The 60,948-nt window shown below is 36.0% G+C and overlaps 1 protein-coding gene across 2 annotated transcripts; it reads left to right on the top strand.

Moving 5' to 3' along the window:
- The first annotated feature begins 14,833 nt into the window (after positions 1 to 14,833).
- Positions 14,834 to 58,832, top strand: LOC587196 (protein lin-28 homolog). Of its 2 annotated transcripts, none has more exons than XM_011662307.2 (4): positions 14,834 to 15,278; positions 25,832 to 26,043; positions 51,116 to 51,288; positions 51,880 to 58,832. In XM_011662307.2, exons 1-4 carry the CDS (start codon positions 15,263 to 15,265, stop codon positions 52,112 to 52,114), a joined length of 636 nt encoding a protein of 211 aa, XP_011660609.2. In that variant the 5' UTR covers positions 14,834 to 15,262; the 3' UTR covers positions 52,115 to 58,832. The 2 variants fall into 2 exon arrangements, with proteins under 2 accessions (XP_011660609.2, XP_792032.3); XM_786939.4 differs by having other exon boundaries at positions 14,835 to 15,278; positions 25,829 to 26,043.
- Positions 58,833 to 60,948: the final 2,116 nt, after the last annotated feature.

Raw genomic sequence — 60,948 nt, 5'->3', positions numbered from 1 at the left:
AAAGGGATGGAGGGAGGGAGGGGAGACAGACAGACAGAGAGGGGAGGGAGAGGGGTGGATTTAGAAAGAGAGAGCGATGGATTAAGGGAGGGGAGACAGAGAGACAGAGAGAGACAGAGCGAGGAGAGAGAGGGAGAGGGGAGTGATATGGACAGAGATAGGGATGGATGGATGGAGGGAGTGAGGTGGGACATATATTACAGGCAGAGAGAGAGATAGAAGAGAATGGGAGAGGGGAGTGATATGGAAAGAGAGAGGGATGGATGGAGGGAGGGGGAGGGGAGAGAGAGGAACAGATAGAAGGAGAGAGAGAGAGAGAAAGAAAGAGCGAGAGCAATGAAAACTACGCTCCATGACCATTACAATAACAGCACAGTAATCACAAAGTCAAGATTCGCATATATAGTGCGTCCCAGAAAAAAAGAAACCGAGGATTATCGATGTTTTATCATAACTTAATCAAAATTATAATTAATAAATGACCCATATATTTTGTAAAGCTTAGACCCTCCTCTTTCATTTGATCAGCCATAGACGAAAGAATTCATGCATGGCTGATTGTCAACGAAACGGAGTCAAGTCTTTTGTTAATTCCGCTTGTTGCTACGGCAGGCAGCCAATGAAAGCGATATTTTTAAATCAAATTATGGAAATGCAAGCGTCACTTTAAATAAACAGAATTTTCTTATTCCTTGCTCATTTTTCCTGATTGAGGTGTTATATGGAAGGGCAAAAACTGAACTTTCTAGAAATGTGATTTTCTCTTCGAAATTCAGATACCATTCGCCAAATGACTCTTTTGTTCTCTCTCTTCAAATATATTTTAATCTCTCATGCGTGAAATATGCATCATATGAGTTGCATCAAATGAAAGAGCCGGATCTAAGCTTTACAAACATGTGTCATTTATTAATTATAATTTTGATTAAGTTGTAATAAATCATCGATAATTCTCGGTTTCGCTTTTTTGTGGGACGCACTGTATATCTCCTTTCCGTTCGTTCACCTGACAATTTTTTATTCCAGATCATTCTTATTGTCATACAGGTATAAGAAGATGAAGATCGTAAAATATCGAAATATATGTAAATATTTCGGAGAAAAGGGTCACTTTTTAGTATTCATACACGTGCAGTGATTATTATGCTCTAAAGTCTCTATCAATAGACCGGAACCATTGTATTGGATATAAATTAAGGGCCTTTTATTTTTTTCTAAACCTAAACAAGTTTTGAAGGTAATTCGTCTGGGTTTTCTCCTAGTCAAACTGGTCCCAAGAATACATAGCCTTTGCTGCATATCGTGTCATAATGTACCATGTCATATTGTGGAGGTGTCGTGGTATAATGGTTCATTGATTTGACTCTCAATCCCAGGGTTGAGGGTTCACATCCCAGCCCAGCACTAACATCCTTTGGCAAGACATAGGGTAGGTGAATAGGGAATTATAGACCGTAGGGAATTGGAGACCATCAAGCTTGAACCCATCACTGTCCGTGTTGGCTCCAATATTGCTATATCGACTAAACAACGTGTTCTTTCTCCGAGAAAATTGGCAAAATTGACCAAGATAAGCAATTTTTATCGTAAAATTTTGCTCTGATATAAAAAAACAATTTTCACTGAATGTTGTGGTGTATGTAGATATTTAAAAAGAAGTTTATGAAGTGTGCGAACCATCACAGAGAACTTATGGTCATTGTGTGTTGTGAATGGGTGTTGCAATGCACATTATGAATGGTGTCTGATCAGAAATGTGTGTAGGCAATGGGGGACACCAGGTCCATGATGGGGGCCTACTCCCCCCCCCCCAGTTGTTCATTTCATGTTGAAAGGCACTATCATGAGACATTTTGGTTGTTCGTGACACCATTCTTATTTGAATGCAATTCATTTTTTTAAGAAGTTGTTTCTATGCTGTGAGTTTGATCAATGTAAAAGTCACATTGCCAGAACATTATTCTGAAAGTATTCGAACATAATTTAAAGCACCTTTATTACTGTAAACAAAAAACTACAGAAATATTTTTGGCCACATTGTTCTAAAATCGTTGCAAAATTACAGTGAGTTCATTGGCTGCATGTATCTCTTTCAAAAAGTGGTTGAACTAACTATAACAATCCCATTTTCTCAACCCAGGTGATAAATGGATACCTCACATGATGCGAAAATCATTGTAGTTTGCTCAGCATTGTGAGCGTCTGTAAATAAATAAAAAATACAAAAAATAGCGCCTAGTTTGAATGGTCCTTAGGGAGTGGAGAAAAATAACATGTAAATAAAACAAATGTAAAAACAGAAAACAAAATAAAACACACAAATAAACATGATCAACAGTAACAACAATAGAATAAACAGGGGTCTAATTTTTCAGGATTGTTATTATAATCCTTAGGATACGATACGTCTTTGGACGAGGAGCTTTGACCACATTCTGTCACGCTCGACTCAACTGTCTATAAGTGGGTTAATAATGATTTATAATGCAAGGGAAGGAGGACAAAAATTAATATATAAAAAAATCAGTATGAATATTAATGTGATCCAGAAAACAAAGTGTCAATTTCTTGCGTTTTGATTAAAGGGGTCTATTCACTTTCTGCACAAGAACTACGTTATAAATTACTTTCTTATCGGCTATTTTTTTTAAATTTGTATTTATTATAATTATTATTATTATTATTATTTATTTATTTATTTATTTATTTATTTATTTATTTTTTATTATTATTATTATTATTATTATTTTTTTTTTTTTTTTTTGGGGGGGGCACAGTTTGGGCAAACATCAATATTGAGAAGAGAATTTCATAAATCTCGAAGTATTTTGTGTAGCCTCCCCCCCCCCCCCACCCCCCAAAAAATGCTTTTTTATAAAAAAAAATTAATGTCAGTTTTATAAGTTCAATAATCGTAAGTTTATATATATTTTGTCATAATTTTCCCACCGGTTACTTTAATTGGAATTCAAAACCATCAAGGTGGACATCCCATTTAATGTGAGATATACTTGTAAGCGAAAAGAACTAATCATAATCCAACTTTGGTTCATCCTAGGCCTATTAACAAAAATGTGAATAAAAGTTAAGAGATGACAAATACTTTTGTCGATTTTTATGATTGATAATCATTTGACGTAATTTTCATCTTTATTCTATAAGAAAGAAAAAAAAACCTACCAAACGCATACGTATTTCTACCCTACTCTATCTGCTAAAAGCGCATCTTTAAAAGAAGAGGTGTGTTGTAGAATGGTTTATTCACTTGACTTGTATTGTTGTTGAATTGTATACTGATTGTGGTGCGACAGACGGTTTATACTTGCAAAATAAAGAAACAATATTGCCCGACTTTGATAATATTAAAGTTTCGATTATAAATTACTTCAAAAACGAAAAGTATATTGCAAAGTCAAATTGTAGATATAATGAATTCACAAGAAAATGGTTTCAATTCAGGAATTAGTTTACATAAAATGATATTTTTTCTGTATTCTTTTTTTCTTTCGATGAATATCAGAAATGAATTATTGATTTGTTAGTTTTCTGTTAACTCAACAGTTCAACAATACTTGTATCTTGAGAAGCCAATTTTATTTATGTTATAAATGTAAATTACCTTGAATATATTTGTTAATTTGTTTCAAATGAAAATAAATAAAATCCCTGTGGAGGGAAAAATATGGAGAAAAAAATTAATCAAGTTTCCTCTAAATAAATATAAAGTAAGCATGCGCTGTTTGATGTATACTTATAATATACTCCATAGGAGTTACAAAATGCTCATCAATCGTATAAATGTCATTATTGTTTTGGAGAAAATGAATTATATCGTTTTTAACGGAACGGAGGGGGGGGGGGGGAGAATAACACTTTAAAATACGCATTTTCCACCTTCGTTTTCTTCTGCTGTTTCTTCCTCTTTAACAATATTACGAAAGGCTGAAGATTTGAATGAGTTGTGTAAAGAGAAGCACTGGTAGCTAGGGTGGTTCTTGTGTGAATTTAGACAAGTGGAGTGGCAAAAGTTACTCTCGACTTTCGTCAATTTTTATATACATTAAAACCAAATTCGACCACGAGAGTCGACTTTTATGAATGACCTACTTATGTGAAAATGCATTGTTATGTTTTCCAAAGGACAAACGAATTCGGATTCTACAAAGTGTGACGTACTACTTTTGAGCCATCTTGGTTTCGCATTCATGTCGTCTGCGCTCGACTTACCGTCTTGCAAAACCGCAGTGTTTTATAGTAAGAAACTAAGAACGTTGACATTATTTTGACACAAAGAACATAACTCTCCGTGCTCAATTCATAACATCTGCCTTTCTAAATTAAGATTGGACAACAAGAAAGATGATATGAATTGGGGTTTCCCTTGTCCTGTTTTTGCAGCATCTCCAATCTTTGCAGACCCACTCCGGAGCGACGACATGTGCGGTGAGGTTAACCGCAACTGAAACCTGACGAAAACTCCATACTTTCTGTCCCATCGAATTTCTCAAGAAAGACCTATTCAACATTTGCGTCTTTTTCGCTTTTCAATAATCGAACACGAATGCTCTCTATAGTAGCACACACAAATAATATGAATCATAGACTGTAAAACTTAGAGTATGTCGCACACTCGCACGCGAGCGTTGTGAAACTAATGTCTAATTTGAAGCTTATGACAAGCGCGGCGACTTAGCAAGTCGCCTTTGACCGCAACACATTGTGGAATTTGCGGTGCAACATTAATGTAGCCCTGCTTACGAGCCTTTGTCATTTGGGTTGTTTATTAAGATACCTATCTTCTTCTCTTTTTTTGGGGGGGGGGGGGGGGGGGAGGGGATAGGGTACTTAGATAACAATCAAAATGGGTTTTTTCTTTGTCCCTTTTACTGAATTTCTTGTCGCCATGCGTGTGTGTTAAGGTGTGGTTGCATGTGCGAGGATGTAGCTTGCGTGTTAACTTGCTTGTCATGCCCCAAAATGAAACACTTCAGTATGCACGTGAACCATTAACCGTGTAAGTTTTCTTTGTTACGTTTAATCTTAAAGGTACTATATACCTTTTGCAGCCAACCTCAAATTCTGTAGAACTGTGCAGGAATTATGAATATGTCATATATGTCCTATCTGTGAAATTTAAACATTAGCAGTGTCCTAATATTCAAATTATGCAAGGAAACCCGTTTACTTGCTGGACTACACTGTCAGACAATATTGAGTGAGTGACTGGCTTTTTCTTCGTCTTTGGCAATAACATACATAACATGAGCTGTAAAGGGTACATGAGCATTTGTCTACATCAATAACCCACTTCTTGTGATGGCCAAAATTAAACTGATTGAATCTTTGCGCAGCATAAAACGTATGACCATTCCGTACAATGGTCTGAAAAACAAGACTATTAATTATTGGCTCTATAGCTCCTAAGTCGATTTGACAACTAATAGTCATTATTTTCCCACTTGAAGACATTTTCAGGCCCCCACCTTTTTTTTAGGGAAGTTCTACATTAGTATAATCTTTCAAATGCCGTTGGAATTTAACCTCTTCACTTTTTTGGCCTGCAAATGGGACATAGTGCCTTTAAGAGGTGTCTTGGTCTAGCGGATACGCCACCGGACTGTGGATCACAATTTGGTTCGTGGTTCGAATCCCGACGTACACTGCGTAAGCTAGGCGTCTTGAGCATCTCCTGGGATGGATATGTGCGCAATATAAACGTAGATAATTTTTCTTATTATTAATATTAGTTCGTTATTTTTACTGTTATATTGCCATCCCCTCCCCCATGCCCTTGTTCACCACCGTACGCACCGAACGAATCAAATGAACCGTCCTCTTATTCTTCTATTTCCTCCCTCTTTCTTTCTCTTCCCCCTCCCGTTTTCCTATCTCTTTTTCTTGTTTTCTTTTCTCTCATTTCTTTGTATTCATCTTTCTTACGATGTATCCCATTATTCTTTATTTCTTTCATTCTTTCCCGGTTTCCCCTCTTTAATTCTTTCCATTGTTCTTCGCCTCATTCCCAAACACTCCAATTTTCCCTCTTCCCACTCCCTCTACATCTCTCCAGTTTCTATTATTTTCTCCTTCTATCAGTTTCCCTATCCTCCTACCCCCCTCTCTCTCTCTCTCTCTCTCTCTCTCTCTCTATATATATATATATATTATTATCTCGCGCTCTCTTTCTCTCTCTCTCTCTCCCTCCCCTCACTCCCTCCCCTTCTCTCTCGCCCCTCTCTCCCTCCCCGTCTGTCTTTCTCTGGCTCTTATATATATATATATATATATATATATATATATATATATATATATATATATATATATCTACCTCTCAAAATCTTTGAAGGAAAACCTTAACACTATCAAATTGTATACCACATCAAATTATATAGATCGTTGCATTCTTTTTTCATCAGTATTTCGTCATTACTGGTATTTGCACAGTGAAAATCTCAAAACTTGTAAAAGGGCAAAATGTTGTAAAAATGTATTGCCTATGATTGAAAACCTTCTTAACAGTATACTGGCAAATTATTCATTAGTAGCCAAATAGTAGTCATTTTTCTCAATTTTTATTTTTTTTTGCCACTGGCAGTGTTTTATTCACCCAATTAGCTGTGTACAACATTAGGACTTCAGTTTTCACTCAGAGAGGAAAAACAAATGCTTTTGATATACAATTTTGCACATACATGTACTTTCATTAACTCATTTTGCCGCTACAGATAAATCTTGAGATAATTTGTTGAGGGCATGCAAATTCCCTCCTGATAGGGGCTTTGATATGGTAATTTCCGTATTTCCATTTTTCTCAGATGGCATTTTAAGGATTTTGCAAATCTATACGCTACGACCTTTAACTAATCCTTTCCGAATCCTCTCTTCTTTCATAAAGACGCTAAATACCTCATGATTCTGAAGAATTAGATTGATAGTCAATCAAGTGTCCCATATTTATTTCGATTTAACTGAGAAAGGTTTGGTTTGGGTCATGCAATAAGATTGTGAAAAGCTCCGGTAGCAATAACTGGGAAAGATCGATAACGTATAGTACATAGGAGTTGGTGTATAGTGTGAGGTTTGGGAATCATCAAATAATTGATCAGAAATTGGTTCAATCTTGGTGAAAAGCAAATTGTATATCTTGCACATAGTATATAAGGGTCTACACACAATTTGGCATGGTTGTTTTGGTCAATATACTTCAAGTATTTCTTGTCATACGTATTTTGAATGAGAAGGCATTTATAGAGCATCCCTTTTCAGGGGCAGGGGCGGATCCAGCCGGCGGCAGGGGAGGGGGCCCAATTCGTGAGAAAATATTTAGCGAAACAGCCAACCGGTGAATAAGCGGGGGGGGGGGGGGGTGGGCGGTGGTAAGGAGCACTCTTATTTTGCCCACCAAAATTTGAACATCGCGCCGGCCGATCGAAAATTTGAAAATTCGCACCTCCCCTCCCTTTGAGGCCCAGGGGAGGGGGCCCGTCACCAAAATAAAGGGAAAATCAAAATGTTTTTCCCCCGGGCCCCCTCGCTGGATCCGCCACTGTTCAGGGGATAGTATTTTCTATATTATTCCATGCATACATAACAGGGTGAGAGAAAGCCCACACATAAGTTTGCACCTTTGCCTGAAATAAACCTCAACTTCAACCTTATCCTCAACTTAAATCATCGTCATGGTAGTTGATAATCGTTCTTCTTTTACAAACTTAGGAAACACCCACATGCTATTGCAATTCTTGAATTAAAAGACATAAGAACATAACCGTTTACTAGTATGCTAGCCGATTGTAGTTAACCTGGCAGATTCGAGATAAATGGGATATTAAACAAAATACATGAATGCGCTTCATGCTCGGGAAACATTTTCATGCTATGTATGCATACAAATGACGTCACAACGAGAAGCGAAACAGAACGATGTTTCTTTCTTTATTTTATTTATTACCATTTTTGATAAAAAGATTCGTTGCATTTCAGCTTGACAATAACAAAACATTTGGTAAATGGAGCCAACAAAGAGCATGCCCAGAGCCATCTATACACAGAGTTAGGCCAACCCGGTTCGAGTTGGGCACAATAATGGCGACTACTGCTTTGTTGGGCAAGCACAAAACAAAAGAATATACGCCATGTTGTGACCCAGTGAAACCAAGTTGGCCAAACTGTGTATATAGATGGCTCTGAGCATGTCTGTCTATTATAGCGCCACCTCTGACATATAAATATTGGAAATCTGTAAGAACGTTTTTCGTGCTTGTACTAGCAACCAAAACAAATTTCTGAAAAATTAATCTTCTTTTATCTTCCAAATTACATTTTTCAGACAGATACTCCTTAACTCTTCATAACAAGTTTACATAAATACAGTAAGTATATTTGCATTAATTGACGATGGAAGCTTTTCAGGTCAGAGTAATTATGAATAATATGTAAATCGGTCTCCTGAAGTTCATGGGCTAGAATGTTTGGATATGACAATTGGTAATAAATAAAAGGATCCGAGATAATCAGTGCATAAGGCCAACCAGCATGTTATTTTGAATTGTACAGCTGCATAATCAGTCTTCTTCAAATATTGGTCACCCAATGTTCAATGATAACTTGTGAATAGAAGGTGCACCAAGTTACTTTTTATGCCTACATCTTAATTTTTAAACTTTAATTATGTAAAATCATATTTTACTCAACTCCCTGGATGTATATAGTTAAATATTCTTTTATGATGATGATGATGCTGATTTGTATTATCATTGTTGTTGTTATAAAAAAAAATATTATCGTTATTATTATTGTCATCATCGTCACCATCACCACCATTATCACTTTGAAAACTTGATTTCCACACCTTTCCCTCACTGAACGAGTTTGAAATTCATATTTATATTCGCCATGATTCATTTTTTAATAACCCCATCACAGTCCTGTATGGATTATATTTCGCAGAGCGGGCAGAGCCATCTATACGCAGAGTTTGGACAACTTGGTTTCAGTTTTAGTTGTTTACAAAACGGCGTATCTTCTTTTGTTTAATGCTTCACTTCACCATCAAAGCAGTATTTACCATAATATTGTGCCCTATTCGGGTCGGATTGGCTAAACTCTCCTAATCAATGGCACTGGTAGAGGGGTGCGAACACTGACTGATCTCTACGATCAGTGGTTGCGAGCAAGTATAAGGCTGTAGCACCCCCGGTGATTGCGTTCACTATTTTTCTCAGAAACCGGGAAATTGATTGCAATTCGATGTTCATTTAGTCTGTCAATACAGACACATCATGAAAAGTGAGTATGACAATACTCAGAAGCCTTTCTACAACCTAAAAAAAAAAAAAATGTAAACAAACTATTACAAAAATGAGTATTGCATTGGCTGCTAATTATGCTATTATGTCTAAAGTGGTTGTTATTGTTATAGCGGTGGAGTGGGTTAGAGAATGGGCTTTCGTTGTGATTAAAACAAAACAAAACAATACAAAACTGAATAGATAAATAAATAAACAAAAAGAAAAGAAAATTTCACTCCACACTTTACATAACAATTAATGTATGTTATTAGAATATAAGGACGGTTAACAAAATAATACTTTAAAAAAAATCACTTAGGCTGGAGGCGTAAAAAGGGAAAAGATGACTAACTTTAGAGGCGTAGAGTTACGTTCTGGCCCCATAATGCCCCTTTACGTACGAAACTTGTGCCCCTTTTCACTGCAAATAACTGCCCCGTTTCCGTTCTAATAAGTGCCCCTTCCCCTTCTCACAAGTGCCTCTTTTCACCTCTGACAGGTGCCCCTATTCATCTCTGATGGATGCCCCTTTTACTTTGAAAAGTACTCCTTTTTTGGGGTAATACAGTGCACCTTTTCCCTTCTAATAAGTACCCCTTTTCATCCGTTATGAGTACCAATTTTTAGGAAGGAGAAGTCCCCCTTTTCCACTCTGATAGCTGCCCCTCTTTACTTTGACACGTGCACCGTTTCCTTTCTAAAAAGTGCTCTTTCCCCTCCTTATAAGTGCCTTTTCCATGTTTAATAAGCGCCCCTTCCAAATATGACAAGTGTCATCTTACCTTTCTATAATGACCGTTTCTACCTGTATTTCTCATTTTCCATTTCTACCACCACGAAGACAAGACGCAGCCGTCATAATTATGAACAAACTGTGCCCCTTTTAAAATGTAATCGTGCTCGTTTTCAACGCTTTCAAAATTTCCTTCTCTAGAAAAGTAATTTTGATATCAAAAGTGTGCCCCTTTTACACTAAACGTTTGTTCCTTTGAGTTACCTTGACATATTCTACTCAACTTCTAAAAGACACATTCTTTCATCTCTCATTTTTAAAACCCCATGCCCTTTTGAACTTCATAGAATACCAAGCTAATAAAATTGCCCTGTGTTCAAGAATATAAAGGTTCAAACAAACAACAGTTTTCAAACTCAAGGCAACTGCATTTACATTTACAAAATTATGTCATTCGTGTAAAAAGAGGCATTAATACGGTACTATGTAGAGGTGTTGTGGTCGAGTGGATACATCGCCGGACTGTCGATCACAAGGTCCGCGGTTCGAGTCCCGCCGCCGCACTAATGTCCTTTGGCAAGACATTGATCTACATTTGCCACACTCCACCCAGGTGAAGTAAATGGGTACCTGGTAGGAATTTATTCCTTGAAATGCTAGAGCGCCGTATGGCAGCTGTGCTAAAGCCAGGGTAATAAACGGGAGCGCCAGGGGGGGGGGGGGTCAAATCTGACTGACATGAGCGCTATACAAGAACCCAATATTATTATTATTATTACTACAAGAGTATTTTTTCCTCGAATTTCCCCAAAACTCGCCCGCTATGCTCGCTTAAACAGTATAGTACATCAATAAGAAAACTGTCAAATGTCTCATTAATTATTTCATTATGGGATTGTGCTCACACCCCATCAGGGATGATTATTTCATCTAAATAATAATATCTATTCAATCGCGATGCGAACTCAGAAATCGTAACATTTAGGTCGCTCGCTTCCCGAAAAATGAGGTGACGTTTGCAGGCGCGGATCCAGGATTTCTTAGGGGAGGGGGCCCAACCTTTTTTTTTTTTTTGCTCCCGAAAATTTGAAAATCGCGCAGGCCGAAAAGTCGCTCAGTGAGGGGGGGGGGGGGGGGGGGGGTACAGAGCACAATTTTTATTTTTATTTATTTATTTTTTTTGCTCCCGAAAATTTGAAAAACGTGCCGGCCAAAAATTCGCTCAGGGGGGGGGGGGGGGGGGGGGGGGGGGGGGGGGGGGGGGGCGGGGGGGGGGGGGTAGTGAGCACATTTTTTTTTTTTTTTGATCCTCAAAAAAATTCAATTTGCACCCCCCCTTGAGCGCCAGGGGGGGGGGCCAACCCCCAAAAAAGGTAAAAATCACGTGATTTTACATGATTTTTTTCTCAAGGGGGGGGGGGGCCGGGCCCCCCGGGCCCCCCCCCCCCCTGGATCCGCCACTGGACGTTTGCATGCCATATGGATACGGCTATATCATCGCCAACCGTCAATCTTTGAGGATGCCACGAAACTTTTGATTTACCAATAGAGCACCTAAAAGAATCCAGTGAAAACGCATAAATAACGTCAAACGTGTAGAGAAAAGGCGTCGTCACATTTAATCTATACCGTGGGCCCTTTAACTCATCTTGATCTTGCCATTGACATCGCATTACTATACTGCTTACGCACGGATAGGAACGGCATTATTGCATTCTTTTTACAATTGATCTTTACTCCTATTCATAAACTTTTAGATTGCGAGCTCACGGCTCCAGTATTAAATGTCATGTGACCTGCATTGTGTACATTGGATAGGCAGCCTTCTTTACCTCTCTTTCTTTTCTTTTCTTTCTGTTTCTTTTCTTTTCCGTTTTTTTTTACTTGATGAATGGGCATTGTCAAAGCCGCACTCAAAGCGGTGCGTGATTGGTCGCCGAAGTACACGACTATCAGCGTTTGTAAAAGATTGGTATGCAACGCCTAGTCTTGGACGTAGTACCCAGTTTCAATTTGCAATGCGTTGGTTCAGCGAACCTTCGAATCCAGGCCTGTGTATTCACATATAACGAAGTCAGGTTTGAACGCCACATGCTCCAGCGACAATGTTCCGCGGTCACTAGCTTTAACCCTCGAACATCCCTAACCCTAACCCTTTACCTTTGATGAAATGAAGAAGCAACTATCGATGACACACCCTAACAAAGACGTAAACACAGCTGTCAAGCACTTGTTGGATGAGAATGGGGGCGATCCCATTGATTTTTTTTCCGGGCAGGGGATATTATGAACACAATATTGCAGGAATGCTATTTTAGAAGATTTCATAATGTTTTACGAGGGACCGTACAAAGTGAGGGTGAAAAGGGGGATTTTGACATTCAGGGTGTACAGCCATGGGGGGGGGGGGGGGGGGGCCTGGATGTACGTACACCACTGGCACTGCCCAACCCAACCTTTCCTCAGTCAAAGCATGTGCTCCCCAATTTCTCCCCTCCCATCAGCTCCTTTAGGAAAGGTTATTCGGCTAAAATAAGAACGAGTGATTTTGTTTTAACCAAGGAGTTATCATGGAGCTCTGTGAAACCTATTTGCTATTTTAAGATTTAGTCGTTCATAAAATGCAAGCCCTTTAATAATATGAATAACATCAATAATTTTATGTAATCAATTGTATATATTCTTTTTGCTTCAATGCTTTCTTTTGGAAGAAAAGATTCCACAAAGTTATCAATATAATTATGCTGAGAGCTTTTACTCACATCCCTTCAACACAGATGTGACGCCATTCCGTACTGTTCACAACAGTTGAATCACTGCTGCGAGGAGGGGGGGGGGGGGGGGCACGAAGACACCCCCATTGAGGGTAAAGAAAGGGAGAGCAACGGAGAGAAACGTAAAAGGGTCATTTATCCCGAAACCGGCCGCCACTCGGTTGCCTCGTTCACTCGTATTTAAAGGTGTTGTGAATATTTTTGAAATCAGTGGTATATTCAATATAATTATAATCAATGAAAAAGGTCTTATAGCCGACAGACATATATATATATATATATATATATTTTTTTTTTTTTTGGGGGGGGGCTTGAGCCCCAATTTCCCTCAGCCTCAATAAACGCTTCCTGAACTACAGCACAAAGAAAAACTTATTTAATGATCGATGGACTTGACCTGCACCGTGCAACTATTATTATGAATTCTGAAGGCTGTGAAAAATGTACCTGACCCTTTCAATTCCGCGGGCGTTTTAAACATAAGCTACTTGCTCCCTCTATATAGAAAACTTCCCCAATCGGTTCCTGTAGGTCCCCCGCGATCCCCTTTTTCTTATGTTAGTTGAGAGCTGATTTGATGAGTTAACCACCTGCCAGTGACCTTGCAGGGAGGTCTAATCCCTCCATGCCAAACAAGTGCAGAGGGGCTTTAAATGTTGATAACCTATGTACACGGAAGTAGGCAAACGAGCACGACTACGACCTTCCGTGTCGGAATATCAAGCTTATAATCTTCACGAGTGAGCAAAGCGAGCGAGCAAACTCTTGAAACTTGTTATGACGACACTGTAATGTTGTCATAATTATGAATACAACTAAAAGTATATTGATGACGAATAAATCACCTCTTCACCTGAATTATGAGGTAATGGTTAGCAGGGAAAGACAAATTGATTGGACGAAATATTCGGTAATGTGTGTGTGCATAATTATACCTCTTTCTTGTGCGGCCCTTTCCCCAACTTCCCAGCTCATTTCTCACCGGCTTCCCTTCCAAGGTTTTGGTGGAGGAAACGGAGAATCCCTTTTTTCTCCATTTCTTAGAATTGATTGCTATATCGTGAATTTGTATCTTTTCCCCCGAATTGATTGTTAAATATTGAATGTTATCTTTTATTATCAGGTAACATGATAAATGTACACCTGTCATCATCATAACCAGTGGTGTTGGCACAGCATGGGCCCAGTCCCTGAAGGGCCACAGGTGTGAAGGGGAGGGGACGCGGTTACTGGAATTGGAATGGTATAGAGAGGGTCTATTGAATGAAGGTAGGGTTCGGGGGGGGGGGGGGGTGGGTGCTTCCACGTTCCCTTCCCATTTTCCATTTCTTTCCCTCCCGATTCCCTTCCCCCCTTTTTTTCCTTCTTTAAATCAATTGGGCAATTTTCCCCTGTCCGCTTAGTAGCGATACCTGATAAGTCACGAAATAGGTTGAAAAAAAAAGATAAAGAATGAAATAAGAACAACACTTTTAAAAGAAATACTAGTTCATGTACTCTTGAATTAAATTTGGCATTTGTGGGATACGCCCCCCCCCACCCCACCCCCAGCAGTTTGAACGCCCCGTAACACGCATTTGGTCGCCAGAGAGGATGCCATACTGGCACCATGTTTATCAATTTCAATTTTAATATACACGTCGTTTGGATAAAACCTCAACTCACAATAACTGACTTTCACTATAAATGCATATAGGCTAATAAATCCAAAGCTTGATATAATTATTCCTGACCACTATAAATGCATGTAGGCTAGTTATTCCAAAGCTTATATCGCATGTAGGTCATAGCTTTCGTAGGATTAAGGTTCAAGAAAGGTAGACCGATATAGCATTGTTAAGCCATTGAAGTATTTTTCAAAGCAAAGTTTTATTGCTCTTAGAATTTAGCGCTATGAATTTATTACTCTTCGAAATCAACACACTATTAACTTTAGCATACGGTCTTTGTAATGAAAGACTAGTAATTTAAAAGTGTGCGAATGTCACATACACACGCATTAGCTTATGCTAGTCACGTGGTATTTGAGTGTAAGGACCGAGCGTTCACAGTAATGATGTTGCGTGCGTAGCTAGCTAGCCGAGGTAGTATCAAGCCGACTTGGGGGCAAAACATAGGCCCATGTGTGTGTGCTTATCAGCTGGTTGCGATCACGTATGTTCGACCCACACAATCGGAAATACATTCTTGCATGTACGCTTGGACTATACGAACATCCACTTTTTGAAGCTAAACTGCCGCCAATTTTGAAAACATCGACATAAATCCGTAGACAGGTTTCATTTGAAGGAATTCGTGGCGGAAATATTCTACGGATTTGACCGACGGCATCGCGTGGTCTCTCTTTCTAGAGGGTTAGTGGAGCGGGTTTCGCTGGTGAAAGGAACGGGGAAGTAGCCGCCGATTGGCCGTGCTTGGCCCGAGCACGGAGGAAGCACCACGGCCGGTTGGCCAGCTTCATACAGATGGCTGAAGCTCCAGGTTCGTATAGTGTTGTTTTATCACCATGTCGTTTACTTAAATGATTAGTTTACACGCTATAATTACCAAGAAATTATTATGTGGTGAAATTGCTTCCTTTTTGCTTTTGTAAGTCTTATATTTGCGCTGCGATCGATCGGCACATCTGACCTACTTTTCGTGGGGTGAATGTCAAAGCGAATCTCAAATTATGAAAGTGTCGCAGGTATCTACAGCCAAATTACAGTCTCTATGTCTAAACACATGAACTTACCAATGACAGTCGGAGAGCATTTACGTACGAAAATGCTTCTTAACCGTTTCATTTTCAAAGACGTTTGATTTTTTCCTCTAGAACCATGAATAGTGACCACGAACTGAACTGGGGCAAACGCCTTGCCCTTGTGCTTTTCGGGTACGGTAATATATGTCCTTCCGTTTCGTGTATGTGCATACCGAATTTTGACGACAATGGTACGCCGTACTCTAGGCTGTGTATGCCTCAAGTTTACCCAAACCCATGGCCAAGTTTAAATCCATGGGCATCGATTTTTCTATCCCATTGCAACGCATCTTTTCACATGTGAAAAAGCAAGGTGAGACGGCCTTTGGCGAGTGTGATGACAATGCTTGCTATAATTGTGACCCGGTCAAACGAGGCTATAATTGAAACAAAAGAGGTCGAACATTTCGAAATAGCGAGGGACAGAAGATATGACCATTATCACCGAGTTTCGTAACGAACTTGACGAAGTTGGGGGAGAAAAACAAAGAGTATTTACCCCATTGCGTCGGTTTGGGCATTTGCCAAGATCATGCACGACCGAATCAATCAAGGATTTACTTCAGCTGAACACGATGCAAGTGGTGCATAATGTATGGATATGGTTTTATTGATTCTTCTGGTAAATAGCTCTTGACAGTTATGAAATATGGATGATAAAATTGTTAAAGATGAGTAGCTATAGAAGGGTATGATTCATTATGTATTCTGCAAGTATATGCATTTTAAATGTAATGTTAATAGTGCAGTATTGCTCATGAGAAAGCAAAAATCGTTTCCTGAAATAGATCCGTATGCAGTAGTTCGTTTGGTAGCTAATCTTAGTTTGCAAATTTACAAGACATTTGCAGTTGCACCAATCTTTTTTTACATGAATCTATGTTTAGATGTACCTAGTTAATTACAAAGTATGTAGGCCTACAGCAGCTAAAGTAATGTTATTACTTATTTGACAAACTCATTAAAAAAACTAGGCTTGATATATTTTGTAATACACTTTTGTTATACAGATGATTTTGTCAAAACATTTGAGCAGAAAGTATGTATTGACAAAGTATAGCTATATGGAAGAACATTATTTGTACATTACTGTGTAAAAGCATAATTTGAACGATCAGCGATGAAATGGTGAAATTGAAGTAGTGTGCAAAACTTACAAAAATGTAAACATTATTGTAGGCCATAAAGGCATGTAGAAATATATATTTGTAGGTCTATGCTGTGTGTGTGAATTCAGGATATTATTATGCTAGATTAATGGAAACAATTACGATCCTAATAATGGAATGATTATCAAATTTTTTTAACTAGTTATGGTATTATTAACACATTGGATTTTACACTTCATATCCATAATATAAATGAAGAAAATGAGTGATGCATTTTAGTGGCCCACAAACAGAACAGACCAATAGTTATTACACTAAAAATATACCACATTTTAAAGCAGTGTACACATGTGAATTCTATAATATTTAGATTTCTTCATTATAGCTCGCAGCATTACAATGGCCGTCATAGAGCGGTCTTTAAATTCAGAGACAGAAAAGCTGAAAAGCAATAATGAATTATGTCACGTTAGACTTGTTTGAAAACTTTTAATGCATCATTGTGTTGTTTAAAAAAATTCTCACTGACTGTGATTTATCTTGATGTTATTGTCCAAATTAAAAAGAAGAAAAAACGCCCCTTTAGACAAAATTATTTCCTCGTTGGTCAGCTTTATCTTTTCAAGTTATGAGTCAAGTTAGAGTCCACATAGTTTAACAACCATTATGCTTTTAAAGTTTCACATTTTTAAAATGTTATAACCTTGTGAGCATTGCAAAACTATCAGCTATGCTTATTTAATAGTTCTTTTTGTTCAAAGGTCTTAAATCAAGATACATGTATACCATGCTCATCATGCTCTAGCCAGTTTTAGTAGTTTTTAAAAAGCCTGGCCAATGCAAAATGTACATGTGAAGAAATCATGGATTTGACAAGGAAAAAAGCTGACTCATATACAAATAAAAATGCAACATTTAAAAGTAATGATTAAAAGTTATTTGCTCCAATACTTTTACTTCTATCGTATTTAATTAAAGTATCATTAGTTGATATTGAAAGAACATTAAAAAGTGTTACTCAGGGTCATTCCCTTACCCCCCCCCCCCCCCACTCCCTTGGCCCCGTCTCCTACACCCCTACTTCCCTTTTTACCCCTAACCTCAATCAGTCATGTAGTGTTTAGTTATCGGAGGAAGTTTTTGTTTACGGCATGAATGGGGGGCCTTAATTTACGGGGTCAGCTCCGAGCACAACAATGGACGTGCATGCGTGCCCTCATAAGTTTGTTCAAACAATCTTTTTGCAGCTCTTTCTTTTGACCGGGCAGATGTGTGGCCGAGGAAAGCTTAGAAATTGAAGGGTCAAGGCGATCCCTTCAATGGTCATTCACAATGGCTTGACCACATTCTTCAGTACTTGAGGGTAGTGAGATACTGGAGTCCAAAGTGTACTTGTACGAGTTCACCTCCATACATGCCTTGATAAATTTAGCACATACTATGAATGGGAACCATGTATGGTCAATTGCTCAATGCCTTAAAATGTACTTTAGTATACAATTTTTCCCCAAAACTTGATATGGAAAATGGGAAATGTATTTATCTTTTTCTGTACGTCTATTCATAATGTATCCTTGACCGAATCGTGTGCAATTAATATGGTCCCTATTCTGGAGGGTTGTGAATATAAAGACAACCAATTTAACTTTTTAAATGTCATTCATAATTGCTTTTGGTTATTTTCTTTGAAACGAACACTTTGCATAATTTTTTTTAAAAGGGATTTTAAAACATTTAAGTCATGATCAAAATACACTTAAAAGTCTTGTAGCTATTGCTCATAGCAGCACATAAATCGCCATGTAGTTACAAGTTTAGCTTTTGATTAATTTCGTTTTGTTTTTATTAGTCCAACGTACTTTTGAAATGTACTTTTGACTTTTGACATGATCGTTTTGCTCACATACATTACAAAAACAACATATTTTAGGATACATAATTATCAGAAAAAACACAATATGATGATACCCACTTCGATTACCTTTAGTAATGTGATAACATGTTATGTTGATGTTACATGTATTTTCTTCTTTTCCGATATTTCTTCTTCTTTTTTGTTCTTCTTCTTCCTTTTCTATGAAGTTGAATAAAATCATCTAAATATGTATTTTAAATGTAATTTGAAATTGAGACATCCTACGTCAAAATGCTCTATCGTAAATAAAATAATGCAACTCATTTTAACAACACTGTCTTATTGAAATAGATTAGCTTCATTGACGTCATGTATCTGTATTCTACATTAGCACGAACATAAAATATTTGTTAGATTTCTATTATATATAGTTTCAGTTAAGCACAGATAAATTTCGTTATGAATAGGCAGACACATCTGGCTATAAACAACCAAGTAATTATATAGGATATGTTTGCATTGGTCATACTAAATAATGCTTTACTACGACATGTACACTCACGGGCACTTGGATATTTTAACTGAATTTTCTTTCATATTTTCTTAACTTATCTTTACCCGATTTGTATCAACATTTTCATGACGAAAGTATGACATGATAATGATATCGATAATCTATAATGTTAAATCAACATTTAGAATGTCTGGAGCATGCAGTGACATCTTTTCAACAATTAAGCAAGCACTATTTCGAGAACGCTGTCACTCATTGGCCTTTTAAATTTGTTTTTATTTATAGATATTTATCCCTTAACTTAAAATCATGAATGATAATGGTATTTATTTCAAGTCAAAACATCAATTTTGTTTAGTCCCTATAAGAAAAATCGGACACCATTTTAATCATTTATTTTGTACATTATATGCCTACAATTTCTTTACGGTCTAACTCAAATTTACGAAATGAATTTAGAAAGCAGTTCTGCAATGGATCGGGAGAATTTGAAATATAAGGTAAGAATCGTAGAATTGAAATATGTTGAAGAATGGTTAAATAAACAGCAGCCACGAACACAAGTGAATTAATTATCTCTGACAAGTTACATACAATGTATATAACAATTTACAATTTTACATACACTATTTCAGACTTTACATGTAAATTGGATGAATTTCCGTTGCGGTGATCAGAATTCAGAAGGCACAAACATGAAATGAAAATTTACTTGTATGGGACTGGGAGATATTAAAATGTGTGAATATGATTATTTTAGAAACATTTTTAGTTAAAGTTCCTATGCCAATAAAGAATAATAATTCTGCAAAATGTGGGAAAACCCTTGATGCATGAGAAATCGAATGGGTAATATATACAGCATGGAAGTAAAACAACTCTGGTGCTAAATGAATGGATAGATTTGATAATTTTACCACCAAATTCATGACAGGTTAATGACTCGTGCATTTAAATGTAGATAAGGGATAAAAAAAAAAATTATAAATGCTAATCAAGCTTAGTAAGAAACGTACAAGTCAGTAGATACATAATTAACAAGTCACACTACTATACAACTGATAATAATAATTGATATTTTAGCGCACATACCACCACGCAAGTTAGAAAGGCGCCCGAATATTACCTAGTATTATTCTGTATTAATAAAACAGAAAATGTTTCTCTTGGTGTCCGTTAAAAGGTACGAATAACTATTTTAATATTGATTTGTAAAAAACCGAAAAATTAGGCCTCTTTGCGTTCAAAGCAGTAGAATATTCAACATTTTAATAATAGCATTTCACAGCACCTAGAGTAAATCACGCAAATTATTATGTTAATTTATCACAACAGTATTTGAATACCTTGATTATCAAGTGACATTAATACATGTACATGTATACTTTAAAAGTTAACTCTTAAATAAATAAGCAAATATCCGTCAATTTGGATTTCCAGTAAATAAACAAAATTAACAAATTACGCTTTGAAATGAAACATGTACACAATCCCTGCTTGTAAATACATCGCATGGGCAATGGTTGCAAATACTGACAATTAAGTAGTATACTGTATGAAAATGTTATTTTTATTATCAAATCCTGTTTATTATGTTAAAATTTGTCCTACCAAAGTACCTATTGGGAGTCTTTGTTGATATCATTCTTCATGGCTATTTATTTTCAATAAGATTGTATACAACAATATGAACAAAGTACTACAATATTTTGTACATGATATGATTATATTGATATAAAATTTACTGTGTTTTGCAGATTTTTAATTTCACGCAATTTTGCGCGGAACTTATAGGTTATTCGTCACATATTAAAATTCATGAATACCCTTGATAAGGCCAACAAGAATGACAGAAAAATGTATAATCGACCGTTCTCATTTGCATTCTGATAACTCTAGAGCTGGATTTCAACGTTATTACCAATTTTCTTGGAAAAACGGCCTTAGTTTTGCTCTTTGATCCAAAGTATATTGGGATATTACCATTTTCATTCTTGGACCCTCGTATAATTATTTTGTTTCTCATAAAAAATGGAATATAATTTGATAACTTATCAAGTGCAATGAGAATTTATATGTTTATGAGAAGGATCGGAGTGAAGAACGTATGTACATAATGGGGGACGGTATAATAACACTCACCATCATTGTAATCTCTTAGAAGTTTCTACAAGTTCTATGACAGTATATTAAATTTTGGAAAGCTGCAATCATGGTATAAGAACTATGAAAGGTTATTGTCAGTTCATTTCATTGGAAATTGAAATAGAATAATGCATTTTGCCTAGTGAGCTACAATGTACAGGTAGTTGCAAAAGTCGTGAATTTTATTTGATATTTTTGTATGAAAAAAGAAAGAAATACAGGTACTTCCCTGTCTAATTATGAAATCCTACGTTACTCTCCAAACACTGAAATGTTCAATCACTATTTAAAAGGGCTAAGGAGTGACCACCTCTTTAAAATGGTAGATTATCACTTTGAACATGCTGGAATCAGGATCCAACATTATAAAGGTTGAATCTAGCAGGTTAAAACTTAAAAGTATCAATCTGACATTTTGAAAGAGTGGTCACTCCTCGGCCATTTTAAATGGTGATTTAACATTTCAGTTTTTAGAGTGTACTAATAAGTAATACTTAGATAATGATTCTTCCATCACTAGGCACGGATAATATATACCTATATTATTTTATAGTTAAGTCATTTCTTCAAATTCCTCTCATGATCGTTAAGGAATCGTTAATACATCCTAACTTGATAGATCAACCAGGGAGGTGCTCTCACTTCTCTAGATCAACATTGACTTTAGTTACCAACATCTGTATTTTCAAAGGCTTTATATAGTCAAAATATTACTTAAAAATCTGTCACGCTCAAAATGAGATTTTATTGGATCCTAGAGAGGGCATAACTGACTGCGATAATTTGAACAGCGTACGATAAAGAGCAGCCTTCAAATGTGTTTTACCAATCATATAGAATGGAAGCATAACCTGTGTGCATATTACATCCGCTCAACACACGCAAAGCGTACAGTACATGTTTATTCTTTTCAAAATTGGCCCTCTGTTTTTGAAGGTATTTCTCGCATAACTGAGCATTCCTAATTTGAAACGAAACTAAAAGCGGAGAGGATGGAATTCCAAAGTTTTTGTTTGCAAGTTTGCCCCTTGTATTTGACCTTTGACCCGATTGGTCATTTGGTCACCCGTTCTAAGAGCGGAGGAGCGTGAGAAATCTATACCAACAACAGGTAGTGGGGAACTAGTCTGCAGACACAGTCGTTCCGAAGAAATAAGTTTGCCTATATTTTGATGGACAGGCGAAAGGCTGTAATAATTATGCCTACCCGTAGAGCGCTTTATATATTAATAGAATCGAATTATTAAGCGGTTCACATGTGCAACTGTTATTATAATTTTCTTTGTTATTATTATCGTCATTATAACCATTATGGTTAACTAATAAACGCAAATTCGTATTTACACCTCATACACGCTCTAAATTGTGTAATTTTACACATGCACACAATGCATGCATTTTATGAGAAGATACAATTATGGTACAAAGATAAGTGGGAAATAACCTCTAAAATAACTTGTTTTTGACGGCAAGATAACTATTTAAATCAGTTTATTTATCATCAATTAACTATATTTAAAAATTGTTTATACAATTTATAACTGCGACTATTTTTCTATTCGTTCGTTTGCTCAATGTGTGAAGGAAACGAATTTACCATGGAGAAATTAATCTTCGAGCACAAAATAGGCATCAAAATATTACTAGCGTATTAAGACTTTTTGTTTTCTTGTTTACAAATTAATTTTTGTGAAGTATTTCTTGACAATGGTAGAGCCTAGATGTATCTAAAAAGATTGTGTGAAGTTTTTATAAAATTTATAAAATCATGATGAATTACATAGCAACTTTCTTTTTGTTTAGTTACAAACAAAACAATGAATCATTGAAGAAGTATTGCTCTACATGTTATTTCAATTTACTCCTAAAACCTATTTTGAAAAATGAAAAGCAAAATATAGAACACTTTTTTTAACACCGGGAGCTTTTTTCTATATCGGAATTTTTACGAAATGAAATACGAAATTCAAAATTAACAACATTTCTCTACTAAAGTTCAATGAGCAAAAGGAAATGCTTATACAGTATATGTATTTACATATATGTTTATATTATTGTGCGGATTTCTAGTGTATATAACTCTTTATATTATGTAAAAAAACACTAAAATCTCATCGAAGATGCTCCCTTGAAATTGAATCTGTATTTTCTTGAATCGGTAAACTTCAATTTCATAACACTGCAAAATTTGATTATGTTTATGATATAATTTACTCGAGGTTGCACGAAATGGGGTTGTTTTGGAAAGAAAATAGGGATTATTATTATTTCATGTATAAACTATAACTTTTTAAAACTGACAATTGTTTAAATATTACACCAGCTGTGTGTTGTCATGGGATATTACTACCAGATACTGTTTTTTTGTTGTTGTAATTCTCTTATTTTGATGATATACATGAGATTCACAATTGAAAATTATGTGTGAACGATACGTATGATAAATGTTATCTAACGTGATCAACAACGCATACTGTCGTGATTGTTTTAAAAAGAAGGAATAAATTATATTAATATATTTTATAATATTTTAGTTATCTTACCTAAATGATAGCATGTTTACAAATTTATAGTTTTGAAAAGTATGTGTATGATTACATTTTTAGATGACATCGAGCATGTGTCGCGGGTGTGGTTTTGAAGCAAAGTATGTATACACACATGTATTAGAATCAGAATTTTTCTTTGCTATTTCATCTGCTATTTTTTACCATTTTAACAGGATATTTACAATTCTAAAACTTTGAAAAGTTGTGCTTACGATAGGTCATCGAAGATTCGCTTGCTGTTATGAACAGAAAAGAAAATGAAAAAAATAAAAGAATTATTGATTGATGCAAGTTATTCTACTTAATCAGCGAAAACCTTTGTATAATTATTAGTTTCATCTGTTTAAAAAATCTTGGTCTGTAAAAAGTGGCCATATAAGGACCCTTTTTTGACATAAATATGAGAAAAGCGTGCTCATGTGCTATCTTTTGAAAGTTAGCCATGAAGAGAAAAAACGTAAAATGCAAGTACCTTTCAGAAGCCCAGTATATATCTTATTATGCACAGCGAGGTGCTATTGGCAATGACTTAGGAACAAACCTTGACAACGTGATAAACTAAAGGGAGCACGAATGTATTGGTCAAGGAAGTGACCCGGCCTTATCTTCCATTGACCTTTCGCTACTTGACCTGACCTTTGCCCTCCACCGAGAAATGTAAAACGGTAGCAGTGAAGTACATCTACATACGAGTTCTTGCACTAGCTTTTGACTCAACGTACACCACCGCTATCGCATGGGAACACACAGGAGAGCCCATGTGTTGTAGAATCCTTGTTTTGACATTTTGGGCTCTTCAAGTTTGCAATAATTTCGAGTGTTTATTTTAATGGCAAAAAGAAAAACACACAGTGTCATGTGATATACAATTTGTATCCAAGAAAAGAAGTGAAATCCTTTGTAATCCAACTTGGATGCAACCTAAAAATGCGATGTTACAATCTCTTTATTCTCGAACCATAGAGCTTATAATTTCATAAGGTTTACTACTGTTGAGGATTGTTTGTATTTGACAATAATAATTCTATGATCAAATGGCATTTGTATTTTAAGCCCTATTGTCAATAACATTTATAACAATCAATAGAAACATAAAAACAACAATACAATTCGACAGAAAATGAAACACGTGATAAATGTTGTAGCAGAAGATTGTTAGGTTGCAGAGGAATCAGTGACACAAACACACACAAAACAACACAAAACTGGAAAATAAAGTGTATTTAATTCAAATGAATCATCCATAAAAAGATACGTGGCTAAGCCAAGAACCAAACCCCGTGATATTCCTTTGAAATTTGAAATAATATCTTTCTAAGTATTTCTATAGAACTAAGCAATTTTTCGAAAAGTCTAAATTTCAAAATTTGCAGTTTTAGCTCGTTCATCAAGACTCTTTTCGATTAAATAAGTTGCAATTATTTTACTCATACATTCGAAAAACGTTTATTTTTCAAGTGTTAATGGATTTTTCGTACTTCTTTTATCTAAAGACTTCTTTACACGATACACGTAATCACGTATTATTATGTTTAAGTACATCATTTTGCCTGGAAGAGCACTTTACTAGCATAAGTCAAGACTAGTCATTGGTGATTATTAAATTAAATTTATTTAGAATAAAGGGAAAATTGATTAAAATTGGCAGTTGAGTATTTCTAATTGTTTGATTACGTTTTCATCGAAAGGAAACGAAGTATAGTGTATTTGAAGATTTCTATTTGTAAAACAGTTATGAACACAATACAGTTCAATATAATTCGTTTGAGAGAACGTCATAAAGTGCACTCCTGGAAATTTTCACGAGAAATTTGTGTAATACTGCTGAAAGTAAAAGTTATGTATTAGTTTACGTTATTGACGATCCATGTACAAGTAGGTGATCATTTTTGTTTTATTATGTTATACCTTCGGCACACCGATAAGAATCGGTTGGTCTGGAATTTCTTCTGCATATATTTAACTCCTTATTCTGAAGAAGAAAACAATAGATGGGCAATATAGTAGTCAAAATGTTTTCACGTGTAAGATATAATGATCAAATATATTTTCGCATTGTTTTAAAAAACACTTATACTAAAATAATGTTTAATTTATTCGTGTGCTTTTTCGATAGAAGGAGCTGTTGGAAGTGAAGGAGATGGGGCGAGTGAGACGTTAACTGCAGCCGAGCAGGAGCGGGCAGATGAGGTGCGGGCTGCCGCCGTGAAGGCGGCGGGAGATCAACTACCAGGCGAACTCTACAGGGGCAAATGCAAATGGTTTAGTCTGGCCAAATGCTACGGGTTTTTAACCCCTGACGATGGCTCTGGGGATGTATTCGTTCATCAGGTGAGATGCCATGTTGCAATGAGTTTTGTCAACAAAGCTATTATTAATATTGAATATCGGGTAATCAGAGAGGTAGGTGAAGTATGGAGGTGACACTCTTCAGTTTGATACGAAACACTAGGTTACACGGTAACATGTTGTACCACATGGAAAGCTTGACGCTAGTGGTGAGGTGCTATCATTGGCACTACCAATAAGGCTCCTGTGGGGACCATTAGTCCAGTTGAACTGGTATCTGTTACACAGTCATCATCGTTTTTAAACTTTGTATCTTCATTACTCAAAGTCTTACTCACATTCTCTTCCTCCCTCTTTCTTACACACACACGCACACACTTTTTTCACACCCACACACACGCACGCCCTAACTTTATGAGCACATACACTGTACTATTTTTCAATCTTAGTTACTCCCAAACATTTCACCCCCCCCTAACTACGTTGTATAGCTACCTTGTTCTCTTGTTAGGGTATTCCTCCATACACTATTTACTTCACGTATACACATAATTTTGATTAAAATTTGAGAAAAAGTAATATTCAAGTTATATTATATTATTATATTTATAGTTATGTAAAGTGTGTGATGATAACTCCTTTAAGTTTATGTCAAATGTTAGGTGACGGTAATGAGAACATGTAAGTGGTCATAAATAAACATGAATAATTTATATAAACCACAATCCGATAAGTACTGATCAATTTTCAATTGTAATGAAATTAAATAAATCACCGATTGCATTTGACATTTTAGAATGGCAACTGTTACATTTTATTTTTGTTTGGCATAAAAATCACGTCACTCCGATGGAGATGGATTTAATGAGCAGCTCTCAGAAGATGATTGAAGATTTCTCCGCTTGTATAATTAGGGAAAGATGACGTTGGTGCTATCGAGGAAGATGATGGACTTGTTTACATTTCGCATAATAACAATATTGTTTTTATCCATTTTGCGAGAGTAGAAAATTTTCTCTCTGATAGATTCTTTCTCTATACGTGATTAAAAATTTAATTGTTCAGAGATAGAAAGGAACGCTTACGCTATATTTCAATTAAAATTTTATTTTTAATTTCCAAGAAAGATTGCGAACTACTCGATCTCTTACAATAAGTCTTTAACTTTTGTAAACAGATATCTTATAGGCCTATTGTTATATCATCGAATTCTTATTATTATTATCCTTGAAAGAAAATCTTTATTTATCGCTTACTAAAAGATGATCATCCTTTTGTAAACCTTTAAGTGATGAGATTTATTTTATTCCAAGACATTCAACACTTCATGACCAACGTCAAATGTGAAATATTACTTCTAATAATCCACATAATCATTATTGACACTATTTATTTGCCTTGAAACGGCTTTGGTATAGGGTCATGGGTTTGCTTTTGATTGGCCTTTTATGCATCTACTTGGAGTTGACCCAAGTCGATAACAGTTTTTGTTGCAATTCCATCAATTGAAACTTTGAAAGCTTTGAAGAGGACAACTATTATTATCAATTCATTTATTTGTTTAATACATTAATTATATATTTTGATAATGCGATGAAGACGCTGAACAGGACCAACATCTAAAATGGAAGAATCTGCATTTAAAGAAGTGTGTTTTGATTAAAAATAGATATAATGACAGAGTAGTTGAAAAGGTGTTCATGTGGCGGTAACCTTGATGGTTTGAAAAGGAAACACTGCTGGTACTCAGTGCCATATTTACGATCAACACTAGCTTGTTGCTCTGTTGAAGATACCCTTGACAAACTACCTATTCCTATATGGTTGTGATGATCATCAAAGCTTTCTTGCGTCGAATGACGAAGAGCAGCAGAAAATGACATGTATATGAATGAAATTATTATTATCACGTAAAGGGTTAATATCTTGGTTGTGATATTTGATTAGTGACGGGATTGTCGATTTCTCGAGATTTCTTTTCTGCCAATAAAGTAATATCAAATAAACGCTTTCAGAGCCATTTCAAGGAAGTATTTTTTAAAAATATCAATCAAAATGTTTCCATTGGGACATTTCAAAACGTACCCATAAAGACAATTGGTATAACATTGTACGAACATAACCGCACGAAAGCATAGAACATTCATCATGACTTTGTAGAACCCCATCGAGGTAAAACAGTTTAAAAAGAGTGAAAGTGTCATGGCGGAACATGAATGATGTTGGTGTAATACTTGAGTGTCATGATCGCTCACAAATGATGAAGTATGTTAACGAGAATAACCCCACCTGCTGCGATAAGAAGAGGGTGCGAGGGGGATCCATGTCATCTGACGAATGACACCACGTTTTCTGATGTTCCATTTTCTTCTTAATCACCATTCATCAGGAGTGACTACTGATCGCATCCTTAACAAAAGTAACGCATTTTAATTTAACCTTTTGTGAGAGAGCTGAGTGTACTGACGACAAATTTGGTTGAATTAATCACTTAAGGAAACAACTTTAATGCTGGGGATATGTTATTTGCATTATTTGCATTACGAGACGCTATTTCTTATTCTTCATGAATCTGTCCTCATTATAATTGTCATAGAAGAAATAGAAACAAAAATAGATTTTCATAGATCCCCCCTTTTGCATTGTTTTCTCATTTATCCTAATACTACATATGTAAGTTGACTTTTCTCATTCCATTGTCTTAGAATTAATTCGGAGTATATTCAATTTTCTAATGGAGTAGAAATTCCAATATTTCCAAGACAATATCTAAATATAGATACTTCCAATATCCAAAACGACATTGTGTGAAATATCTTTAGGAATGGTGCAGCATGTTACATAATAATTGATAAACACCTATAGGATGTCTTGTAAAGTGTTCCCCCGTCTGTCCGTTACCGTGTTCTAAGATTAGTTACATCATGCCCTTGACTGTCAACCTTCAAAAACACCTTGCTAGATCACCAGGCCTTCATGACCCGTCCCCGACGTGGCACCAAAGTACCACCAATGTAATGTTGTAGAGTGGATATGAGCATATGGAAATGTCCAGCATTAGACCTAAATCTGGAATATTTATTAAATAATTTTGTTGTGTATGACAAATTGTTTAATGGACTTGAAACGCTTTTTTTCATGGCTATCCCAAATATACATGTACCAAGTACTATTTTTCAATAGGATTTTCCCGACTTAGCAAATTAATAGTTATCCTTTATAAATGACTCAAGCTTACATTTTGCAATGCTAAATAAACGAACAGTGTCTTGTGCAATTACAGTTCATTTAGATACAACCGTTTTGCCATAAAATAGAGAGAAACAGCCGCTCTCATATTTATTTCATGTACTCAATCTGTTTTTATTTAAAAATAATGTTATTACCCGATTGTGGATGAGAAAGTGTTTAGGGGCATTTTTATGTGTTTTATGAATACTTCAATCTATTCGGCGTCTTTTGGGTTTTTTCTAAATTTCGTCATTCACCAGTTACATTTTCGGGTTTAGATAGCAATTTTTTAATATGAGGCCTTCACAGTTCTTTAGCTCTGGAGTCGTGCCATACTCATTCGTAGAAATGTTATGCCGCTAGCGGAAATTCCCCCACGATTTCGTCCATATTCGACACCTGTGCCTCCCCGTGTCCTCCCGTCATAGCTGCCAGTGCTTCCCCGTGATATTTTACAAACATGCTCCTCCACGCACACCCACTCCACAATGTTCAAGTTCATATAGCACAGATGTAGTTCAACGTCCATTGTACTGTAGAGATTCAGTTAGTTCACCCACCCACCTATGTACTGTGTTATTCATAGCTTCGGTCCCACGCGTAGGAATTGGCGATGGCAGCAGAAACACGTGCTCTCGAAACTTGTGATGATCAAATTAAGCATATTCTGCTGAGCTATGACTATCATTAAAATTACTAAGAATGCTACTTAAATGAATCAAATTTAGTATCAAATGTCTTATCAAACCACACATGCGTGGTGAGAAATACGTATCAGAAGCATAGTTGATTAATCTAATGAAAAGAGTTCAGACTGACCTTGGTATTGTATCTCACTTGTCTTGTAAGGTTTTAATCAGATGTATTTGTCACACCACTCACACGATATCAATTCACACAATACTGATTAGACAATTATATGTTTTAGGCCTTGTTGAGTAAATATGTTGATGGGCCAACTTAGTCCCTATAATATACATGTGCCTATTTTCCAACATAGCCTACAGTTTTTGAGCTTTCAAGTAGGGCTACATTATGATGTTAGGTACATACATGTAAATACACATCAACCAATGCTATCTAAATCTTGCAAATCATTGTTCGTCTTCATCTTATATAAGTAACTCCCATTCTATTTTGAACAAGTGAGTGGTGAATGACTTTAAAAAGAAGGTTAGGTTCTGGTAAAGATGAAGGGAACATGTGAGCTTTCTCAATCGTGTTATGTCAGTTTAGAAAGATTACCAGTGCCCTCTATCAAATGAAGGATTGCTCTTAAAATGTCCTCATGTTTGATACCACAATAAATAGCTGGGAAACAAATTGTTTCAAAAATGTGTGTAGTCCAACACCGAGTTTTTTGTGCAGTACATGTCCTCTTTAGCAGGATTGAGTCAATGTCTGTGGAGTTTGATCGTTCCATAACTTCACATTATACATACATGTAATCGAAAGTGTCACTATACATAGTCCCAAACTTCACAGTGTACATAATCACAAATTTCACTATACATAGTCCCAAACTTCACAGTGTACATAATCACAAATTTCACTATACATAGTCCCAAACTTCACAGTGTACATAATCACAAATTTCACTATACATAATCCCAAACTTCTCAGTATACATAATCACAAATTTCACTATACATAGTCCCAGACTGCTCAGTGTACAAAATCACAAATTTCACTATACATAGTCCCAAACTTCTCAGTAACCATAATCACAAATTTCACTATACATAATCCCAAACTTTACAGTATACATTACATAATCGAAATTTCACTATACATAGTCCAAAACTTCACAGTATACATGATGTTAATGTACTATTACCCTCAATGGTAATCCTTGACCAGTACTCAACTTTATCTGTACTTACCCTTAGACTAGAAATAAGGTTTATTGCAATGTACAAAGCCTAAACCCTAATATACTTGGATATTGCATATTATTTAGGGACTATTATGATGTCAGAAATCTACTCTAGAAATGAGCTTCATATTATTTCATCTCGTTTGTTCTTTATATCGCTCTTTAACGCACATACAGACTGTACAATTATGACACAGATATACAAATATATATATTTTAATAAAATAAGCTTAGTAACACATACATAATGAATTAGGACAAGTCCAATGCATTTGGTCATTTGGTGCCCCGTAATTATAGAAAGAAATTCACTTCAATAGTAGGCCTATCATTTTACTTTTCATTTTGTCTCGTTCAAACACTAGTAGTATAGGGCTATCTAATTTAGATATAATCATCACATATACTTGTCCTAAATAGAAGACAAGGTTGGTAACTTATGGGACGAAATAGTTTGGGGCTGGCCATAAATATACATGTACCTCATCATTTAGATCTGTAGTAACAATTCCTTTTAAAAATAAGAGGCTGTAACAGTTGAAAAGATATTCATCGTGATGAAATCATTCATGAATTCATACATTTAATGATTGTATAATTATGCGTGTATAGGATGCAGGATATACATTGCTGTATCTACCAGTTTAGTGTGTGTCATTCAATAACTTTATTATGTAATATATTCTTATACAAATATTTTTTTACCGATATATTTTTGTGGTAAGATAGCGGAAGTAGCAAGAACGAAATCCTATGTAAAGACACTGAACCAAGTTGAAAAAGAAAGCAGGACTCTTGCCGTTGTATATAATATAATTGCAAAATACAAAAGAAAAAACTACACCCTGGACCACGCTGATTTTTAGAGTATTCGACTGGTCATATCTATACATGCTTTCAGTGACAAACCCTTAAATTATGGGAAACTGCAATCTGGCCATGCATGGTTTCACCAGAGAGATGTGAGTTTTGCAGGAGAAAAACCCTACATGGTGGTGTGCATAAAATGTGCGTTCATCAACATCATATGTAATGTGTTAGAAGACACACACAATCACACACGTATATAAACATACTGTATATATGTAAATAAGAAGTAATATATGGTAAAGAAATAATGATCTCCCGTATAAGAAGATTATAAAAAGGGGAAAACAAAGTTTTAAGCGAACATTTGTCAAATAAATTGTTCGTGAACGGAGGATAATTGTTTCTCATGTTTAAGTTTATTTTCTGGAAACTGAATATTTTCTATATACATATTTATGCATACACTTACATACATGTACATACAATACTCCCACACACCCTAACCCACACATATAGTCCTACAGTGCTGGGTAGGCTACATGCACAAAGGCCGATGTCCAACCACGCTTTGTATGGCGACGTAAAATGCACCCATTCCTGACAAACTGAAAGGTAGAAAACTTCCATACACACAAAACCAGAAACTTTGTGAATGGCCTCCTGCATAACTTGACCTCAGGAGGTATTTCCAGAATACCTTAATTCAATTTGTGGTCAGTAGTGACCTAGAAACCGTTTCCAGCCCTTCCGAAAACGTGTCCTCAACTGACCGCTGGCTAATGTCCGTTCACCTATTCTGGTCCCCAGACCTTCTAATCTCGTTCTAAGACCTTTTTATCTTCTAATCCCGTCCGTCGTTTTTATTCATCAATACTTCCGGAAATACTGTATACCTACTTGATCTACATCTTACTTTACCTTATTTGACATTGATTTGAATAAAATGTGATTAAAGATGTTACTTGATCCGATAAAAAATAATATTGAATACAGGTATACAGGTAGTTAAATGGGAGGCAAATGGTCTGAGAAAGAGAATAACTTTGACCAGGAGTAATCTAGTTTTCATTCACTGTAGATGCTAGTGCAATCTCCTGCAGGTTTCTGTAGCCTTCTGCAGGTGGTCAGGGGCTTTTACGCCTTGATACTGGGACATCACTGTGTTCATTGTATTATACCTAACACTTGGGCATTTCATTCATTATTCCAATCATTGAAATTTAGGAACAGTAATGAGTTGTATCATGCAGATGAAAACCCATATAAACAGAATGACTTAACCGAAATCACCGCATGTAGGTCTGTTAAATTAATATTTAGGGGATTTACACAGGGTTTTCGTCAGAAAGATGTATATCTCCTAATTATAAAAACAATTTTCCCTTTATAGATGAAAATTGGAAAGATTCTAGTTTCCTTTACGCCTACATTACGAGGCAATTGTGTGAGCTAGGAATTTTGGAATTAGAATTAAGAATTGTCCATTTCGTCGCTGTTTTCACGAAGTGACGGTAGTGAAAAAAAATTGCATTCACTTTGCGTTACGATTTTCCTCACTACCGTCACTTCGTGAAAACAAGGACGATTTTATGAAGCTTTGTGATGACACATTCCCTCTGCTAATTTCAAATCAGTGACATTAAAGTCATTGTCAGTTTTGTAAGTTGTTGATGAGGCCAGAAAAGCAATTTTTGGGATTGATTTGAGTTGAGTTGGCAAATATCTCCTGACTCAAACATTGAAAGCCGCCAAAACTTTTCATTTCCAGAAATGGAGTAATACTCAAATGAGAGCCAAAGGATTATTATTAGATCCATTATCATAATCCATGTGACGGATGCGCACAGTTTCTTGGGGAAAAATAGGAAAACTATGATATCAAAATATTTCCCAAAATATTTGATAGCTAGGGAATTTCAGACTCACCGCAGAGTTACCAATTTTTACCTTTTTAATGAATGATCTTTATAATTATCAACAAAACTAAAAACACTTCAGTAATTATTCTCAGATATTACTCAAACCTTTGAAATCTAAAATACAACAATTTATTTCGTGGCCCGGATTTTTCCTTTAACGTCTCCTCAACTTTTCGTGACTTGTCGTTACCTTCCGATGTCTCTCTGGAGATTATTCCGTGATATGTTGAGAAAACCAAATGATAATCTCATCAACACTTTCATTCACAAAGTATGAAGATAGAAAACAGGACAGCATACAAAATGTTATCTGAATGTGAGATTCTTTAAGTGATATATCTCCGCACGAACGGTAATGTCATCGGCGAGGTAATGCGATTTTGATATTTTGTCTGCAAAGCCAAAGGTTGTCTGGTTGTGGGAATCTTTTTATATCTTCTGTCATGACTACCCAATACTTAAAGAGTTATTTGTTAAAGCTAAAGATGAATTATTATGGAGAAAATGCTTGCATGAATGTGTGAGAATCTCGGGTATTCCTTGGTGCTTCAAAATTTACAAGATACCTAAAAAAAAAATTATATTCAGCTTAAAGATAAAGATCACTTCTGGTCATGCGATTGCATTGTGAAAGAAACGTTGTGGAATCGATCAGAAAAGGTTGATCATCTAGCATATAAGTATTGGTGTGTACTGCAAGGTTCTGGAATCATCAAAATGATAAGAAATTTGGCCCAGTCTTGGTAAAGTTACAAGCACTGTACTCAGAAAGATGCATATGGGACTACGCACACGTGCGCGACACGTGTATTAATCTATCACACACCAATAGATAAACTAATTTGCCAAATATATCAATAAGTAGGCGGCTTCTCGGCAAAATTTGTATCATCACGTATTAGTCAAAACATATTCTTTCACATGGTTGGTAATAAGAGCTTTCATTTCATTTTTTTTTAGAGGGGGGCGTTTCCAAAACTGGACTTTACCTTTAATGATAAAAATTTGTTGGACGTCAACTAGTGTATTTTTGATAATTGCTTTTAAACAAACTAACAGAATGAACGAAATAGATTAATATAAAGCAACAACAACATTAAGAACAAAAGAAATGTAATAACTTTAGCCGCAGTTGAAAAGCCTTATAGTTATATATGTAGTCACTTATGAATGTGGTGGTTCATAATTGATTTGAACCTTCTGTGATATAGTCACTTTTACAATTTTCAGTAAGGAATACACTTTCTCGCTGATTATAAAGATTTGGCATGTGGATTTTCTTTTTTTTTTTGGCGGAAGTTGCGCCATTGCTAGCAATTCCAACGGACATTTGAACATAATAGCACAAAATTGCGCAATTCAAGTTCTTAATTTGATGATTATGCTTGAGAGCAGGGGCCATATAAACACATTTTTTTGTAGTAATCAACTCAAGGGCAATTAATACCATATTGTCTCTCCTGTAGAAATCTTGTCGGGATTAGTTAATACGTCATTGTAATAAGCGCAAATTTCAAAAGGTGGCGGAAAAGGTTATCGAAATTGCCTTAGATTAATTTTCCTAAGTCTTTGTGCTCGTATTTTTTAGGCCTTCATAAAATAAGAAGAATGAATTTTTGGATTTACAATTTGATTATATTCCATTTCCACATGGGAAAGTTTGTATCTTCAAAAATTGTGATTTAAGATACATATTTTTGTCTGAAATTTGGTAGCCGTCTCTAACTCAAAGAAAAATCACTTTATTTCTCTCTTGAAATATTCTGAGAAGTAGGAGGAAAATCGTGTCCGTGTAAATGTTCTGATTATTCCATTCTTTGGTTTACATGAGTACATGACCAGAAATCGTTTCGCCATATTGCACTTATTAAACAAGCTGCGACAGCGTACATTTCTTGAAAAAAAGATTAAAAAACGATTGATACAGATTTTCTCTTTGTGATAATCCTCTGCAGATATAATGGGATTATGATGATGAAGATCTTGTACCTTTTCTTCATTTTCTTCTTTGTCTAGATATGGTATGAAGTCCGTAAAAATTCAGCTTGCAAGAAAAAACAAGAAAATCCAATTAATAAAAAAGTCCTCTTTTCCAGCTGTTTTTTTCATTTAGTATTCTTGAATACTTTTTCATTCTTTGGAAAGGACGTCATTGGGTAAAAATTTTGTTGACATTGTTTAATCGAGAAAATTGCTTTTCCTTAATCCTGAATTTGAGTGAAAGAAAAAAAAAGTTTTAAAAAAAGCATAAATATTTGCTATTGCCTTGTTTCTGTCAAAATCCAAGAACAACCTTGCCCTTTAGTATCTGGGGACACGCCTGTGATAGCTGCAAAGTTCTGGTTTCTTTCAAAGCAACATCGTTTGAGAATACGAGGTTGGTGAGAAAGAATTCTTAGTGGAGAGTTGAGTCACTGTTTGGTAGGAAAGAAAATTGAACATACAGATAACATTTATGGTAATTGTATGATTTTGTGTGTTATGAATGTGAATTTGCATGAATGTGTGGGTTGATGAAAGCGCGCATGTGTGTGCGCGTGTGCGTGGTATAATATATGTGCGGGGAGTGTGCGTGCGTTCATGCTTGGCGTGGTTGATTTATTTTGCTATCGGCGTTCATTTGTGAAGCAATTTTAACTTCGCAATTTTTTAGTTTTGGACATTAAAAAATATGAATATATTGATTTGGGAGGATAAAAAAAAGGAGTGAAATCTTAGATCCATGCACGGGTCCATAGCAGGCCAGATCACTGGTAGTGGAAACTTTCCTGCGCGGGCTTGCGCAGTTTAAGTTCCCGTTCAGACTGTCATCTTCACATACAAGGATGTTTCTTTAGACCCCTTGCTGACCAACTAAAGTAATTTTTGTTTCAAAGTTCCCACCTTGCATACAGTATTTCTGGCTAAATCTGGCAAGCCGAAGGCAAACCTTATTTTCTAATTATGATCTAATTTTGATCTGTAAGTGAAGAGAAATGTGTGTGAATGACGATATCAAATTGTGTATGTATGCCTGCTTAAATATTCAACATGAAGATATACATTGATATCACTTAATTCACGAATATATTGACAATATTGTATAATGTAGTCAACGATTATCTGACATAGCACCAATAATCTTATTCCGCTCAGCCTGCATTCTGAATACTGAACCATTAATTCGGACCACGTGATAACATTGCACAAGTCTTAACAAATGGAAGTTCATTAAACTGGATCATGTAAAGTAGGTTCGTGGTCTGTGGTGATATCTTCTAATTTTTCATCGTTATTAATTATAACGAGTTGACCATGTGTTTGAGGTGGTGTTCTATATGTTAGAATAATTTGGCCAAAGAATGGGGCATCAAAATAATAACACAGTTTCCGGATCTAGTAACTCCTTGATAACATTTATTGTTAATTATATATATATATATATATCTATTGAGTTATTTGACATTGACATTTGTATGGATAGAATTGAGTTCTGACGAAAGATGAAAATAATGTAATACTACAGTACATGTATGCCAGTTTGGATGAAATGTCCCCTTAAAGGGATTCACTTGTATTTGTTGTAAGGACCTCATAATTCAAAGTACATGTACCAAAAGATATAGCTAAAAAAAATTGATCAAACTTTCATGCCATGTGTGTGTAGTTCCATACACACTTCTGTTTGCAGTCAATGTGAATTTAAGAAGATAAATTATTTTTGCTTTATCGTTAGGCTGCTTATTATATGACTCGTCCGATAGGTATGCGACCTGCTTATATCCGTTCATCTTGTGGACATACGAGAATCGGAGAGCATAATGTTTATACCTGTAGCTTTGTTGTGTTGATGTGGAGATCGCGGTCACTTCGTAAAGCCAGGGTCAACGGAGGTCAGGTCAACCTTGCTTGTTGGAGGACCCCCATGGGTGTTTGTTGGGGGAAGGTCATGGGGCGCATGGAGAGTGCCTTCCCCCTCCCCATCAGAACTGATCAACATATTTGTGAATACAATCAGTAAGAGATAATTAATTAAAACATACTGAATGTAAAACGCAATCTAATTGTAGTATTTGTATGCATCACGACTAATTTGTGCTTGAGTGATCTAAAATGTTTCAATTAGCTGTACCTTCTCACTTCTCAGCTATTGTGTCTTAAAATAAGGAGTTTTATGTCCTATTGCTACCGGTATTTAACGAAGCTGTTGTAAATCTAATGTTCTAAGTAAAAGAAAGAAATTGAAATTTATTCAGTGTTCGGTGTTTTTCATTTGTTTATAATTTACTGATTTAGTGCCTACAACTGGAATCATTATGCTTTGATATTTACATAATTTCTTTAGAACGACTGGGGGAGCAGGCTGTGAAATTCAAGAAGTAGGTCGCCTTGAACTTGGAATATGGTATTGTATACGTGCGGTCAACTGTTCAATGGTGATAAAAATTCGCGGTCACTTCTTATTTCATGCGAGTTCGTTCGGCTTATAAAATAGTCCTCCGAACTTTGACAAAGTTCGGACGATCCTAATAGATTCCAGGCCTACAACTTGTATGGAAAATGCATAGTAACGTTATGTTACAAACACGGAGTTTAGGTTAATGTTAGGTGAACTTACTCCATCGATTTTTATAATTCTTTCATACAGCTAAAGTCCCAGTCATTAAAATTAGATGATTTCCGTATTATCTGCGAATGTAGATGATCTGCACAAAGCGAGGGGAGGTTTTTCAGATGAAGAAAGCTCTACGGAGAATCCGAACGACTGAGAACGCCAAAGACTTCAAGGTAGCATTTCACAAAACCGTCTCAAGTACAAATTCACCGACATCCCATTGAAACGCGTGCATTGTGATTAACAGGCGATCCAAAGGGATGATGGTGAACTTGTACTTACAAGGGTGTCGCGAAACGACCCTTTAAGCAGTATTCTGCATTTGTTCTATGGCCAACAAAAATGCAAGATGACGGTTCTTCTGCTTATCACTGCCCCGCAAAAGGAAAAGTTACAGGACAATACACCCTTGGAGTTCTTATACCGCAAAGTGTTTAGGCCCCAAAAGTCGCAAAAAAATTTGAAGACAATATTTCACTTATATAAAATGTTATAATAATGTGAAAGAGGATGTTATTCAAAACACAATTCTGCAAGGATTATCAAAATAAATGTGTTTGAATCCGAATATTGATGAAAGAATACAGAATTTAGGTTTTGTGCATTCTTTCATCAATATTAGTTTTCAAACAAATTAATTTTGTTTTGAGAATCCTTACATAATTTAGTGTTAAATGTCACCCCCTTTCACTTCATTGTACAATTAAAATGGAAGATTGCCAACAAATGTTTGGGGCTCCCAACACTTAAGACTTTCAGAGAGGCTTTAAAATATTATGACTTGTGTGTGACAGGGCTCACAACAAGAAGCCCATGAGGTACGCTTTTCTGTAACAACACATCTGAAATTGTAAAAAGAAGAAAAAAAAAGGAACAGAAAAGAGATACAAGACTCTTTTAAAAACATTTTCTGAAAGAATGTTTTGCAAGCGCACTTTTCGCAAACAGCACAATTTTTTCATCAGCATACCCCGCCCCTTTCCTCAAAGCAGGTATTAAAATCTTCTTAAAATCTGTGCATATATAGAAATACAGCCAAGACTATCAAAGAGCACATAACTTTTTTCCTATCCTTCTGAATTTGCTCCATTACCGATACCATAAAACCCTATCACGTAATTTGTTTTCTACTCAACGGAAGGTATCGCAAGTTTAAAACGTAACGTAAATTACGTACATGTCCTACATGTATGTGGATGTTACGTCAGTTTTTTTTTCTTGTTCTATATTATGTGGTTAAAAACCGATACTACTCAAAAGATATTTGTATACCTTTTAAATGCTAACAAACGGGACTATATAATATACGGTGTTGATACATTGTGGAATCAGAATTACCAGTCGCCATTTTTATTTCGACATCCAGCTTCTTGACCAAAAATACAACAACTTGTATTCCAATATAATAAAGAGCCGGATGTAACGATTCATTGAGATTGAACTAGGAGTATGATGTGGTTATACATCATAAAACACCAAATTTTGAAATACTGTTCTTAAAAAGAACTGAACACTCAAAAACTGATACCAATTTGCCTCTTTGGAACATATTTGCCGTTTGTGCCTTGTGAAAAGAGCATAGTGTGTTTTTCTCCCCGTGTTTTAGTCGTTAGTAATTTTAGGCTCGGGTTCCTTTTTTTTTATTGGCATTTCTCGTATTGAGCAACATGTTTTACATGAAAAGTTTCATTGCTCTACAATGGACAGTGGTAAAGATGAAAGACATGATAGAAACATGCGTTTCAAGAATCATTAATTCGTCTGGTACAGCGGTGGTAGTGATGATTTACAGAGAACCCGATGACCGGGTTCTTAACCATAAAACATTAAATGTTAATCATACTGCACACAGTTCCCAGAAAAAAGACAAAGCCATTTAAAATGTGCTTTTGCAGATTGCAATATAATTATACTTAATTTTTGAAACGTGTACAATTAAAGTGGTTAGTCTTTCCTGCGGGCTTTGTCCATCAATTATCATTTCCATTAGAAAAGGCGCGGTTTTTTTCGTTTTAAAGAACAACTTTGTTCGAATCCAGATCATGAGATCAAGGTTAAACTCATTTCCGAGATGGCCAGAATGTTGAGAAGTTATATCCCTTGCCCGGAGTTTTAAGGGTACATGCAGATGTTCCGCGTCGTTTGAATTTGGGGATTGTAAAGCCCGCCAAAAGAGCAACGCGTCCTCACGAGTCAGGGCTCACAAAGCTTGACCGTACGTTTTGAGCAACGAGTTCAATCCCTGTTTGGAGTGGGGTCAGATGGTTGTCAAAAGAGGAAGTAATATCTTGTCCAAGGAATTGCAAATTTATAAGTGATTGCCTAATTTTAAGGACGATGTTTATTCCGTGTATCACTTTGCTTTTTTAAAACACAATTTTGACTCTACACAAATTAAGAACCCCTTCATAACTTATGGCTATCGCTATGAAAGTAGTCTTTTACCAATGGATAATACTCCTATAAAAAAAACATTTCAGCTTTTTGTAAAAAAGATCTTGAAAACAAACGAAACAAACAAATAAGGAAATGTTGGATCATGAATGCAAATTTTGCCCTAGTTAATTTGGCATCTTCTAATTCGGCAAGCCTGTCATTATAGCAACAATATTTTTACTTTTGATTTTGATCAAACTTATCATTTTCTGAATATATTTGAAAGCTTTTCGATTCTTTGGATGTGTTTGCTCATAATAATGACAAGTCAATGCCTATTGGCAGTTGCTCGGTTAAAACATCCGAATGTTGAAACAAAATCTTACGAAGGAACAAGTTTTTGCAAGATTCATGCATTCGCCGACATGCACAGTGTAGTACTTGCATAATTTTTCCTAAAGCTCTAAAATAAAGCAGAAAATCCACGACTACGTCACAATCTACTGGCCAAATCACCACTTTGAGATTCGCATAGAATATCAGACATCCATAACTTGCTTATTGGTCCGATTTATTGCGAACTTTCAACATTCTTTTCCTTTTACCTTTTATTACAATAAGTTTACATGCCTTTTTAAATTGATATTATTTCTAAATTGAAACCTTTTATTATACATGGAGAGTTAAAAAATGGAATCACCGTCATCAAGAAGAATATATTCCAGTTCGATTTACGGATTTAAGGATTAAAGGACAGACATGCATATTTTTAGCGGCATGTTAATGCGAAACGCTTGTTGGGAGTCTGATATTTATTTGAGTCACTTGTCTGGACTTAATATCAAAGGTTTTTCATTCAGCGAGATGAGTGCTTCTTGAAATGGGTTCAGTCGGATAGCAAAAATTACAGTATTCATTAATTCGTATTTTTGTCTGACAGCAAAATTTACTGTATTCATTAATTCGTATTTTTGTCAGGCTTAGCACATATTAGACGGGGGATGGAATTAATGTTCTTCAAGATTATATTAATATTTTATTTCATTTAAAAAGTTTAGAAATCGGTGTGAGATTTGCGCGATTTCCTTCGAAATTCACGATTTCAATTTTTACATAGATGTCTAACTCCGCTATACTAATTTATAATCAAGATACATCCATTCCCCTTTTCGGAAGATGTTTATATCGAAAACCGGCGGATTTTGGGCAGCGGTTGCGCCCCTATCCCGCCCTCTTTTGAGACCCAAGTTGCACAAAATACACAGGTTAAAATATGTACTTTTTAAAGGATATAACCACCCTTATTTTTTAGCTTGTCGGAGGAGAATTCTGGATTTAAAAGGTACCAACGCGTCCTGACACCCCCCCCCTTTTTTTTCCCCTCTTGTCGGTACATATTAGGTACTATTGTGGCCAATCTTTTACAGAATCTCGGATCTGGACCTGTTGTTGAAATCGGGGTGATCTGGATTCGGAGGATAAAGATATTGAACGAGAATTGAAGTGGTCTGATTGGTTCAATAATTTCTATTTAATACCTTATCCTTTCTAGCTTAGACTAGTTTATAATTTTACGCAGCATTTGGTAAATTAGAAGACTTAACGATCGTTGTACAAGGCAAGCAATTATCACATTCAAACCGAAGAACCGATTTATTGTTGAAATGAAACTGCATGACTTGTGTTTCATTATTTCGTTAACGTATTAGAGAGCTACCAAAATGAACGTTTTTTGTGCGTTTTAGAAGAAATATCATTATAGCTGCGCTTACCCAGTAAAAAAGTCAACCTAGATCATTCATCATCATTTCCTCTGTTCCGACTGAGTCCTCTCTTTTCGTCATCGTGTCTTTTCTACCCTCTGGACATTTCTTGTAATATAATCTTTATAAATTCTCTATATTTATCAAAGTGGTTGCTATAAGCGCCATGAAATGCAGATAATACGGCGTGATGAATATGATGACCACTTTATCTCATAACCTAAATACTAAAGCATAATTAGCATAATGACTTAGCACAACTTTATGCAAACCCCTTGTAATTTGTTTTGTTTGCGTAACTCCAGAATGAAAGGTAGACTGTGCTTTAGGGCCTTTGTTGAATACATTTAAATGTAAGCTTTAATCCTTCACGTTCTCAAGAAGCATAAATCGGGAAAAATCAATTTTTCACATACTTAAACAATAACAAAACTCGATGTGGGAATGAATTATTTAATTGTTAACTGTATATATAATTGGGGCTTTTTCAAGTTTTATTTTTGAGTCACTTTATAAATCATTTTAATTTTAATTTATACAGCTCATAGTAGCAAGCACGGAATGTCCTTTTAAATTTTTTTTTTTAGACTAGTTAATAGAACATGCTCCTAATAATAATTGATTTTGTGTATTTATTTGAAATAGAAGTAAGCTACACGTACCACTCTGTATTAGAGAAAGTAAATTGTCCTCAAATGTTACTAACGTCAAGAAATCGACCTTTGCTATTATAAGTCGCGAAAAGTCAATTTCATCTATAATCATGTTTCTGAAGTTAATGCATTCGTTCTCAACTTTAAATCTCTGTTTACAGAATAATTGCTATAAGATTAGTATTCTGCTGAATTTTCATGAAGGTGACTTTCGTTTGCAGTATAAACGACGTATACTCTTAGAAGTCTTCGTATTTGAAAATTGAAATGCATTAGGCGAATTGGGAAATGATATTTAAAGATTTCGAACTAGAACAAATTTAATGGAATATATAAATGGATGTTTCGAAATTGGTCGGCATAAATAAATAAAACTCTGAAAATTGTGGGACTTTTATAGATTTTTTTCATTAGCTTCAACATATCCTCTTTGTCAAAAGCTAAATATTATAAAAGTGTCTGATATCAATGTTGCTATTACCACTAATGTTGATGGTGATGATAGTAATAATTAGTATTATTAATAATAATAATGCAGACGATTATAATGTGAAACTTGTCCACCCCGATAGTGCTCAGGGTGCTAACAATTCAAAGCAACACACATACATTTAGGACAGTTGTCATTAGGTGTTTGTTTATTTTTCCTCTTAAATTCATGTAAATCAAGTCTTACAATCTTGCATTGATTTTTGAAGTCTTTGCGATTATCGGGAAGCTGCTGTCATAAAAGCTCTTATCTCCCCATGATCGTTTTGTTATGGGAACAAGTGGAGTAGATTCTCTGGAAGAACGGACACCAGTGCGATGGCTCGTGGAGGTTAAATCCCCATTGTACTATTTATAGATACTTGCGCCCTCTATACAGCAAACAATGCCTAAGCGGTACCCGTCGATCCCCCATGATGCTCTTTTTCTTATGTTAACTGAGAGCTGATTTGATGAGATAACCACCTGCCAAGGAGCTTGCAGGAAGGTCTAATGCCTCCTGGCAAAATTAGTGCAGAGGGGCTTTAAGGAAAGAGATGTTGGTTACTTGTCAACGTATTAGAGATGGAAGAGCAAGTAACACTGGCATGAGGACGGCAGAGGGGGGTAGATGTTATTAAACTGTAGGGTCTCTGGGTGTGGTCAGGAACAGGACCGCGATTTTGCCACCTTATGTTGCTATTACCACTAATGTTGATGGTGATGATAGTAATAATTAGTATTATTAATAATAATAATGCAGACGATTATAATGTGAAACTTGTCCACCCCGATAGTGCTCAGGGTGCTAACAATTCAAAGCAACACACATACATTTAGGACAGTTGTCATTAGGTGTTTGTTTATTTTTCCTCTTAAATTCATGTAAATCAAGTCTTACAATCTTGCATTGATTTTTGAAGTCTTTGCGATTATCGGGAAGCTGCTGTCATAAAAGCTCTTATCTCCCCATGATCGTTTTGTTATGGGAACAAGTGGAGTAGATTCTCTGGAAGAACGGACACCAGTGCGATGGCTCGTGGAGGTTAAATCCCCATTGTACTATTTATAGATACTTGCGCCCTCTATACAGCAAACAATGCCTAAGCGGTACCCGTCGATCCCCCATGATGCTCTTTTTCTTATGTTAACTGAGAGCTGATTTGATGAGATAACCACCTGCCAAGGAGCTTGCAGGAAGGTCTAATGCCTCCTGGCAAAATTAGTGCAGAGGGGCTTTAAGGAAAGAGATGTAGGTTACTTGTCAACGTATTAGAGATGGAAGAGCAAGTAACACTGGCATGAGGACGGCAGAGGGGGGTAGATGTTATTAAACTGTAGGGTCTCTGGGTGTGGTCAGGAACAGGACCGCGATTTTGCCACCTCATCCACCTGTCTCGAATCCAAAGCTGCATGCCATCAGCATGGACTTGGCAAATTAGATTTGAGTGGAAATTATTAATATATTGGTCCTTCTCTAGATCAAATGAGTTTGACCAAGCAGGTGAAAGGTGATATGGGACCGTAGGTATATACACACCAGTTAGGAGCGACTGAAATTCGCGGCTGCGCCCAAGATTCCCATCAGACCTTCCTGCGATATACGAGGCTTCTTGGGATGAGCAATTGAATCATATGAAGAGGGAATTTCCGAGAAATGCCGAGCGGGAAAGGGTGTCGAGGGATCAGTGAATAGCTTAGTGGTGGGTATGGTTCAAGTTTTATTCGGGGTTTTATTAATCCGTGCTTTCAGCACAGAAATGAAAGTTGACATTCTTGTCCAGTGAGTAACAGCGAATGCCTTTGGCAATGAAGAAGAAACACAGAGGTTCAGGAATTGCTAGTGACCCCCGCTCCCCCCCCCCCCCCACCACCTTAAACTCAGTGGTGTATGAAGTCGACATTGAGCGACTGTTCACAGTTTCAACACCTCCATCAAATTGTGGTGGGAGTAACTGATACAACTATCCCAATATCTTATATTCATTTTACAACTTTCTTTTCTTGGGAAAGTGGGGCTGTAGTTCCTCGACCTAATTGACCAGTGCTAATCACTCACCCCTTCTTTTAGAATCGGGGGCAGTGTGCGCCCTTGACCCGAACTGCGGACATTAAATACCCGGACCCTGGAGCAACGTTTGACCGTGTGCACTATTTAGGATTGCACTGTGTGATGGTCATCGCAGGTTGATGACCGCCACTATTTTGGGAACATTCTGAGGTCACGTTCGTTATTTTATGAATCAGTACGTCGACAGGACCTTCTTATGCCCTAGTATAGAAATTAAAATAGAACAAGATAGTTTTAAAGAGATCAAATAAGAGAAAGGAACACCAAACACCGAGCTTGTAGACGTATTCAATGTTTCTAGATTGTGCCTATTTGAACCCTCCAAAGTGTTCTCTCTCTCTCTTTTGACAAGTTGGTGATACTTGACGCTGAGCCAAATGAAAATCCAGTGGGTTTATGAAACGTGAATACTTCAGAGGGTCGAATAACATAATATTACAAACTACATATTACATAATATTATAAATGTCATTATACCCTGTGACGATGTTATTTCAATAAAATTCAAAATTCAAACTAACAAATAGTATTGCGCCCGATTTGCAAACGAAATCACAGAATTTGATCGACATCTGCGATGGATCTATATTTTCTGTGTTGGGGTCACCGTGTAAGGACCAAACGTTTGTATCCTTTATCCAAAACGACTTACCACTTTTGTAGAAATCAGCCGTTTTCTTTCGCCGTTCGCAAAACAGCTATACAGCCGCAATTTATGGCATGGTATGGAATTCTTTTTTTTGTTAGGTTTGCCATGGCCAAGTATAGATCGTCCATCACAGGATCTGTTGGTTAGCGATGAAAGACATTGCATAGGTAAACAATGACAATTCCTTGGTTCGCGATGAAGAACTTCTTTGGTGGTTGGAACGTTCCTGTCGATGCTTGTAAATCATAGCTAAGTTCTGGTAAACGTCGAACGCATGTCTTGTAGGTGCTTGTTTTGATACTATGAAAAAAAAACAGAACAATTCTTCCGAGTATGCTGGTAGTATTCGATAACATATAATCGTTAACATGACAGTGATTGCATTGACACTCATTACGACGAAAAAAATAACTTTCATTATGTTACAACGATTAAATCGTACTTTTAATTGAAAAGATATTTGAAATACAAAACTCATGATAATGGTGATATTTATAATGAAAATAATAATACTAATGATAATAGTAATGAGAGTTTTAATGAGTATCATGTTGGGAATGCGCAGTGACAACAAATTGAATGTCGTCGCAAGTTTTAAAAAGCGACTGCGTGATTCTTTTGGCAGTTTGTGCCAATTTTATTCGAGCTACTTTATATTTCTTATTATAACGGTGATAATGTTTTGATATGGTAGATGGAAAATCTTTGTAGTGTAGTCTCATTTTGTCCCAGTGAAGTCTCATATTACCCCAGTGTATCCGTGATACATTTGTCACATATCTTGATGGTGTTTTTTTTGTCTTGTGGGTGTGCGTGTGGGATGTGTACGTGACGTCAATGTTTGATACCTAACAGGTGAAAGATTATGTTTCCTTCCGATAAGGAACGAAAATAGACTGCTAATAATATTTTGAAGAACGAGAATTAGAAACAAGTTGAAAAACTCTTAAAGGTGATATTCAACATTCCTGCATGCTTTAGCGAGCGGAGGCGAGGAGAGTCACGTGACGAAAAACCGGTATCACCTGTTTTTTGGTGAGAAATGCGCATGCTCGACTCGTCGGTGCTCTCCATACCCTGTATGCGTTAGCGAGGTTAGTCACGTGACGAAAAACCGGTATCTCACCGAAGTTTGCTTTTGAACAACTACAAAAAAAAAATCGGTGAAACTTCGGCGTGCGTTAAAAACACCACAGAGGTGGGTTTTTCGATTTCGAATTTTTGGTCGCGTTTGCCGGTAGTTACCGGCGAAACACCGGAATGTAAGAAAAACCAACAATTTTTGGTTGCTGCGTAAATGCAGCTATTTGTCATACTTACATGAAGCCGAAACTGCCAGTCTCTGAGACACATCATTCTAAATAAATTGTTACAGAGGTAATGTGTTACTTTAAGAACTAGAATTTGCGACTTAGCGTCTTTGATTTCGGTGTGGTAGTAATTAATGACATTCTTCAAGGAGAAAGGAAAGCTATAAATTGGAGCAAATTGAGATTTACCTGTCAAAGGATTATGAAGGAATCCATTCTTATTATTGTAACGCTCCTGTGCTGGTTGGTAAAAAAAAACTTTCCTGGGATCAATGAACAACGTAATGCTTAGTGCTTCACCTGGGAAGGCTTGTTTTAAAAAATAAAGAATTTAACGGAAAAAAGAATCCACACTTGAATAACGGAACCAAAATGTTAAAAAGAAAATGTTGCATACCCGAACGTCGAAATTAGGTAGATATTTATTTCTTAACCAACGGTGTATAGGTTATGGTATTGATGTAGGTATTAAAATCTGGTCACACCATGCCGATTGAAGATACCAATTCATACCAATACAAATTATCACCTCAATTTTCATACCTTCACTTGTGGCAAAAGATATTAAACGGTCATACCACAACGATATTTGCAACTTTAATTTTGGGGTTACAGATTACATGTCTTTAGCTAAAGTGACAGTTTTTTTGTTAAAAACCATGTTGAAATAGTATTGGCCCGATCTGTTTTAGTGCAATATCAGTGGTTTAGTAAATGCGTTGGACCAACATGTTTGACCAGTTGGTGATTTGAACATCTCCTACCCCCCTATTTAGTCGTGGAATCCAAATTAGTTGATCACATTCCGGTCCCTAAATATGCCTCTAATATTTATTATTATGTAGCTGTGCCAGCTCGGAATACATTACCCAAGCTTGAGTAAAAGATAGCGCCATCTTGCGTCCATGAATACCAATTTTAGTCAAGTTCGTTATGTTCATCAGTGGTTTTAAGAGGAGTGGCAACCATCAAGTTGTTTCTTGTTTCTTTGTAATATACTGTATTTCTTTTTTGTCCAAAGGCCAAGCACGTTTTTGCAGGTGGCAAACGTGTCAAAAAGTGTCCTGTCAAAGTCAAGTGAATACGATTTTTATGCATGTCGAATCCTCCGTTTCGTTTTGAAGTGTTCACCTTTCCCCCTTTCAACCACCCCCTCTCTCTCTCTCTTTCTCTTTCTCTCTCTCTCTCTCTCTCTTCCTGTCTCTCTCTCTCTCTTCCTGTCTAAGTCTCTTTTCCTGCACTCTCCGTTGCGCTCCGTCTTCCTCTTTTCCTCCTAATTCTCTTCTCTATTATCATGTCTCTTGTCCTCTTTCTTATTACTGCGCCCTCTGCTGTCCCCCACCCCTACACTCTCTAAAATCACTTTCCTCTTCCTCTCCCCTCTATGATTTCCCTCTCTTATTATATCTCTTCCTTTCCCCTCTCTTTGCTTTCTCTGTCTTTTCTGAATATTCTATTTCCCGCTCCCCATTCTCTCCACACCCCTTCTCTCTTTCTTTCCTCGTTCGTAAAGAGGTCATGTTGAGCAGCACCTCCCTCGTCCAGTTCAACGTCTTCTTAGCACAATTTCTCGCGCGCTGGTTTCTCCTAAAGACACATACTGTTATACACACGCACACTTCGTACCGCACGGTACCGCTACGCGCACACTGACGAGAGTTAGTCTTGTAATGAGCAGACCATACTTAGACTCGGTGCCTCGCAATTAGTGATGTTGACCTGTGTAGATCTCTGAGACACAATGTCAGATGAGGTAAAGAATGATTTTCCTACTGGTCTTGATTTCGGGAGTTGTATTATTATTTCGCTATTACAACCAAGACTTGAGCTTGGAATTTAAACACAAATACTAAAAGATGGATAACAATAGTTTTAAAAAAACACAAACAAATTAAAAGAAACTTCCGAGTCTGATACATAAATATATGAATAACAATGTGTTATAATCAAATTATTACACATTATAAAGTTAATGAACGTAAGCTCATGAGTACAATTTTATTATGAGTGTATACAACATCATTTAAGGCACTTTCTTACAAAAGTGAAGTTCTCGTACGTAGCTACGTTATTTCATATATGATGGAACAGAAGAAAAGATAACGGTGATTGTCCTATTTTCATCATGCCATTGAATAGAGCCAACTTATTAATGCTTGACATTGTTAATCCCGTCATGCGAAATGATGAAAATATGAGAAGGTGACTTTGTCTTAAAATACGTCTACATCGAAATTAGCATGGGATGATGAAAGTAACTCCGAATAAAGGTGCCTGTGAAACGATTCATCTCGAAAATGTGAGACTATTTTTAGCCGTAACTGTGTCGAGATGATAAACAGATTAGCGTGTCAAAATTGCAGATATTTTTCATCATCTCATATTCATGAAGTCGCAATAATATAGATCATTCTCTTAATCTACTTCTATAAGACTACCTACCTCTCTTGAACCACGCTATTTAGCTCTTATAATGAGCTAAAGAACAAAAGATAATTCCTTCTAACACTCTCATCGCTGATATTTTTTTTTTCTGAGAGTGTGAAACCTTTTTTTTTTTACCTGATTTTCTCTCAGTTCGGCCTTTTGGAATATTTATAGCTTCAAGGCAATTTATTTCGAAATGCAATTCTGCCACCGCATAGCTGTTATGCAACTCTTTTGTAGCATGATGTTCTTGTCTATTTTCAAGTAATTACTCTATTTAAATTAATCCTCTTCAAACTTCTAACAAAGTTCTGATGGGCAAAGACTATTATCTTGGCAATCTGCAATCCGAATCAACTTGACAATGAATAACGTCAATAATAAAGGTCAAAGGTTACTTCCTGACACTCTTCTGGGTCACGATTGGTCAACAATACTCGGTTAGGGGCACACATATCGAATATTTAACCCTGTTCCTTGCTTGAGATACAGATATAAAAGTGAGAGCAAGATAGAGAGATAGGAGAGAAAGGTGAAGAGAGAGATAATAAGTAAAGGAAAGAGGAAAGGGGAGAGGGAGAAATAGATGTGAACCCTTTAAATGGAAAGAAACATGTAGCATAAATGAAAAAATCGACGTATCTGGTGTAAAGTGAAATGATGAATAGATTCTGCTTTCATATCGAGAATTAGGCGTAGGCTGTTACACATTTTTGTTTCTGAATCTTCTACCCTCCTTGCTTTTGACCAATATGTGCTTTATTTAACAAATTATATATCATCTCATCACAGGATTGATAAACCCTAGTCTTATTTAGTACCAGTAGTGATTATGTAATCGCAACAGTAAACATTTTTTTTATCTGTTCAAATGGCAGAAACCCGCAATTCCCATGTTTTTTTATAGTGTGATTTCTTCTTTTATATAACCAGTCACAATTTGTGTTTTTTTCTCACTAACTTGCAGAGGGTCATCAAAATGGTTGGGTACAGGAGTCTTGACACGAATGAAGAAGTCGAGTACAAGTTTCAGTTTTCAGAAAAGGGAAGGGAGGCGACCACTGTGACTGGTGTCGATGGAGGAGACTGCAAAGGAAGTAAACGAAGGTTAAGACCCAAGTACAGAAGAACAGCAAACCGGTAAGCACAAGAACCATAGAGATCATAGACTGTAAAGATTATTCGGACCCTGGTTCGAGACCGAGTTACGTCTTTTGGATGGGGACGTACTGACGTTAAAGGTCGGTCCCCAGACGTAAATAATCATATCCGATTGGTACACATCGGTAGAAACCCAATTACACACACCAATATACATTGTCCAGTTCAACTAGCCTTTACCAACTTAGAAGACATAGCATTTTGGGGTTTCGTCTTGCGTTTCCTTTGAATCATAACAAGATAGGACTTTCAGATGTATTTAGGCATGGCAAAAACCGGGTCAGATTAAATTCTTGAAACACTTGTTGCAGATCGATCGCAAATAAGTTGCGATTAATATCAACTCTTCATAAGACGAGGCCCAGAGTTCAGGAGCACCATCAAGACTCTAAAACAAAATAAAATTGTTAAAATAAGTCTTTGCAATCATGTTAAATTGACTCTTTAGGCAAACAGTCAGAAGTACATCATATTATAATAAACGCATCTTACAAAATCTTTCCCGCGTTGGACATAAGATTTCCTAAAACTTTTAATAAACTGTACATACCTATCTGTTTCTGTTCACAGGTGCTTTAACTGTGGCAATTCTGGACACCACGCCAAAGACTGTCCAGAGCCACCTCTACCTAAACGGTGCTATGCATGCCACGCGGAGGATCACCTCTGGGCAGACTGCCCCAACAAAGCTTCTCAGGGAAACAGCAGCAACGGCAGTGGTTCGGGTGAAGAGAGCCCCAAGACAACGGCAGAAGAGGCATCACCCAGCAGCAAAGCTGAAGAGGATGGTGAAGGAAAGACCTAACCAAGGCCAAGATACACCACCTTCAAAGTACTTCGTATAGAATTTTTTTTTGTTGTATTTCCAACATATAAGAAACGCAAGTGGGAAGAGAAGGATAGTTTGCTCTTCTGAGTATGACATGACTTTTTTTTAATGCAGAATGTTTATTTACAGATTATGGCAAAGACAGACAGTTCTGATTTGAAATATTTCCTCTGCAGGACTCTTTGGCAAGATCTTACTTTGTCATGTATGTAAGGGTAATTGTACAGTTGAGCACACAGCTATCAGCGTGTGGATCTTGAAGAAACAGTTTATGGATGGGTTCAAAGGCATACCGATGTTCCTTAAGCAGATGGAGAAAAAACAAGATATTCTCTCTTTAGATATGACCTTCATAAAATTCTAACCATAGACTGATAATTAGCTTGGCTACCATTCTAATCATTAGCTTATATCGGCCCTGCGGTATGAAACAATAGACTTAGTTGAATTAGTGGACCTAGTTTAAGCCATACTTCATTTTGGTGATACAGACGTCACTTTCCTGTTTGATTGCTGTTAAATATTTCTTTGCAAACGTCCTTTTCGAGTTTATATGTACCCAATACACCACAAGAAGAGAGATTTGTCCAAATTTCATTTGCCATAGTTGTAAAGACATTCCAAAGGCTTTTTAATTTTCTTTGTTTAAGGATGAGATGTTATAGGAGCACTTGTTGTTTTTGTAGGAAGAATTCCTACCCAAGATTTGAGATTTGCTCAATCGGAAATCGTCCCTGGTTGGATTATGAAACAATTTTTCCTTCATACTACACAATCTATCAGAAACAATTGAAAGAAAATCCTCAGTACATGAGTCAGCAAACTACAGAGTATCTCAAATTCTTTTCTATTCGCTTTGGACCAATCTCAACCTATTCCCTTTTAAGGTTATACATGGAGGTTTTCCAGCACAAGCACATGGGCAGCATATCACATTGAAAGATTCATCCATTTAAAGGGAGCATTGGTATGCCAATTGGTTGTAGGAAGGTGATGTTTATATAGTTACAGTCTCAGGGCTTTAAGATTGAATTCAGTGTATATAATGACTTACTTTGTGACTGTAAAGTCTATATGTGAACGATGAACATGGAGTTTCTCTAGCAGCTTTGTGGAAACTTTGCTATTATGACGTCACTCACTCAGGTGTTATTCAGTTTTTACAACGTGCGGATCACGTGCTGGTGCTAAAGCGAGTACTGCAATCATGAATATTCATGAGGCCTTAACCATTTCCTTGTATGTGATTGGCTTGTACGTTAAGATATAGTGAAAATGTGTCGTTCCACAATGCACCGGGCGTGACTTGAGATGTTTATTCAATGCGCGTTCTGAGATATGCGACTTCTTTCCGGTAGTGACAGGTTTCACATTTGACTTTCAAGGGCTATATAGTTTAGTCATGCTGCTGGCAACTGGTTACAAGTTTTCTGATGTCACTATAATGAGCGGCGTGCACGAGGTGTCATTAGGGACTTTTAGATTTACACGACGAGAACGTGGACTGCCACGTGTGACATCCTTTTAAGGTAATATGACGTCCTTTTAAGGCACTGCTGGGCACGACCCAGTGCCTTAACACAATGTCACACGCTGCAGTCCAAGCTCTCCTCGGGTAAATCTAAAAGTGCCTATTTAAAGTAGGTCACCATCGGTGACTCGCTGGTCTTTGACGGACTATAAGTGACATCTTATTAAAAGTGAATGCGAAATGAACTGTGCATAAAATTAAGTTAAATAAGGCCTACTGCCGTATGCGCCAATCGCTTTCATAAGGTTGATTGCATACGATCTAACGCTATTGAAATAACGCTTGGTGTGCAACAGGCATTTGGCGTTGAGGAAGCAAAACCGGTTTAGTCGCACCATCGTTAATGATGGTTATGCATTCAGTCAAAATGGGTGAAATGTTGTCTTCCGTACGTGCCTTGGAAGAAGAAAAATTGTGAATATGCGGAACCAAAGGAATTTTAAGTTGTATAAGCATATACTCTTACTTTATTTTTTTTTAGTAGGAACGACAAATTGAATTTTAACACGTGGAGACATTTACGGGCATCTGACATTTTGTCCGACATCACGTGCAAAACGAAATGGTATACTCCTGTTGGAATTCGGGAGATGACTACCTCGGTACAGAGTATTCTACCAAGTGTTTGCTTTATGATAAAAGTGAATCGAAATACTCTGTATGTCATTATTCCTTGGACACCTAGGTGGTGTGTATGTGTGTGTGTGTGTCTTTAGCTTGTGAGCCTTAAAAGTATGAGCAACACACATATTCGGTAGCGAAGACTTGTAGGTTCGAGTGTGGCCAAATATAGCCGGATCATTCGCTTTGCTATATCAGCATCGCAAGTTGTATTGTTACTTTTTGTCTTTCGATGGGTTTTCCAAAAATGCAAAATCTTCGAGCAAAACACCTTCACCCACCCTCGTACAAACGATCTCCAAAGTTAACGATATAACTTTTCCTCATTTGTCAAAATGTGTCAAATTCTGTGACATTTGCAAAGAACTAATCGCGTTCTCCGCAATGTTCTCTTAACGTTCCGTGTTGTAGCTTTGCTGACTGACTCGCACAAAGTGCTCTTGCTCTGTTCAAGATTATAACCCACCCTCCAATTTAAATGCTCTCCGTAAGACCAATATAACCCGACTTATTCTATTTTATTTTATTTCCACAGGGGGTAAATTATGTTCGGCTTTCTGACAGGGTTATATTGAATAACCATAACTCGTTAGTTTTTGTTCATATTATTGTAAACCAATATCTACCTCATATACAACATGCCAGTCGTACGATGGATGAATTTGTTATGAATATTTACTTTGTCTTTAAAAACATTTTCTTTTGTAACCTTTAAGTATTCATAAGACTCCTAGGTCATATTTCACTTAGTTTTTTTCTTAGAAATTGAAAATAGATGTAAAGAATGATTTGTAGAAACTTGGAAGTAACAGTAAGGGCTCTGTAGATAATTGTGTACATACGAAATTATCCCAAAAATCAAGTTTGAAAGTTTAAAAACTGAAATCTTTCAAAATGCACAAATCACCTTGTCCATGCCATAGCACTTGCTAAACAACTCATAAAACTTGAAATAAAACAGATCTTTTTCGAAATAAATAATTTTTTGTTAAAGACTATACAACCTACTTACCTCAAAGTAAATTGAAACGGTTTATTATCTAATTAATTAACTTTACTAATGTATTATCAAAACGATAAGGGGACTGGGTATATTCTGCATAACACGTAAACAACAAGTATTCACCCTCCGTTTCGGGTGTGTTTTGCGTATTTGTTTGTGTTTGCTGTTCATTACTTAGTTTCTTTCTCCGGAAAAAAAAAATCAATCAATCAACTTAAAAATATTTCATGTACCTTATATACAAATGAATTTCTAGTATATTTTTTACAAGCTTCGTATGTCACTGTCAGCGTAATACGTCTTAGGTGACATTGTAACGATCAGTTGCGTTACTCGACGTGCAGTGAAGGTTTTTGTATAAATTACTAAAATCGACTGTGACAGATACTGGATACGTGTGTATGCCAGTTATGTCATCTTAATTACCAACAGTGCGTTATGTGATAATTAATTAGTTAGAATAATTATTTTAAATCGGGAACACACTAGCTATACCTCTATCACTTTGACAGCGGTCGTTCTGTAAAGCAATTAGAGACGTCCGAGATTTATTAAGCGCTATATAAAAGCTGAATATTATGATTATTATTATAGAAGGAGGGCCGCTCCATGATGACAAATCTTTGGTTATTTGGGCCTTAAATACGAATTAGACTATTGAATCATTTTTACAAATTGAATTGTAGAAGATAATTTAATCACTTTTGTACTTTTGGTTCTCCGTTCAGCTGAGAATAACAATTAGTCAATAAAAAATTACCAGTATTGTATTTGTGCTGCATTAGTAGGACATATTTATACGTAATCTATGACTATGTCACTTTTGCAGTAAATTGACATTGATTCAAACGCGATGCTGCTTCCTTGTGTTTCAACACAAAAAAACAACTCTTAATTGAGAGGGGAAAAAACATGAAATAGAAACTGTTATTTGAACTAAGTAATAAGAAATATGAATATGTTAATGATTTAACAATTTCCTCTTTATTTCATTCATATTCTAAATTTAAGAATATTTCATGAAAAGAAATAACAGTCAAATTTTAGATATTGGAGCATAATGGCTATTGTAAAAGATCGAATTTATTTCATTGTTAGTTTTAAATGATATTCAAAATATACACGTCTCATATTGAGTTGTGTTACAATATTATGTGCTGCCTTTAAAATTTATTGAACTTATCGCCTCGCTGCCTTTGTTAAACTAAAAATGTTGCATTTGAAAGGTAACAGCATTATAATACTTTATTACACAATATGAACTCAATATGAGTTGGTGTGCATTGATCAAAATGTACAGTCTAGTGTATATCTCTTCAGTTGTAAAAAAAAAACACACAAAAAGCTGCGAAAAAAATGAGATTTGAAGAATTACAAAAATGTTCCTGTTGTACGTCCCCCTAGATGAATTCGGTAGAATTGTTTATTTTAAGAGATGGAATATAATCTACCTCACAATATTTTGCATTTACTCCAAACATTAATATGCACATCTATAATGGTTATACTCGTATGTTTTTTGTTGTATTTTAGTCATCTCAGACTCTTAATTTCGAAACAATTTTGTGTCCATTACATCTTAAGTTACCGAGGCAACAGTGTGTGATGACTAAACTTGAGAACTTCTATATGACAATATGCGTGGACAAGATATAAATGCTAAAGGAGGTTGGTCCTAGATTGTGTCAAGAGGGAGGAATTTGAATTATTGGTTGTGAGAATGATTGCAATGTTAAAGCTGCATTGACAAGGATACTTAAGTCAAATTTTGTGACATCGGTGCATAGGGGTAACAAACGTACACGTATGTACATATTCTGACCATGTTTCTTCAATACCAATCGCCTTTCATGTACACGTGGCAAAGAGGTATTTTCATTTTTTCTTTCTTCAAATTTTGTGTGAAGTCTTCAGTTGTTGATCCATACAAACCACCGACTTTATGAGTAATTTATGGGACGTAAACACAGCATTAATGCCTTCAAACAAATAAACACACTTGTATATTTGTTTTGCTTCATCTTATCGTTTTATACCTTATACACTCAGGCCATTTCATCATCTTGTGTATATAGCATGTTACTACATCTCGCGTTTTTTGTTGTTCATGCATATAAGCCTATTTGAGAGATCTTCAGTGTATTTGGAGCGAACAGTATTTTGTACTATATAATATTTTTACTTTGTCATATTTTGTTTGTTTTGTTGGTGTAGAATAGAATATGTGCTCTTAGCAGTCAAGAGTGAAGGAATCTCAGGGATTAGTATTTTTTTCACGATTCTTAAAAAAAATTAAAAATATCAAAAATATCATTTGATGTAGATTCCAAAGACAACGCCGCGCGTACTCTTGAAATGTATAGTCTTCTTCTCCATTCGTTTTTAATGATTTGCTGCAAAAGTATCTTTAGTTGTTTGTAGGAACGGCTCGCATTTAAACTACAAGTCGTTGATCCTCAAACGCATAAGAAGTAAATAAAGGCACGTGGATGTTTTTCTATACCAGTAATACTTTTTGTTTGCTGACACACAAAAAAGGGCGTCTAATTATCTCATGCTCATTGATGTAGTGTTTCTATTGTTGTGGATATTAGGAACGTATCGTCAAATCCTTTGTCAATAGATCGGTTTACTAAAATATATTAAAATTTGATGCGTACTCTTTGAAAAAAGATTGTTCTTGACAAACTTGCCAGACATAGCAACAAATAATGTATGTAGACTGGATTCAAAGTATTGTAGTTCACTCATTAGTAACATGTTAATGGAATAACTCGTCACTAGGTCCCCAGGAAAGAAACATCCATCATGTAATATGTTAGTACACCGGTCTCTTCTAGAAACCCATTTTGATAGGCATTCGTCTGTATTTTATTGTAAATTCTTATACTCATTCCCTGTACATACATTCCACGATTTTCCTACATTTGTAATTAAGGAATAAGATATGCAGCCTGCTCAAAATTAAGGGAAAAACAAATTAGAAATACAAATAAAAAACGTGTAAAACGAGGAGAAAGAAGAATGATGAAGACAAGGGATCAGGAAAGGAACTGGAAGAGGCAAACAGAAGTCTTTGTTGAAATTTGTACAAAATGATGTTTCCTCAAAGAAAGTCGAAATCACAGAAAAGAGGATGGAGAATGATTATGGGGAAAGGAAGAATGAGAGGCAGAAGCAAAGAAATTTGAAAAGGGGTAACAGCCATCTTATTTCATGAATTAATTGTTGAAATGACAATACTTCGTATCTATTTGAGCTCTAAAGCAATACCCATCTAGACATTTCGATTTAATTTCTTGTTCTTTCTCCACGGAAAATTGCCCTCTTCACATTCTAATACTCCGTTATTTTCTGAAAATTCGCTTTCATCAGATGCTCGTGTTGTCACTCTGTAAGTGTTAATAATACAAATATTAACAGACGGTGTGCTTAAGACATGCATACCTCAAAGATTACCTTGATGTAAAGATGATGTTTTCAAGGTACCATTTTTGTATTTGATATTGAATAAATGATTTGTTTTGATCAATTACGAATGCACGATCAATGTCTATTCTGTGAACTTCTTTGTCGTCTAAATGCCAGTCACACTTTCAGGCAAATCCATGTGATGCCGAGTAATACCACCACACCCAACCCCTCCGCCCCCCCCCCCCCCCCCCCCTCAAAGAAAAAAAAGAGAGACACTTGCGATTAATATTTGTCAAAACATGACATTTTCCATTATGGCCATTACGAAATTGTATTATTTGAATGAACAGAGATCAAAAACACCTTTTAGAGATAAAAACGATATGGAAAAAGGCCTTTTTGAAAATTGATAATTTTTGGCTAAAAATGATGGGCTATTTAATCCCCTTGCCATTTTGGCAAAAAGGGGCATTTTCTACATTTTATCTGCAATTACATAGTTCGAAAAACACGGGTCATAGCACCTTCTAGAGGTAAAAAGATATGAATATAGGCCTTTTTGGGAAATTAATAATTATTGGACAAAAACGATGGGCTCACCCCTTGCCACTTTTGTCAAAAAAGGGCACTTTCTACATTTCATGAAATTATCTGCAATTGCATAGTTCAAAGGTAAAGACCAGTATTGGAAACGCCCCAATTTCAAAAAATGAAATGGAAGCTCTTATTACCAATCATGTGAAAGAATATGTTTTGAATATTACATGATGATACAAATTTTGACGGGGAACCGCCTATTAATTGATATATTTGGTAAATTAGTGTATCTCTTGCCTGTTGAGAGATACAAATGCACGTGTCGCGCACGTGTGTGTAGTCCCATATACATCTTTCTGTGTACAGTGCTTTAACTTTATGAAGACTTGGCCAAATTTCTTATCATTTTGATGATTCCAGAACCTTGCAGAACATCTATGCTAGATGATCAACCTTTTCTGATCGATTTCACAACGTTCCTTTCACAATGCAATCGCATGACCATAACTGGTCCTTAGCTTTAAATAAACAGGTGTCATAGACACCATTTAGAGATGAAAAGATATACATACAGGCCTTTCTGGAAATTCATAATTTTTGGCCAAAAATGATGGGCTAACCCCTTGCCATTTTTGTCCAAAAAAGGCATTTTTCAGTATTTCATAAAATTATCTGTGAGTACATAGTTTGAAAAAACAGGGGTCATAGACACCTTCTAGAGATGAAAATGTATGAATATAGGCCTTTTTTTTAATTCATAATTTTTGGCCAAAAACGATGGGCTAACCCCTTGCCATTTTTGTCAAAAAGGGGCATTTTCTACATTTCATGAAATTATCTGTAATTACATAGTTTGAATAAACAGGGGTCATAGTAACTTTCTAGAGATGAAAATGTATGAATATAGGCCTTTTGGGAAATTAATAATTATTGGACAAAAACGATGGGCTAACCCCTTGCCATTTTTGTCAAAAAGAGGCATTTTCGAAATTTCATGAAATTATCTGTAATAACATAGTTTGAATGAACGGGGTTATAGACAACTTCTAGAGATGAACATGTATGAATATAGGCCTTTTTAAAATTTCATAATTTTTGGCCAAAAATGATGGGCTAACCCCTTGCCATTTTTGTCAAATGGGGGAATTTTCAGTATTTCATGAAATTATCTGTAATTACATAGTTTGAATAAACAGGGGTTATAGACACCTTCTAGAGATGAACATGTATGAATATAGGCCTTTTTAAAATTTCATAATTTTTGGCCAAAAATTATGGGCTAACCCCTTGCCATTTTTGTCAAAAGGGGGCATTTTCAGTATTTCATGAAATTATCTGTAATTACATAGTTTGAATAGACAGGGGTTATAGACACCTTCTAGAGATGAAAATGTATGAATATAGGCCTTTTTTGGAATTCATAATTTTTGGCCAAAAATGATGGGTTAACCCCTTGCCATTTTTGCCAAAAAGGGGCATTTTTCAGTATTTCATGAAATTATCTGTTAGTACATAGTTTGAAAAAACAGGGGTCATAGTAACCTTCTAGAGATGAAAATGTATGAATATAGGCCTTTTGGGAAATTAATAATTATTGGACAAAAACGATGGGCTAACCCCTTGCCATTTTTGTCAAAAAGAGGCATTTTCGAAATTTCATGAAATTATCTGTAATAACATAGTTTGAATAAACAGGGGTTATAG

The sequence above is a fragment of the Strongylocentrotus purpuratus genome, unplaced genomic scaffold, assembly GCF_000002235.5.
Source record: "Strongylocentrotus purpuratus isolate Spur 01 unplaced genomic scaffold, Spur_5.0 spur5_scaffold_21, whole genome shotgun sequence".
In the NCBI taxonomy this organism is placed as follows: domain Eukaryota; kingdom Metazoa; phylum Echinodermata; class Echinoidea; order Camarodonta; family Strongylocentrotidae; genus Strongylocentrotus; species Strongylocentrotus purpuratus.
This window is presented reverse-complemented; position numbering and strand designations above follow the sequence as displayed.

Excerpts from the sequence above, each read along its gene's own strand:
- LOC587196 (XM_786939.4), top strand. Across the intron at positions 26,044-51,115 it reads GGGATGTATTCGTTCATCAG|AGGGTCATCAAAATGGTTGG; the intron begins GTGAGATGCCAT and ends ACTAACTTGCAG. Across the intron at positions 51,289-51,879 it reads TACAGAAGAACAGCAAACCG|GTGCTTTAACTGTGGCAATT; the intron begins GTAAGCACAAGA and ends TTCTGTTCACAG.